Here is a 71,647-nt window from a genome sequence, read left to right on the forward strand (position 1 = left end):
ACGAGTGTCCTCAGGTCCCTGCTTTAAGGAAGTCTGGGCTGAAGACCACGGGTCTCTCTGAAAGCTCCACTTTCCCTTTGTTCTTTATGGGGTCCCCTCCCCCCCCCGCCCAGTTTTCTTAATAATTGTTTGTTTTGAGAAATTCCAGCTCATTCTTCTCTAAACTAAGGGAAAAGGGTGTTTTCAGTTGTGCAAATACCGCTGGGCTGGGGAAAACTTCTAGGAGACAACAAAGTGCCTGAGAGGCCAGGCCAGTGGTGTGTGTGTGTGTGTGTGTGTGTGTGTGTGTGTTAGCTGAACTTGTCAAACAAAATAAAAAATAGTCTGGGGGCTTTGTTAGAAATAAATGATAAAGATCTATTCAAGAGTCTTAGAATTTGCAAATGGAAACACAGGAAGGCAAAAATCCAGAAGTGTTCCAAAAAAGAGTAAAACATTAAGAGTTTTTATAGTAGAAAGTGCATTCGTGAGAATAGCTAGTCCTGCATTCTTAGCGGTAGGACAGGTCCAGGATGGGTATCAGCCAGATCAGTTGGTCTGGATGACGGATGCCAGGTGTTCTGGGTATGTGAGTCCTTTAGGAGGTAACCACAGGGTGATCCAGGCATCGATGCTGGACCGGAAAGTTCAAAAGTTTAAGTTTCTAGGTTGTCAAAACAATAATAAAATCATTTTCTCCTGCCTCAGCCTGAAGCATAGTAACCTCCATCTTGGGTAAAAACTGCTGTTTAAAATTTTAACCCTGCTATTCTGGCTTCTGTAAATATTTGCTTGCTTAAATAATAGGGAAAAATAAGACAACTCCCCATTCCAGAGAGGCCATAAACTGTGCCCCAGACAGAGCTGTCAGTGCTGGCGCCAGGCCAGGCCTGGAGATGTGGTCTCACGGCCCCTTCCCAGCACACAGGACCTCTTTCTCAGAAGGTCTGGAAATCTCATTCCAAATTTGGAAGACAAAGAACTGAAAAAAGTATAAATAGGAAAGACTTCCTCTATTTGTGGCCCAGAATTTGACAGAGACACTCTACTCTGAGCCCGCTAGTACTAGTGTAATAATGAAAGACTCCAAATTAATTTGGCTTATTGATTAAGGCGTCTTCTGATTTATAATATAACAAGCCTACTTGATTTTAATCATTGAGCAGCTTGACTATAGTGACTCCATTTTGTTTCTTTACTCTATTCCTCATTTCCCCCTTTGATCAAGACTTTTCTATCAGAAAACATTATAGATCAAAGGAAACATTTAAAAATCCCTCAGGCCACAATGGCAATGCCTTCCTTGGACAGGGGACATGGGCTAGAGACATTCTTGCCATACCTGAGTGTATAGTCAAGTCAATATTCGTGCCAATTTTTAGGTTGTAGCATTAGGGAAGGATAAATGAAGACATTATTGTATATCCGTTTCAGAATCTAGTCTCAGTCTTGTCAATAGGTCAGTCCAGTTAAACAATTGTCTCCCATTTCAGGAGGTGAAGAGGCAGGGAGCTCCCAAAGTTAGGTGGTGGTACAAGCCCTAAGGTATTTCATAAGAGGCACCTCTATGGAAACTAAAGACAAACAATTGCTAGGGATTGAAGCAGACTGTACTCCCAGCTTCTGAGTTCTGAAGGCAGTCAGTCAGGAAGATTTCTAGATGTCTGGCAGAAGCATCTGCTTTTGGAGTGAAGGCAGGCAGTGACGATCTAATAGATTTTCCTGGTGGCAATTTGAATGTCTCTGGTCATTTTTCTGCAACAGGCACAGAGATTGTCCATAGAAGAGTTATTTTGAGAAAAGTTCAGTTTTAGTTCTCAATGATTCCAAGTTAAAAGATGGGAGAAATATTGCAAGTGTTACTTTGGAGGGAACTAGAAGATTTCAGGATTCAGTCCAGTTGGTAAGTAGGAACAAAATCTCAAAAGATAATGAACAGCACTAGAATCTAATATCCACGAAGGCATATTACTGAAACATAATTTTCCTTTCTAAAATCACCCTCAATTTTGCCAAAGATAGCCAAATTAAGAGAAGTTTGTTTGCAAAATAACTTTACTTTCAATAAAGTTGGCATGTTATTTACACAGGAGCAGCAAGTATAGTAATTAACCATATAGGCTCTTTTAAATCTGCTTTGCTGAAATTTTTCTTAAAGAATCTCCAGATTGAACTTTCAAAGAGCTTGCCATCAGTCTTTGCCTGCAATATCTATGAATTTGGGTGAGTCCCTTTTTTTTTTCTTAAGATCCCCCAAGTATCCTGGGTTCCTGTACCTGCAAGGAAGTGACCTTCCTCACTCACCTGCTAAGGCTGCTGGGAACCCTGGAAGCAAGGTACCAGTTCAATATTTCCAAGGGTATTATTGGTTTCATAAATTAATCTTAATTCCTTAAAGCTGTCTAGTCATATCTGAGTCTATGCATGTTCTCCCCAATATGACATTTCAGTCAAAGCCTTGGTAATATAACCAGTTTTCAATTGCGTCCTGTTACTAATAGAACAGGTTGAAATTATGCAAAGAACAATATTGCCATGAAAAGAAGAATACTCATTGAGAGTTTCAAAATTCTGGGACAGGTAGGGAGAAAAAGGTAAATGTTTTAGTTCTGCTTATAAAGGTATAATTTACCAAATTGTTGTAAGTCATAGATCAGCTAAGAGAAAAAAGGTTTCTTTATATCTAGAAAAATAAAAGATTAAAGAACCAGTAATATTTCAAATAAAAAGTCATAAAATTATAATTATCCCCATCAGTTCATTTGGTCCTACGTTATTAATTCTTATTGATCTTGATCCTTTGTATACCATTTCATAAATGCAATTTTTCCTCAGTTCTGCAAATTTTCATCCATTTTAATGGTATGGTCTGAAAGTAGATCAGAAACCTGTATTTTACAGTTAGTGTCAGAGTTCTTTTGTTCATGAATCTCTCAAAAGATGAAACATATTTGCAAAAGGTATCAGAGTAAGACAATGACTCTCTGTAAATGCAAAGACTTAGAGTGACAAGGTTAAAGATCTGATGACAATGCAACTGACAAAAAAATTTGCTTTTCTCTACAACACTCAACATTTTAAGATAACAATTAGAATTGCAAATGAAGACATATCAGAACATTGTAGATTCTTAGAAATTCTATATACTTTCTAGAACATTTATTTTAATAATAGTATTTATCATGCATACAAATACAACATAATAATTATTTGCCAATGTTTCCCATATAATTTTAGCATATAAAATAGGCCTAATTACTGTAATATTCTCTATTTTTTATATAAAGAGAGAAAAAGATTTCTTTTAAAATGTTTCAGGGATCCTTTTGGAAAAAATATTAAAATTATGTTCAGGGTAAGAGAAAGGCTCTAATTTTTGAATCTTGGAAAGTTTGTCAAGTATATCAACAGTTTTAAAACACTTGGTCAAATAGAAGCATAGGTCACCATGACATAATACTTAGTTATCTATTTAATTATTGTGACAGGACAGACTTCACAGGCAATACAGAAAGTTAAATAGATGTAAGCAAAATTTAGATCTTTAAAAATTAAGATGACTTGGTTTACTTAAGCAGTCAAAGACCTGAGGATACAGAGCACAGAAAATGATCTTAATAAAACACAAATCTTTACTTTCCCTTTATAACCTCTTATTAAGAACATACTAATAGTACAATAAGACTCTCCTTTTGACAGAGAGAAAACCAAATATAGTTTTATAGCAGTCTACTTTTGCTATTAAAAGAAAGCTAACTTAAATAAATATATTCCAATCTTAACTTGACCCTATGTAAAAAAAAAATTTTTTTTAAGATTGCTTTTCCATAAACTTTTTGCAGCTTCCACAAACCTTTTACAACTTTAATAAACCTTCTACAATAATCACATACCATTCAGTTTTTGCTCTATCTTTACTTTAGGACAGAATTACTTCTTTTTTTCTTTCAACAAAAACAACCTCATGTCCTTTTATATCTTTTCTTATCCAAAAACACACTCTATTTTCCTTTTCCTCAACAAAAATGCATCCCTTTTTTTAATTCATTCTTTTACCAAAACATATATTAATTCTTTCCATATTAATTAGAATTCTTAATCCTTAGAAGTCTTAATTTCTAGTGAAAACTAAAAGTAAGCAATTACGAGTTATTATATCAACATTTATACATTGGCAAACTCACGAATACACTTTTTAAAAAAATATATTTTATTGATTTTTTACAGAGAGGAAGGGAGAGAGATAGAGAACTAGAAACATTGACCAGCTGCCTCCTGCACATATCCCACTGGGGATGTGCCCGCAACCCAGGTACATGCCCTTGACCGGAATCGAACCCGGGACCTCTCAGTCCGCAGTCCGACGCTCTATCCACTGAACCAAACCAGCTTCGGCACGAATACACTTTATAACCTCTAGAATCTAGGCTTTTTCACTGAAAACTATATAATTTTTAGAAACATATAAATCCTTAACAAAGTATATAACATATTCATTAACAGATTCAAACTTATTTTTTAGTTTCTGTAATAAGTCAGAAATAGATAGACTTACTTAGCAATTAATGTTTCAGTGTTTTATCTTATTTGGAAATGATCTATATATTCAATAAATTTAATTTGACTCATCATTTAACTTAACTTGACAAAACTCTATGGTTTCAAGTTACCTAAATATTTTGAAAAACTGTGTAAGTAGACATTCCATAAACATGCATATTGTTCACCTAACACTTTTTATCCCATCTACATCTATTTATTTTATTTGTTCTCAATAATTATGTTTAGGTTACCCTCACAATTTTATCATATCATTATCTTTCTTGCAGACAAATTTTACAACATGAACTTATTTGGATATTAAACCCAGGTAGAATCAAAGTATTGTACTTAATTCTGGTAACTCTACAGGCATGCCTAACTAACCAAACCAAACTTAAATAGCTTTACAATCAAGTGTTTCCCCTGATCATGTGATCCTGAAAAGCATTGGGGTTAGTTTCTATTGTGTTTTTGAGAATTTTTATGTAAGTGCTTAAGTTCTTTAAAGCCAATTAAACAGAACTCTTTACAAACTAATTCTGGTAATATCCTCCAGAGGTAGGCATACATATACATATACATATACATATACATATACAGACAGTCACAACCAGAGACCTGGTAGTTTTCTTTTTAAAATTTTAGCCACGACAGGGACAATAAGGCACCCCCCACCACACACACACACACACACACACACACACACACACACACACTAATTTATAGCAATTCGAATAAGTGAAGTTCACTTGTTCAGATGGCTAAGGTTATTTTTTAATTCATATTTGTGGAGAAGACAATTAAGATTTATATTTGTCCTTGGGAAGGAGAGTTGGAGCCAGAGTAACAATTTGTGCTTTTTTAAAAGACACTTGTTTTCTATTTTCTTTGTCATTCTGAGGAATTGAGGATAGTTAGGAGAGGTGGGCTTTGAACTGCTTCTAGAAGTGCATTTCTGGTTTTGCAAAGATTTGTAAAATTAGAACAGTTATTCTCAATTCCCCAAAGAATTGGGTTGTGACTTAAGTGACATCATAGGTTGATCTACGTGTCCAACTACACCGTTCCTAATTTGCTTCTTTCCCTCTGGGTACATAGTTTTATGTTAACTTAGGGGAAGAGGCTTTAAAAAATTCCCATTAGGCTTGAAATTTGCAACTTCCAATTTTGCCAAATTTCTGTTCAAAAAGTTATTAAATCCTTTTGTTGACAGTGGTGTTAGACCTCGGTTACGTAGTTCCTCTAAAAAAGAATCCAAAGCCAAGAACTCTAATACAAGAAGTTTATTGAAAAAATCACAGAGGTAGAAGAATTGAGCCAACTGGGCTGTGTGGGCTCAGGAAAGGAGAGAGAGAGAGAGAGAGAGAGAACATACTGGGTCCCTTACCTTAAGGCAGCGGTTCTCAACCTGTGGACCGCGACCCCTTTGGGGGTCGAACGACCCTTTCACTGGGTTCGCCTAAGACCATCGGAAAACACATATATAATTACATATTGTTTTTGTGATTAATCACTATGCTTTAATTATGTTCAATTTGTAACAATGAAATTGGGGGTCACCACAACATGAGGAACTGTATTAAAGGGTCGCGGCATTAGGAAGGTTGAGAACCACTTGCCTTAAGGGTTGTTTTTTTTTTAAAATATATTTTATTGATTTTTTACAGAGAGGAAGGGAGAGAGATAGAGAGCTAGAAACATCGATGAGAGAGAAACATCTACCGGCTGCCTCCTGCACACCCCCTACTGGGGATGTGCCCGCAACCAAGGTACATGCCCTTGACTGGAATTGAATCTGGGACCTTTCAGTCCGCAGGCCGAAGCTCTATCCATTGAGCCAAACCGGTTTCGGCAGCCTTAAGGGTTTTTATCTGTTTTCTAAAAGCAGACATTGCAGGAGAGATCTCAGAGAAGGATCTCAACAGCATACGTATTCGCTTTCCAGGTGTGTCCTTTCAGGGTCACGTCTCTACTGATTGGCCAGTGCTAAGGGAGGGGATCATTAGTCATTGCATCTGGTTCTGATGTCAGTCATAGAACAATTCATCTGGTTTGGCTGCTTTTCTGGGCCTGAAGCTGAAACACAACTGAGGCCTCGATGTTATTTCCAATTTAACCAAAACTCTGTCTCCATGGTCAACAGACCTGAGGCCTCGAGGCCTGTTCCCAAGACTATTCAATGGGTGTCAAAACCTTGTCCTGGGGGCTTAATGCTTAAGGGAGTGGTTGTGCCAGGGCTTGAATGGGAGTCCTGTGAGGCTATTCTCTGTCCCCCTTGTTCCTCCTCTACAGGGGTCTAAACCGCATGATTAGTGATATGAAAAAGCGCACGACTTGTAACGATGCTAGGGGAGGACAGGTCACCTTGGGGTAAGGTCCTAGCCTATAATACTTGTTTTTTCTAGTTTTGCCTGTTTCTAGGCACCTGGGACTTCCCACCCTGGTGACATTGGGTACCTGGCCTACTGTTCCTACTCTGCTTATGCCCGTCTAATTGCCTACTTGGTCGTTTTGAAGTATCTGGTCAGGTTTCAGGCAGGAGAAACAGTAAGAAATTTAAAGCACCTGATCAGATGGCCAACATTTCTTTTAGAGGATTTTTTTAAAAGTCAATTTGCCTTTTAGCGGCTTCTGCACATCAATCAAAGAATGCATGCATTGTCCCAGAGGTTTGGAATTCTCTCTTTAAGGGAGGGCCCTCAGTGTGGGCTTTAAAGTTTTTCCTGAGCCGTGTTGATTGAAAATTAATATCTAGTAGGTGTTTCATCACCAAAAAGGATTTATTCAAGAAAGAGAGAGTTGCAACCCTGTGCCCTCAGGCATGGCAAGCCACGTGCACGCTCTGCCTGGCCTGCCAAGATGGAGAGGTATTTACTCAAGGGAAGAGGAAGTTAAGAGGAGGGGAAATTAGAGCCAGAGAGCTTTATTATAAGCATACAGTTTTTCCTGTGGAGTTCTTGCAGACTCTCGCAATTGCTTAGAAGACTTTCAGAAGCCCTAGCTCCTCCCATAAATTCTCGGGCATTGGGTTTCTTAAGGTTTCATCTAGTCTTTATCAATGACCATTAGAATTTTAAATTATTTCGGCCAAGTTGGTTCATTTTATTAAAAATAAAAGGCACAGCCCAGCTTTATCAATGAATAGAGCGTGGGCCTGTGGACTGGAGGGTCCCGGGTTTGATTCAGGTCAAGGACACATGCCCAGGTTTCGGGATTGATCCCCAGTAGGGGGCGTGCAAGAGGCAGTCGATCAATGATTCTCTCTCATCAGTGATGTTTCTATCTCTCTCCCCCTCTCCCTTCCTCTCTGAGATCAATAAAAAATATATTTTTTTAAAAAAGTGCACAGCCCAGCTGGTGGGGCTCAGTGACCAAGTGTTGACCCAGGAACCAAGAGGTCACTGGTTCTATTCTTGGTCAGGGCACATATCCAGGTTGTGGACTGGATCCCCGTAGGAGGCAGCCAATCCATGATGTTTCTCTCTCATCTCATCGATGTTTCTATCTCTCTATCCCTCTCCCTTTCTCTCTAAAAACAGTAAAAACACATTTAAAAAATAAATAAAAAAATAAGACACAAAAGAAAGGACCAAAATGTGTGTGTGTGTATATATATATATATATATATATATATATATATATATATAACTAGCTAGAGTTCCCAAGAAGGGTACTTTTTGGGAACTTTTGCAGGGTCTCATGTTAAAGATAAATTCCCCTGAAAGCTGTGGTCAGACAAAAAATCAAGAGACATTAAATGTATATTTGAATCATTTAGTGTCTTAGAGGCCTCTAAATACCAATTGCAAAATGCCTCCAATTTAGCTTGCTCAGCATTTCTAAAATCTCTAATTGTGCACTTAAATATAGTAATTTTGAAATCTCAAAAGATCCCCACAGTGATCACTGTAATTCTAAATTGTTCTTCTTGTCAGAAGTCCATTGAAACAAATATTTAGCAGAAGATAGACCATAATTCCAGCTGACCTTTTAGAATGAAGTTGTCCCTCTGTAACAGACTTAGAAAGAGGGCACCCCATCACAAGAACTGGTATCAGAGGACCCAAGAATAAATACTCTAAATCTTAACCGAAGGAGGGAGTTTAGAACCAAGATAACTCATCACTGGAATCCGGAGCTGTTGAAGAGAAGACAAAGCCTCGTTTCAATTCAACAACAGCACTGGGATTGACGCAAAGTTTTCTTTGGATTCCATGACACCTGACACTGTATACCCCGGTATGTCGAATGAACTCAAAAAAAGGGTATGGAGGCTTTGGTAGAAATAAATGATAAAAAAATGTATTCAAGAGTCTTAGAGTTTGCAAACTGTAACGACAAGTAGGCAAAACCCCAGAAGTGTTCCAAAGAAGAAAGAAAAGTTGAGTTCCATAAAACATGCATTCGTGGGAATAGTCAGTCCTGCATTCTTAGCTGTAGGACTGGTTGAGGACGGGTATCAGCCAGATCAGTTGGTCTGGATGACGGGTGCCAGGTGGTCTGGATAGGCGAGTCCTTCAGGAGGTAACCAGAGGGTTATCTGGAGGTCTGATGTGTATCCAGGCATCGATGCAGGCCTGGAAAGTTCAAAAGTTTTTAAGTCCCCAGGTTGTTAAAACTAGAATAGAATGGCTGCCTCCTGCCTCAGCCTACCTGATTTTAGCAATCAAGCAGCTTGACTATTGCGACTCCATTTTATTTCTTCACTCTGTTCCTTAGACTTCTCACCTATTTGTATTGAAGAACCTCTTTCTTTTTTTTAAAATTTCCAATCCTTTGAGGAGCGTTACTTTTGTAGAATACAATAAAATCAAACTACTAAGAAAATGAAATTAAAAAGGGTTTGCAAAATACAAGTTCTAATTTTTTATGATTATATAAACAAACATAAAACCGCTCTGTCGGATTGCTATAAAAGTTTCTAAGTTTTTTATTTCAGTTGCACTACTTATCTCATCTTGTACTGGTGGACATAAATCACAGACCCGCCCCAGTCCTCAGACCAGCTGTTGAGTGTCACTGGGATAGGGTAAGGGTGGTGGGGGGTGGGGGTGGGGGGGAGGAATGAAAACGCAGGCAGGAGGCAGTCTTTGGGGATAACCGGAAGGGCTGGTTCCTTCCTGGTCTCCATCAGCAGTGTTTTCTTCATGAGTTGTCTTGTCTGTTTTGACTCTTTACAAGGGGCACCTGTTTATAGAAGGCGTGGCAAGGGCTTGGGCTTTGTTGGCACTTCCTGGTTGACCAGTGAGGACCCTGCACTTCTAGGTGACGTGGCGTGCGTGGCTCAGTCATGCTGGCACAATGAGAGAGGCACAGGGGGTGGGGACCTGATGTATTCTGGACGAGGACTGGACAGGTGATGAGAAAGATGAGGAGGAGGAGGAAGAGGATGGAGAGGGGTTAGAGTGGGAGAAGGGAAGGAGGAAAAGGGAATAAAAGAGAAGTGAGAAAAAATGCCAGCATGGGTTATCTTACTAGTTCTCTGGGCCTCTCTGTCTTAGCCACTGTCTTTTTTTTTTTTTTTTTTTTACTCTATTTCAAATCTTTATTTCTCTTTCCTTAAAAAAACGTTCTAGAGTACATGTTATGTACGCATCAAGAACTATTGTAGATTTTGGGTAGAATTATCTTTTTTCCAAGTTTTTATTTTTTATTTATTTATTTTTTTTATTTTTATTTTTTTTTATTTTTCGCTAAAAGTATTACAAAGGGTATTACATAAGTGTCCTTTTCTCCCCCCCACCCTTGACAAGCCCCTGCCCTCCCTTACTCCTCAGTGTCTTATGTCCATTAGTTATGGTTATATGGATGCATACAAGTCCTTCAGTTGATCTCTTACTCCCCTCCCTCCTGTCCCCCAACCCTCCCTGGCCTTCCCACTGCAGTCCGACAATCGGTTTGAGGCAGCTCTGCCACTGTATTTATTATTGTTCAAAAGTTTGTAATGGTCTTAATTATCCATGAAAGAGTGAGATCATGTGGTATTTTTCCTTCATTGACTGGCTTGTTTCACTTAGCATAATGCTCTCCAGTTCCATCCATGCTGTTGCAAATGGTAAGAGTTCCTTCTTTTTAACAGCAGCATAGTATTCCATCGTGTAGATGTACCACAGTTTTCTAATCCATTCATCTACTGATGGGCACTTAGGCTGTTTCCAGATCTTAGCTATGGTGAATTGTGCTGCTATGAACATCTGGGTGCATATATCCTTTCTGATTGGTGTTTCTGGTTTCTTGGGATATATTCCTAGAAGTGGGATCACAGGGTCAAATGGGAGTTCCATTTCCAATTTTTTGAGGAACCTCCATACTGCCTTCCTTAGCCACTATCTTTACTCCGAGCAGAACCCCAGGCAATGAAGTTTCCGAAGGTGAATGGATGAATGTAGTTCATGCTTGATGGAGTATGTATTTTGGAGGTAGACCAGGCTTTTAAAACGTTAATGTTCATACAAATTGCCGGGAGACCAGGTTCGGATTCGGCAGTCTGGTACTGGGTCTGTGTCTGCCTTTTTAATAAGTTCAAGGGGAAATGATAGATGTTTGAAGCTCCTTTCATTTCAGGAGTTCCCTGAAAGTGCCTACTTCTTAGGAGAGGTGGGTGGGCTTGGTGTAGGCCAGCATCTGTGACAGGGACTCACTCTGTGATTCCCGCGCAGAGGCCTGAAAGGCTGGGGCCAGGGCCCACGGGAGCAAGTGACCACTCAGACATAAGGAATGTGGGTGCCTTAAATAAACCAAACCAAACTACAGGCCCTGCAAATGATTTACACTGGTGAACAATATGAAAAAATCGCTTATATAATATTTAAAAAATAGATTCTACAGCCATGTACCTCTTTTTGAGTATGTAAGGGTGAGGTGAGTTTTCTCACATCCTCCTCACACGAAGGCTTTGGATTAGCCTCGGTTCCATCAGCTTTGGAAACCGGGAAGGGTTTGCACGTGAAGGCAGCATTCGTGGTGCTGACCCTTGGTCTCACCGAACCTCAGGGTCCCCTCAGCCCTGACCTCACCAGCAGCTTGAAAGTTGGAAATGCTGTACAGGAGCGGCCCGTGGCCAGCCCTCTGGGATATGCAGGTTGATGAGCTCTCCTTACAGGTCAGGCCAAGCACATCCAAAGGGACTGAGGACCATAATAGAAAGCACTTACATATACACTGAGTGGCCAGATAATTATGACCACCCCATCAGGACTTCATTGACACTTCCAAATATACTGAATATTGAAAACTTCCTAAGCAAATACTCTCAAGGTTTTATTATTATCATTATTATTTGCATAACTAATTCACTTCATTGTACTGATGGGGTGGTCATAATAATCTGGCCACTCAGTGTATATAGAGAGAAGGGACTCTGACCTTGCACTTGTGTGGCAATAACACATCCGTGGCTGCTGTGGCCAGTTCACTGCTTGAACCTGATGTGTGCATGGGGATTGCCCTTCCCACACCTTTGCCTGCTCTTCTGCTAAGAGGGGGACTCAGAGTTCGTTCAGGTGCTCCTTGAGTTTCCTCAGAACCCCGACCAGGACAAAGGGCTCAGAGGCTTCCTGAGTGCTGGGCTTGGGAACTGGAGGACCCAAAGAATGGGCTGGGACCCCACTGGCCTCCTGGGGAGCACAGGAGGCTTCAGGGGTGTGTGTGCTGGGAGGACATCATCACTAGGAGAGGACCTCCTTGAAGTACCCAAGGGGATCTTTGCGGATCCTGCTTCTTACATTCAGTCCTTTGGCTGGAACTTCACCAAGATGCAAGCATTTCATCTCAGCGCAGATGTTAGCAATGACCTGTGGGAGAGTTGGGTCGAGATGAGGAAGCAGCTGTAAACGAGAGGATAAGGAAAGGGCAGGAGTCCACTCACCGTTTCCCCCAAGGTTGACTCCACAGGCCTGGCTGAGGGGAGCAGGGAAGCACACTTGGGCCAGGGCATGAGTGCTCCCCAGCACATCGCCCCCCCACCTCCTTGCAGCTGTCTCCCTGGGGAGAGCACAGACCAGCCCAGGGGGCACTGTTCCCCCTTTTACTCCTCGGGACCCCAACTCTCAATCTGCAAACAGGCAGGCCCAGGAACCAGGAGACCCGGGTCTCCACCCAGTTCAACCACAGCAGCTGTGTGACCTCAGGCCAGTCGCTTGGCCTCTGAGTCACCGCTTCCTCACCAGCGGGTGGAGGTAATAATGACTGTATCACACGGACTTGAGTGAGAACCGAGAGTGATGAACTTGTCAGAGTTCCTTTAAAAATAACTACATTAGATACTTAGTGTGTACCAGGAACTCTTTCAGGAGTGAGGATTATGCTATTATATTAACCCCACATCAGTCCTGCAAAGTAGGGAGTATCGATTCCTTCTCATATGGAGATGAGAAAACCAAGGCTTGGCGAGGTTCTTCACTCTCCAGTCACTTCCATAAGAGGTGGAACTGGATGCAAACACTGCACCTTTGCACGCGTGGAACATCCTCTCAATGAGAAAAGACCCAATGACCCTCCCTACTCTGGGTTTCAGATCCCTTCACCCGCACGCACGCCAGGGAAAGCAGCCGAGAGCGTGAGTGGGGAGCAGATCGCCACCCCCTCCCCACCCCCCCAAATCATGCGTTCACCTTTGCTGCCCTAACAGGAGTAAAGCAGTCACATTTCCTTATCTTGCCAGTGAGAACCATATATTTTGAGGTTGGTTTCTTCTCTCCTTTCTTAGGTTTAAGTCTTCATTGCTACTCTTCTCAGGAAGGACCTGGGCCATCTGTCCTTTCCCATCTGCCCTGGGATATTTTGGGCAGAAACCAGTTGTGTCCTGGGGTAACTCCCCTGAGTCAGGAGATTCCTCTATCCCAGTGGTCAGCAAACTCCTTAGTCTACAGAGCCAAATAGCAACAGGACAACGATTGAAATTTCTTTTGAGAGCCAAATTTTTTAAACTTAAACTCTATAGGTAGATACATTGTTATGAACTTAATTAGGGTACTCCGAAGGCCTAGGAAGAGCCACACTCAAGGGGCCAAACAGCCGCATGTGGCTCTCAAGCCGCAGTTTGCCGACCACAGCTCTAGTGTCCTTTATGGGAGGAAGCAGAAACCCTAGGCTGATTCAAACCCATTTTACAGACTGAGAATGGACATCTCAGAGCAGGTGAGCTATGAAAAAGCTCCCTTTTCTGAACGCCTATGACATACCAGACGATCTTGAAGGTTTCTAGAACCCAGGTTCTATTCCTATTAACTAATAATAGTCTTGCAAAGCAGGCATTATCTCCACTTTATGGATTAGGCTTAGGGAGGTTAAATAACTTGCCTACTCACACAGTGAGTACATAGGTTGTCAACTCAGTTCTGCCTGATTCAGAAACCCGCATCTTCCCTCCCTCTGCTGGAGAGAGGACCAGCGGCTCCTGTCCCCGCCTTCCTAGTTCTAGCAGCATGGCTGGAGCCCGTGGTCTTCATGACTTCCTCTGATAGCTGAGAATGTCCTGTTCCAACTTAGACTCTGGGGCAAAGACAAATTGCATCATTCTCTTTTTTATTCCTCCACAGTGCTCAGAAAAGGGCAAACATTCCCTACTTAGGATGGTAACAGTGGTGGTGGAGATGATATTGAGGTGGTGCTTACGGTGGTCATAGATGTGTTTGTGGTGGTAAAGAAGGAGGTGACGGTGGTGAAGGAGGAGATGATATTGGTGAAGGTAGTGGTGGTAGTGATGGTAATTTTGGTCATAAATGGTAATGGTGATGATAGTGGTAGTGACACCTCACCCGAGAACCCAAACTTCCCCTTTACACGAGGAAACATGTTAAGTTTGGTCCGAGATCACTCACCTTCACTCTTCTTTGGGGTTGTATGAATCACAGAGTAGATAATGCCTTCATCTCTTTCATTCAGGTAATGAACTGAAAGAAGGAATGAGGCTGAAATAGGATCTGCCTGACTGTCCCACGTCAAGATATAAGTCAGTGTCGTAGAACTAATGATGGAAGGAAGCCAGTCAGGGGCTCTGTCGTGGCAGCGGGACGTGGTCGTGAATGTGGAATATCCATCTAGGCAGGAGGTGCCTGGCCCTTGTAGCAGATTCTAGCTGCTACTCCAGACCAGCACTGTTCAAACCAGAGGTTGGCAAACTTTTTCTGTAAATGAGATAGTAAATATCTTAGGCGTCGTGGGCCATAGTCTCTGTTGCAACCACTCGGCTCTGTAGTGTGAAACCAGCCAGACACAAACAAAAAACAACTTTCTTTACAAAAATGCATGTTGGCAGGGCTTGGCCCATGGCCACAGTTTGCCAAACCTTAGTCTAACCACCCCCTGCCTTCTCTCCTGGAGGTCGGCTCCCTCCTTGCTTCCCTCTCCCATCCCAACTCCAGAGCACTAGCTTCTTAAGAGCCACCCGCTGCCTTCCCTGGATGACTGAGTCCTGAAACTCTGGCTCACAGGGCTCCCTTCATCTCCTCCCCTTAAGAAACCCTTCCCTGCCTTCATGGCAGACCATGGTCCTGCTGGAATCCTTACCGCTGGCATACAATGGGTGCTGCTCTCTACCTGGAGCCTGGGGCCGATTCAGGGGTGAAAGAGGCTCTAGGAAATACAAAAGCAGCAATTCACCAAATACCTTCAGAGAGTAGGCTGGACAGTGGAGACAGAGAGGCTAAGAGAAAAAAACGTCAGTGGAGGCTGCTGGAGGGCCAAGGCTGGTTTGTTTATAAGGGCCAATTCACAGGTCTGGACATGGTTAATTTTTATGAGATGTTTCCTTTGAAAAATACCCTAGAGGGTAGGGTGGCACCATGGGAATCACAAACCGGTCAGAGGCAGGGTCAGAAATGATGGGGTACACTTTGCATGGAAAGGGCCCAGACCCACCAGTCGGGCTGCTTTTTAGAAGGAGGAAAAGCTAATAACTTTGTACATTATATACCAGACACTGGGTTAGGGAGTTCAAATTCATGCAAAGCTCCTAATCCAGTGACCAGCACATGGCTGGATGTTTAAAAAGCTTCTTTTCCTAATCATTCAGTGTCTGTTTTTCTTCACAACCACCTTGCAAAGGTCGGTACTCTTTTCTCCATTTTATAGATGAGGAAACTGAGGCTCAGAGAGGTAACTTCTCCAAGATCAAGCAGTAAGTGGTGGGGACAGAAATGGAACCCAGGTTTTTATGCTTTTCTCCACTGACATGCTGCCCCTCTGGTAGCAGATGCTTCCAGAGCTTTAAACATTAGCTCTCAGGATAGAAACTGGGTCACGTGTGGATTTCAGAACGCTTGGCTCATGGCCAGTGTCCAAGAAATATTCATTAGCTCTAACTGGGGTAAGATCTGTGGAAACGGCGCCTCCTGACAAACCAAGAGGACATTTATGGAGACTCAGAGAGGCCCCTGATTATTAAAGATCCCTAATGCTCACCTGTCAGGGCTGTGTTTCTGAGTCTTCACTCAATAAGGAGCTCTGTGAGTTTGACGGGAGTCTGTTTTATGGGAAGTGTAACAACAGGTAGTGAAAGAAACCCTTTTAAACAAAGAAAGCAGAACATCTAGTTCTGGTGATACCATTAGTCTAGCTCTAGGTCAAAACGCTTTGAAAAATCGCCTTTAGAGGTGCAGTCTGTTGAATATCTTTAGTGGTAAACATTTTTGTTTGTGGAGGAATAAATATGCCACGTGGAAACGGTGAAGGGGCTTCCAGACCCAGGTATGGAGAATAAAGCTGTTGATCTGACCATTTTGCTTGTGTACTATGGGACTGGGCCTGAGGGTACACAAGAGCAACATTCTAAAGAAGGCTTCGTGTCCCTGAGACTCTGAGGTCAGAGGACATCACCACGAGTCTTATTTTCATGAGAGAGAGGTGCTCCCTATGTGGGTGGGGATGGGTGGGGAGGCAGAATCCTCACACGAAGAGGGATGCTCTTTACTCCCGATGAAAGGCACCTTCCTCTTGAGGATCTTTCACCAGTGACTGCTTCTCCACCACCTTGTCTGGGCTGGTAAGGAGCCGGCTGTGCTGTGTTGCTTTGCCTTTAATGCTCTGACTCAGGGGTGAGTGCACAGAAATACCAGGCCAGGTTGGCCATGGGAAGGAGGCTTTACTATAGAAGCAGGGATGGTAGAACTCACAGATCTTCAGCTCATGGCCCCATCTCCAGCTGTCTTCCCATCTAACTCTGGACCTGCCTCACCTTTCTCTGACCACACAGTTATACCTTAAAGCAAGTCTTGTCTGCATGAAATCTAGACTCAAGACTAGAAGGAAGGGAAGTGAGGAGGGGAGGTTGGACAGACAAATAGTGCTAAATTAACAAGGGGAGAGGAAGTTGGAGGCTGGCCCAAGCCCTAACGGAGGTGCCCGGTGAGGTGGGGGATTGGTCTAGAGCTGGGAAGAGACCCTTTCAGGGATCCTGGCTGATGGTCAGGAAGGAATACTTGGGTTGCATGACTGGTGGCCTTTCTCAAGAGTAGTTTGGCCCAGCTCCTGGAGAACTCACCACAGATTCCTTTATAGAGAGAACTGCAAGTTTGAATAAATACGTCTGGGTCTGAGGTCTATGAGAGCCATTACTTTTGCCCTTGACAAGTGGAAAATAAGTATGTTGCTCCTGGAGTAAGTGGGTAAATGTGAAACTCTGTAGGTGGATTTGAAGGCCTAGAAATTAACTGGCACCAAATAGCTTTGGCATTGGCAGACTTAAACATGGCCTGAAGCAAGTAAGGGTTAGAGTTGGCATAATCATGTAGCCACCCAAGGTGATTGCTTTGAAAGCCAAATTTGATGCTTAATTATCATGCCCAAGACAGGAAGTAGAAGAGAGTCTAGAGTATCAAAATCAATAGATTACCCAAAGTGCCATTTATCTAATCATTTCCCCTCTTTTTCTCTAAAGAATCCTCTACATTTGAATTTTAACCAAAATTTGTGTTTTTTTTCAATGACTCTGATTGGAGGAATTAGAGAATGAAGAATAGGAGAAAGGGCCTCTTGGGGAACCTGCCCTGTCATCCCCTTAGCCTAGACTGGTCCAAGGTAAGAAATCAGGAAATAGCAGCGTTGGGACCAGGTCATTGGTCAGTTCTCTTTTGTTTGTGTTTCCTTGTGATGAGTTAACACCCACTGAAGACTGACCTAGGGCACAGCACTGGCCATGAGTGTGTGTGCGTGAGTATGCACACACACTGGAGTTCTCAGTTCTTCTTTCTCTTCTGCTAAGACCAGAGCTCTGCTGAGTTTAATGAGAGAGTTGGAGGCTTTGGGGTTTTTTTAGTCACCTTGTCTGAAGTTTTGTCCTTTGTGTGCCTCTGTCCATGCCCTAGTGTGCAGTAGTCTGTCTGTGTGCGTCTCTGGGTGACTGTGTATGTGTTTCAGAAGCTGCTAAGGGTCCCTCTATGTATGACATGTGACAAGAAGTCCCTCTTCCCACTCGATACCCAGGAGAAGAAAGCACTGGTTCTGTCACGCTCTGGCATTCCGAAGGCTGGCCCGTGTCTGGCATAGGGACTCATCAACTAAGAAATTCCAAAAGAGTTACCGACCAGTTTTTCTCCAGGGTCTGAAATAACCCAGACGTGCAGCAGCAATGACCATCACAACAAGCAAACTTGCAGACAGCCGAGGAACCAGACAGTTACTGCTGCTCGGAGAGGACAAGGCATCAGGTCCTGGGGGATGAGGAGATGTGACCATGCATGTTGAGGATGAGATTCAGAAATGTGCTCCAAACAGGCACAAAAGAGGCAGATGGCTGGCATTAGGGGAAAGCACATGGCCTGGCCTGCACACACCCTGGAGATGGGAATCAGGGATGACTCAGAGGAGGCCAGCAGGGAAGGGCCATTATTATGGAGGTCTATGTGGCCCTTGCATTGTGCTGCCCATTCTCCATGGACTTCGTTGTACCACCCTCCCCCGCCCCCCCGTCCCCCGCCCCCCTGTTCAGTGAACAGATACTCCAAGCAGGGTTCACGCTGAGTCGTGCAGTACCTGCTATGGGCTCAGCATTGTGCCCACCTGGTGGGAGGTACATGGGGTAGTGGGGTCTGTCCTGGCAGCATGGGGCTCAGAGCTGGGTGAGGGGTAAGATGTACCATCCAGGGAGAATGTCTCAGGCTGACTTGTCTCCATGGAGACCCTGCTCTCAGCCTCACAGGTGTGGTTCCCAGCATCCTGCTCTGACATCCCTGGGAAGAGAAGAGAGACAGCTTCACCATGGGGGGCTGAGCAGTTCCCCAAAATCTCTCTCCAGGTAGAATGAGTACAGGATAGGAGGGGAGCTCCTCTGAGCCTCACAGAGGAGATTCACCATGTCCCCCACAGTAAGGCCAGGGGACCCGGAACTCAGGATGAGCAGAGAACAGGACACAGGAGCTGGGGCAGCACCCCAGGTGAGAGGTCAGCTGGAACACCAGGACTCCTGGCTCCACCTCCCTTAGAGAACACTCCCCCACTCCCAGGGGGCCCCACTACCCAATGCCCAGACCCCTGAGGAATATCTCCATCCCTCCCCCACTTACCCCACATCCTGATCTCCATCTGGGGGCTCTGTTTCTGGACCATGACGCCCCCAGGGGCTGCCTCACACCAGTAAACCCAGAGTCTCCCCACTGGCTGCTGGGATGCAGAGCTCTGAGTGGAGGCCCCTGCTCTGCAAGGTGCAGCCTCCTTGTAGAAGGAGAAGAGGAGCCACGAGGCAGGCCTCTGAGGGTGGAGTTTTGTCTGGCATCTCGGGGTCAGGGGGCTTCCCTCATGGGGCTTGGGAGAGGGGACGATGTTCAGCACAGGGGCCAGGAAGAGTTCTGGGAAGAGTTCTGGGGAGAAGTTAGCCCAGGGCACAGGAGGGAAGTACTACACAGTGAGGCCCCAGGAGGCTGAGGGAGACACTGTCATTGTCCCCAGGATCTGGCCTCTCACCTCCCCATGGGCTCTGAGGCAACTCCCACACAGCCCCAGCCCCTGGATCCCAGAGCCAAGGGCCTTAGAGGACATCTAGTCCCCTCTGGTCTGGCCCAGGTCTCAAGAGGGGGAAGGTGAGTAGCAGAGCTGGTTCAGGGCATCTCCCCACCCCTCTCCTTCCCCTGGCTCCTGATGTGTCCTAGGTGTGGGGTGGGGAGGTGGGGGTGGTGTCAGGGCATGTGGACAGCATCCTGGACAAGCTAGGGCCCTGTGGATTGGCCCTGCATCAGGGGCAGCCAGAGGGAGGGGTGCTGCCCAGAGAGTTGCTGACCTCTGAGACCAGATCCCAGAGCAGCACCTTCCTCTCCTCTAATCCCCCAGCTGGTGACTCCCCTTGAACTTGAACCATGGCTGTCCCTGAGGTGTGTCTGCCCAGGTGTAGGAAGGGCGTCGCCTCCCTAGTGCAGCTGTACTGGCCACTGTTCCTCACTGTGGCGGTCCCATGGTCAGAGGCTGGCTAGCCTAAAGAAATGGAGGGGTTTTCACCTGTGTAGACCTTCACCTGGGACAGGGCTGAGTTCTTCCTTCCCTGGTACCCCAGCCAGGATGTCTCCTTCAAACACGGGGTTTGGCCAAACATGGAGGGATAGCTGGACTGTGACACCGGAACAATGTCCCCCTGGAGCTGCAGGACCCTTCAGTCCTTTCTCTCACTGTCTCCCAGCCGAGGGCCTCCCATTGAGGACGGAGGCCCAGACAGCACTCCGCAGCTGTCCCTGTACCTCAGTCCTTCGTGCCAGGCTAGAACAGGGTGGGACCTTGAGTGCCTTCACTCCCTTTTCCTCTTCTCTCCTCTTCTTCTCTTTATTCCTTCCCCTCCTCTCCCCTTCCCTATTCTCTGCAGCTTCTGTCTGGCCTTCTTCCCTCCCATCTTGTCTCCCTGTATATTCTACTTCCCTCTACCACCAGGCCAAGGTTGGGTCAAGTTGGATTCTCTGCACCCATTGCTCTGCCTCACTCCTTCTGACCTGATGCTCGCTCCCCCGAGGTTGGCTTCTTAGGCCCTGGCTACCTCAGGGCAGCTCCTCCTGCCGCCTCCAGGGAGGTGCTGGAGGTGTGTGTAGCAAGCGCCACAGCCTGGGCTCCCTGCCGCCTGCTTCCCTTGTCAGGCTTCCCCAGGCCCCGCTGCTATTTCCACTCCCTGCAGGAAGTTTTATTTCCATTACAGTCATGGGAAGGGCTCTATAATTTCTGTCCTCATTCCTAAAACGCATTTTGTACCCTGAGGGGGATGAGAGAAGAGCCCCTGGGGACCCTGCATCATCTGCAGGGAAGCCCCAGGCTGGCCATTCTTCTTTGACAAGCCAGACACTACGGGTCCCAGATGGCCTCGGGCGCCAGGATGATGGTCCGAGCATATTGATGAGGACTCAGATAGGGAAACTTACCATATCAGCTCCTCGGAGAGGCCCAGCTACCCCTCCTTTGCCTGGATCTCCTTGGATCTTTAGGTCCCACTCCCCTCACCCTGGAAGTAGTGATGCTCAAGGGCAACTGACTGAGGCGCCTGGCGTCCATGACTGCTCTTTCTAGCAGCACCAATTGTTGGTTTGCGTTCTCCCTCCCTGGCGTCACAGAACATGTCCTTGAAGGTCAAAATGATTATAGGTCAGAATCTTTTCTTACTTGACGGGAAACTCTGTGGAGGCCAGCGGAACAGGATGGACGGGAGGGCAGGGAGCTGAGGGAGAAAGTAGGTTGATCTGCAGACAATACACCTGTTTCTCTGACCATGAAAAGGAGAGAAGGGAGACCTTGGCTTTAATGCGTGGAGAACACAGGAGCTCCAGGCCACTGCAAGGAGGACACAGAGGCCAGGCCACTGCAAGGAGACAGAGGCCAGACCACTGCAAGGTAGAGACAGAGGCCAGGCCACTGCAAGGAGACAGAGGCCAGGCCACTGCAAGGAGGACACAGAGGCCAGACCACTGCAAGGAGACAGAGGCCAGGCCACTGCAAGGAGGACACAGAGGCCAGGCCACTGCAAGGAGACAGAGGCCAGACCACTGCAAGGAGACAGAGGCCAGGCCACTGCAAGGAGACAGAGGCCAGATCACTGCGAGGAGACAGAGGCCAGGCCACTGCGAGGAGACAGAGGCCAGGCCACTGCGAGGAGACAGAGGCCAGGCCACTGCAAGAAGGAGACAGAGGCCAGGCCACTGCAAGAAGGAGACAGAGGCCAGGCCACTGCAAGAAGGAGACAGAGGCCAGGCCACTGCAAGAAAGAGACAGAGGCCAGGCCACTGCAAGGAGACAGAGGCCAGGCCACTGCAAGAAGGAGACAGAGGCCAGGCCACTGCAAGGTAGAGACAGAGGCCAGGCCACTGCAAGGAGACAGAGGCCAGACCACTGCAAGGACACAGAGGCCAGGCCACTGCAAGGAGGACACAGAGGCCAGGCCACTGCAAGGAGGACACAGAGGCCAGGCCACTGCAAGGAGGAGACAGAGGCCAGGCCACTGCAAGGAGACAGAGGCCAGGCCACTGCAAGGAGACAGAGGCCAGACCACTGCAAGGAGACAGAGGCCAGACCACTGCAAGGAGACAGAGGCCAGGCCACTGCAAGGAGACAGAGGCCAGGCCACTGCAAGGAGGACACAGAGGCCAGGCCACTGCAAGGAGGAGACAGAGGCCAGGCCACTGCAAGGAGGACACAGAGGCCAGGCCACTGCAAGGAGGAGACAGAGGGCAGATCACTGCAAGGAGACAGAGGCCAGGCCACTGCAAGGAGGACACAGAGGCCAGGCCACTGCAAGGAGGACACAGAGGCCAGGCCACTGCAAGGAGGAGACAGAGGCCAGGCCACTGCAAGGAGGACACAGAGGCCAGGCCACTGCAAGGAGGACACAGAGGCCAGGCCACTGCAAGGAGGAGACAGAGGCCAGATCACTGCAAGGAGACAGAGGCCAGGCCACTGCAAGGAGGACACAGAGGCCAGGCCACTGCAAGGAGACAGAGGCCAGGCCACTGCAAGGAGGAGACAGAGGCCAGGCCACTGCAAGGAGACAGAGGCCAGGCCACTGCAAGGAGGAGACAGAGGCCAGGGCTACTGCTGAGGAAATAGGATGGAGTCCCAGAGCCACTCTACTGGGACTTGAGTTACCCTAGAATTACCCTCAACCTGAGACCAGTGGAGTCCTGGGTTTCTCCTCTTCCTAGGCATTAGTTAAGACTCCTGAGGGAGGGGCCTAGTCTGATATTGCTCTAAACCTGTTTCTGGGAGGCCTAGTCACTTAGTCACTCAACTTTTATGGTTGACCCACTGCCTGGAATCCTGTTTTGTCCCCATCCATTCATTTTTTTTGGCCCAGAAACACACTTGGAGATAGAAGACGCATAGATAAGACTAACCAGTTTTCCCAACATAAGGAACTTCAAGAGGACAAAATGAGAAAGTTATGTTAAATAGTGGAAAGAACTTTCTGACAAAGAGGCTCTAGAGTGGGTGCTGATGTCCATTTAATCATCCAATTTGCTAGTGCCCTAGGCACCTAATCATCCAACCACCTAACCACCAGCCACCCAACCACCCAGATACCCAACTACCCAGCCTCTCAGCCACCCATTCATCTAAGCAACTAGATACCTAACTGCTCAGCTACTCAGCCACTTGGCCATCAGCCACCCAGTCATCTAACCACCCAGATACCCAGCCACCCAGATACCCAGCCACCCAGATACCCAGCCACCCAGCCACTTAGTCATTCAACATTTATGGTTGATCCTCTGCTGTACATCAGTTCAAATGTCACCTCCATAGACATGTCTTCCTGCGACCCCCAATCAAAAGAATTCTCCCCAGTCGCTATCACCAGCTCTGATTGCATTATCACCACAGCACTTATCACTATTTGAAATTACATTATTTATTAAATTTCCTACTTATTATCACCTGTCTCTTCAGGCTAGAATGTAAGCTCCATGAGAGCAGGGACTCTGCCTGTCTTGCTCACGGCCAGATATGACCTATGGCTAGGATCTGTGCTGAGAACACAGTCTATGCTCAATAGGCAGCTGTTGAACACACATGAATGTTAGTTCTTGTACCCAGTCATGTGGGACAGGGGTTTTATATGTGTGTGTGTGTATGCAGTTCTTTTATATGTGTGTGTGTGTGTGTGTATGTGTGTGTGTGTACACATATATATGTACATATGTATACACATACTCATCTATAATAATAAAAGCATAATATGAAAATCGACCGAACGACCAAACAGCAGAACTACCATCCGGACGACCTTCCGGATGACCACACTATGATACGCACTGGCGCCAGGCCAGACAAGGTGGGTGTTATTTGATTGGTTGGGGGGCCGCCATCGCCCCATGATCACCCCGCAGAGGGAGGCCCAGGCCACCGGCTGGCAGGGCGATTAATGCGGGGGAAGGGGGACTCTGCGATTGCCCCAAAGACGCAGGCCCAAGTCACCCTCTGTGCAATGATCGATTGCAGAGCCCTGCAATCGATAACCCCATGATCTATCATCCTGCAGAGGGAGGCCCAGGCCAGCCAGGCAATCGCACCCCACGCCTGTTGCCCGCAGAGGGAGGTGTCTGGTGGCAGGGTAGTGGGGAGCAGCGCTGCACAGATGGCAAGCAGTGGCAGTGGCATGGGCCGGGCCAGCTGCCGGCAGCAGGGGCGTGGGGAGGTGAAGGAAAGCCTCGATAGGCCCTGATCACCGGCCAGGACTAGGGACCCTACCCAAGGGGCCCCGGATTGTGAGAGGGAGCAGGCCTGGCTGAGGGACACCCCCCCTCCCACACACAAATTTTGTGCACTGGGCCTCTAGTATATATATTTTAAACTCTACAATGGACCTAAAAATATAAACTTTATAATGTTTGGCTACAACTCTCCAAACTAATGTCTCTTTCCTTCCATGAGATCATTTGTCAAAATTCTTGTCATTCTAGCTTTTGCGCAATAATACTAGCAAGCAGCAAAACTGGGAACCTCACCCTCAGGGTAACCTATCCTCCCCTTTCATATCAGTAGTCAGGCAGCTGAGACCCCTGTTTTTTCCTCCCTAAAGATAACATGGAGGCCTCAGTTGTATTTTAGCTCCAGGCCCAGACAAGTGATGCTGTGATGGCCTCAGGACCAGCTTTCCCCCCCAAAATCACTCAACAGGACTGCTTTCAAGCCTTCACCAACCAGTCTCTCAGGAAATCATGCTGCTGCGACCCCTCACTCCAACCATGAGAAGTCGATACAGTGTTCCAGCCGACTACAATCAAAGTCCATCCCCTTATGATCTCGATGTCCCTTCTCAGCAGGAAATAACTATGGAAGAAATGACCTCTGTCCCTATTCCATAAAACAAAAAGGCTGGAATGTTAGGTCTGATAAAGTAATTGAATCATCTAATCGATACCCCACTCCCCTGAGAAACTGACTTTTAGATCATTTCACAAACGGCATTCCCTTTCGCTTAGACCAGTGGTCGGCAAACTCATTAGTCAACAGAGCCAAATATCAACAGTACAATGATTGAAATTTTTTTTGAGAGCCAAATTTTTTAAGCTTAAACTGTATGGGTAGGTACATTGTTACTAACTTAATTAGGGTACTCCTAAGGCTTAGGAAGAGCCACACTCAAGAGGCCAAAGAGCCGCATGTGGCTTGCGAGCCGCAGTTTGCCGACCACGGGCTTAGACCACATTCCTAAAACCAGTAACTTTCCCTTTAAGACTTACCCAGGATCCGGACCTTCCCAGAGAATTTCCCCGCCAACAAAGCCCATCTAGAATCCTTTAAAATCTCTGACTCCCTGTCTCTGGGTGCTGGCGCCATTTTGGGGCTCGGCCCATCTGGTTCCCAGATGACTTAGTAAATTTATAATTCTTTACCTTTTGAGCCTCCTGTGTACCTCCTTTGGTGAACCTAACAGGGATGTGTTAGGAGAGGGATCAAAACCCCTTAATGCTAATGCTCTAAATAAAACAGGCCTGACAGGAAGTGGGGAGGACGATAGAGGGGATGTTCTTCCAGAAGGGACTGGAAGCCCAGGTGCCCTCATCATTCAGGTCAGCTGCAGGGGAGGAGCGGTGAGGGACAATGGCTGTTGGGATGGGAAGAATCAGTCCCACAACTGAGAGGTAAGAAGAGAGAGCTGAGTAGCTGGGGTTATGGGGCAACACCCGGCGTAGAGACAGAATGGCGGGCTCCAGAGCCATCCACCTGAGCTTAAGCCTCACTCTGGACACTAATCTGCTGAGAGTTTGGCTAAGTTCCCAACCTCTCTGCACCTGAGGCCCTTATCTCTAACGTGGATTAATGATTACGCCTGCATCAGAAGGTTGTTATAAAAGTAAATGAGATAAAAGCATGCTATCTAGTAGAACTTTCTGTGATAAAATGTTCTCTGGGCTGTCCAGTCGCTACTAGCCACATGGAGCTATCAAGCACTTGAATCAGCTAGTGAGATGGAGGAACTAAAATGTTCATTGTTGTTAATTGTACTTACTTTAAATAGCTAAGTGTGACAAGTGGCTGCCTTATTGGGAATTGCAGGCTTTGACAATGCTGGGCAAGTAGAAAGTGCTTGATGAACCATAGCTGTGGTTGAGGAAGAGTCGGAAACCCTGAGCCACCAGAGCCTTCCTCCCAACCTCAGCTTTTACCAGTAACTCCCAGAGAGGGGAAGTGATCTGTGCACAGGTTCTCAACCGTAAGGCCTGCTGGGATTGGAGTCACCTCCCTGGATGGGACTGGGGGCTCCAGGAAAGACCTGAGACCATTTCTCTGGGTTAAGTCCAAAGGAAAGAACAAACTGGGAAACCGATCAAAAACTTAGAACTTAGGACAGAGGCTGAAAAGACCAGGAGCCAGAGGACCTGGAGCCAGACTGGGAATGAAGTTGCGGGCCTTGCCTGCCGGGGGCAGGAAATGCTGTGGGGTACCTGTTCACCTCCTCTTTCCCTCTGCTTTCTTTCTAGAAAACAACTGGAGGGAGCTTGAAAGAGCTGGTGCGACCCCTTGTGGCTAATGGACAGCAATTGCCCTAAGGAGGTACTCTTCATATGTACTGAAATGTCATTTTCCATTTCCCTACCAACTTATCAATCCAGCCAGCTTTTTAAAAAAAAAAAACTCTTTCTGGATGCCCATCCCTCCCTGCCTTCAGGAAGAGGTGGGCATACACTCAATATAGTCTTTGCATAAAGTATTTTTCATGCCTCCATTATTATATTTTATCACACTTGTATGTTTTATTGTTTTTTTCTACGTCTAGCTTGTGATCTCCTCAAAGGCAAGGGCCAAGTCTAATTAATCTTTGTGTCTCCAGGTCTAGCACATTCTGAGCTCTAAGATACACCCAAGTATAATGTTAGGAGTTCTGGAGTCAGAAAGATCTGAATTCAAATCACAGTTCACTGCTTCCTAGTTGGAGGACCGGGGTCAGTGGCTTAATCTCACTAGCGTAAGGTTTTAAATTTGTGACATAATAATGACATCTGATTTCTAGTATCATGGGAAGGATTACACTTCTTTTTCTTTTGCACACACAGAATCTTGTGAAATTGGATTCTATCCTTATTTCTTCTTAGGGGCCTGATAGTACTATCAGTGCTATCCTAACCTTTCTCTCCTTTGAACTTAGTCACACCATTTCAACTGGATCTTTCTCATAGATGCTTCTGAAAGGTGCTCTAGCCTCCATCTGAAAGCCAAACCAAACCCTGCCAGCAGCCCTGGTCTGGACTCCACACCCCCTGTGAGCCCCATTCACAGACGAGCTACTTGAGAGCGGTCTCTGGTGGCCATCACCAGTTGGTGTTCTGAGACTCACTGTTGTGCCTCAAATGGTTACAAGTGTTATAAGATATTGATCTTAGCCCTTGGGGTAGCTGGTTGGGGCCACACTTGAAGCTGGAAGCAGCCTTGATCTAATACAATGTTCCATTTCAACATAGCTTTCTACATGAGCCACCAAGGGAAAGGGTTTGGAAGCACCAATGTTCATTCCCTGACTCCCTGTCTCCATCTGCCCCCCTCACCCATTCCTCAACCCGTTCCAATTTGGCTTTAGCCTCCTTCACGCCCGTCTCCAGCATATTTACCCAATGAACAGGTTTGGTCCTCATTCTGTTTGATGGATGCCTACATTGTTACTGCGGATTCCTCCTCACTTCCTTAACCCTCCTGCCCTAGGACATCTCTCCTGGTTCTCCTTCCCGCTCTCTGCCATTCAGCTGCCTTCCTCTAGTCACGCAGCGGTTCTCAACCTGTGGGTCGCGACCCCTGAAAATACATCCTGGGTAACAGATATTTACATTACGATTCATAACAGTAGCAACATTACAGTTATGAAGTAGCAACAAAAATAATTTTATGGTTGGGAGTCACCACAACATGAGGAACTGTGTTAAAGGGTCGTGGCGTTAGGAAGGTTGGGAACCACTGCTAGTGGCTTTGAAGTTCTTTAGTCCCTGATCCCACGCCCTTTCTTCTTTTCACTCACTCTACAGTCTCTCCCTAAATAATCTCATTTGTGCCCATGGTTTAGCCCCAAAGTTGCCTTTCCAGCACAACCACAGTTTCAGATAGGAAACTGCTCACCTGAGAGCTCGTGTGGATGTCTCAGAGGCGCCCTCAACTTCATGTGTCAAGACCGAGCCCAGCCTCTGCCTGCCTCCGACCTGGTCCTCTATGGTGTTTCCGGCATTCGTCAGCAGCACCCTCTCCAGTCAGAGATCTTGCTTCCATGATTCTGATTCGCCCCAAAGTGCAAATTATCCCAACAAAATGTTCCCATTAATAAGACCCTTTTTCATAACAGGTATCATGTATGCGTGTGCACCTGTGTCCACGTGTGTTATATTCAGTTGTATGTGGCCACTCTCTTCCACTGGCTGGGTTAGGGGACACACATCCTGTCTTAACACCTCGCGCATCCGTCGGGCATTAATTCCCACACAGAATTTCAAGCTTCCTGAGGGCGCGGCCATGCTTGTCTTGTTCTTTGTCGAACCTTCAGGGCCCGGCACAGCGTATGTGCTCAACAAGTGTGTGCGGGAGGAGCCTGAGAGGAAGCTGAGGCCTCTGGTACTGGGGTGGCTGCTGAATTGTATTCTCATCTGCCTTCCTCGAGGGCCTCCAACCCTCCCATGTTCTTATTTGTAAATTAATGGATTTTAGGGTGAATATCCTAAAACTCTGAGTTAGTCTAGGATCCAAATAATTCAGTACCTTTATTCCTTCCTCAGTGGCACTGGGAGATTGTCTTTAGACAATATCTTGGAGGACCTGCCATTTAATCCATGGCATTCCTTTGAATCACAACCCCACCCCCATCTCTGTTTCCTTACTTTAGATTTTATACATACAATTACTTTCTCACTTGCATGTATCATCCTATGTGGCATGTTCACATTTTTTCCATTGTGGTTCAGATAGGACATCCTTGCCTAGAGGCTGGAAATGAATGAGGTTGACATATTCAAATTTTATGTAAATGACATTTTATTGTGGGAGGATTCTGCAATTCATCCTGCTCCTCAGCACAGTTTGTGCTGCCAACACTAAGATGGGTTCGTATCGCATATACATCTGCGTGTGGGGAGGCAAGTGCCCCGTCTTGAGGCTGGACCTGGACAACTTCTCTGGACACTCGGAGTGCGGTACGTGCAAACAAACAAACAAAACAATAAAAGAAAATTCAGAAGAGATATGATGAAAGGAAACAACGCCACGATCAGCAGTGTCCCGGAGGAGCAGTTCCACCGATGCTTGCGCGCATCACCCCAGCACCAGACCGGTGTGGCCAAGCAGACAGACAGAGCTGTGTGCCGGAGGGCAAGGAGCTGGAGCCCTAGCCGAGGGCATAAGGCCTGAAAAGGCACATAAATCCTCTTCCCTCCTATCGTAGCTCACGTAATAAAGGTGTTTATTCTAGAAAAAAAAAAAAAAAGAAATGAACATTCTAGTTACCCTGGAAGTTCTCCCTGTTTTTTCACCAACTTCCCTGTGTGTATGTCCAACCTGATGAATATACAGTTGTATCTTATCCTTATTGTTGCTTCACTTCCCATTTCCCTAGTTCCTTTTTGTCCCCACCCCATTGACTTCCTTTGTGGTTTGTGGGTTCCGGTTATCAGATGAGCAGAAGTGGGTTGGGGTGGGTGGAGGGTCACTCTCAAGCTGCCCGGGGTGCAGCCTGACTCCTGTGCGGGCCTGGAGCTCTCCATGCATTCCTGGCCTCCTTCCCCTCCTAAAGGGCACACGTGCCAGGCCAGATCCAGTGCCCTGAGGACTGAGGAGCAAAGTGTGGAGACGCAGGGTCACCCTCCCTGCCCAGCCTCACCTTGAGCTCTGAAGCCTCCTCTGAGGAGCAGGAGAGGGCTCCCTGGTGCCCATGTGGGCATGTTGGGGGGTCTCCGGTTGGACAGTGCCAGTCAGGAGAGCCTTGGGGTTCAGGGTGCTCTGGCATTTGCAGCTGCCTCAACTCCGATGAGGATCGCGCGTGCTCTCACGGTGGGAGCTGTCTTTGGCGTCCCTGGCACTGCCCCTCCTTGGCACACACCACATGCCCTTCACTTACAGAACATACCGTCTGGTCTGTTTGGCTCCTCTGTACTTGACACATCGATGACTATTTGGAGAAAAGAAGACAAGTTTAAAGGTAAGAGGACAGACATCACGGGAGAGAGGCGTGGGCAATGGGAGTGCAACTGAAGTAGAAGGTTTGCAACCACAGGGCACCCCTCGGTTTGGGAAAATAGGGAGAAATACCAAGGTGCTGGACTGAACCCAGCACCAGGGGTCACCGCCCCTGCAGACCTATGAACCCGGTCAACTGGGCTACGGCCACAGCCCACGATTCACCAGATGTGATTCACCTGGAGCAGCAGGGATACAGGAGGAGCGCCGGCTGGGCTGCCGTTGGAGGACACAGTTCCAGCGCATGCGGATGGCACTCACCTGTGACCCTTTCCCATTTCAAAAGCATGAAAAAGTCATAACCTGCAAGTCCAGAGGGCGAGCAGTCCGACTTGACCCCTTTACTGTTCTCTGCAAAGCACTAAAGCCACTGACTTCCAGCAAGCAGGGAGAGCAGGGTCTCTTAGCTCTCGTCTTCTGGAAGGTCTCCCCAATCAGCAGCATTAACCAGAAAGCACCAGACTGCTGCTAGGTCACGGGGCCATGCTGCCAGAGGTACATTAAGAAAAACGGGCAAACAAAACAAAATGAAGCAAACCCCAATGGGGCCTCATGGCATGCCCTCTGCGCAGAGCCTGTGAACGCCACCCTGTTGATCGGATGTGATCCTAACTAACCTACAGTCTGAGTCTCTGCTGCCCTTTCACCAGCTTATCTCACTGTGTTTTCTGTTCCCACCGGATGACATATTTGCCCCATCATCCTGCATGCACGCTCTTTATATCTTCCCCTTCCCCTCACTGCCCCCCATTCATCTTGCCCACCCTTCTCCAAGCCCCTCTCTGTGGACTCCGCACCTAGTACATAATATTAGTGATTTTAATCGCATCCAACATTTGTGTATCCCTTAGGCCAGTGGTCGGCAAACTCATTAGTCAACAGAGCCAAATATCAACAGTACAACGATTGAAATTTGAGAGCCAAATTTTTTAATCTTAAACTATATAGGTAGGTACATTGTTATTAACTTAGTTAGGGTACTCCTAAGCCTTAGGAAGAGCCACACTCAAGAGGCCAAAGAGCCGCATGTGGCTCGGGAGCCGCAGTTTGCCGACCACGGCCTTAGGCTATCTGAGCACACCCTCCACATCTCATTGAGAGTTCAACTTTTGGAATTGTACCAGACACACTCCTCATTTCTCCTTAATCACCCTGGCATTGCTTGAGTATTTACGTATTGCATCTTTTCTAACTGTATGTACCCATTTTTGCATGCAGACTTCGAGGGGTGCATGTCTCCCCCACTACATTTATTCTTTTCTTCCCATTTCTGCATCCATGTACAGATACCCAGCCAGGTGACAGCATGTCACGTGTCAGTTGCCAAATATTTATGGAGCACCCATATGCCAGACACTGTGTGGGGTGCCACCTGCATGGGCCCGGTCCTTAAGACTCTAGGAGGAAAGACAGACATTAAGCAACTAAACAGATCATTATAGGTGAGCAAAGAACCGGGAAGTAGGATGACAGATGCTTTGAGAATATGTGTATGTGGGGTGGTGGGAGACCTTTCTCCCAGGAAATAATGTTAAACTGACACCTCGGGGGTAGAAGTTGGGAGCTAGGCAATGAGTTGATATTGAGTGTGCGGGACTCCTAAGTGGGGACAGCATGAGCATTTGGTCGTGTGCTGGAAAGGCTGCCCAACCTGCTAAGTTCCGAAGGCCTTTGGGACTGTCTCCTGACCAGCTCCTGAGCTCTCAGAATATCCTGGCTCATACGAGGGTCTTTGTACTGAGAGCGTGGGCCAGGCCAGTCGTCTGTGCTAACAGCGTGGTGTGGTGAATGCCTACTTGGTGTGCACAGGTAGCTGGGGCCCTGCTCTCTCAGTCTGACCTCCGTGGAGACTGACTAGCTAAGGTCAGCCGTGCAGGTGCTGCATCCTGTGGCCCCAGCAGAAGCCCTGGACACCAAGGCCTGGGGGAGCTTCGCTGGTTGGCCATGTTTTTTAAGCGTGGTCACACCCTGCTGCTGGGAGAACAAAGCACTGTCTGACAGCTCCCCTGGACGCTCTGCCCGCTCCTCCCGGACTCTCTCTGCCCCGTGAGCCTTTCTCCTTTGCTGATTTTAACGTGTATCCTTTCACTGCAATAAACCATCAGTGAGAGTAGAACAGCTTTTCTGAGAGTTTTTCTAGCAAATCATCAAACCCGAGGGTGGTCTTGGAGACCCCAACATAGGTAGAGCAGAGAGAACGAAGGTGATGGGGGAGGGGAGAGCATGAGGCCAGGGAGGAGCTGGAGGGAGGGAAAGGGCTCCTCGGGGGCCTTATAGGCCATGGTCAAGAATGGCTTAGTTCTGCCTGTGGGCTTGGTCCCAGTGTGGTTGCTTTATAATTCTATTTCATGGCCCTAGGCTGCACCCAGCCCCAACTAGATCTCACAAAGGGCATCTATTGCAAACATGCAGATCAGTACATTTTCTTGGGGTGGGTTCGGAGGGGCCCAAGGACACATAAAACCCACGCAGGTGAGCAGGGCCACCTGGGGTGATGTCTACGCTAAGTACTTCCATATGGCCCACCTTGGGTATGGAACAGAGTTGCTACTCCATATATGCTAGTGAAGAAACAGTGCTGTGTTTATTATAAAAGCCGGGAGAAAACAACCCCAGAACTGTTTGCCATGGACATAGTGAAAACTCAGAGGTGTCCTCACCAATTTCTTTCATTATCAAATATCCATGGCAACAGAATGAGTGAAGGAAAAAGCAGGGCAAGAGAGCGGTTGAAGCAATTTATTGCCAGAAAGGACGGAGTTATCAACATTGAAAATAAGTCATCAACTGCAGGCATGGACGTGCACCAAAGCGTCTCTCAGATTTCCGCTTGCTTGGACAAACACGCGGCCTTCTCAGGAGTATGCCTTGGATCCGTAATAGCCAGAGAACATTTTAAAGTAATGGAAGGAGTGCTTATGTAACTCATTTTAAAATCAACAGGGGACTATGTTTTAGATGGTGCAGGAGGCTGGAGGCAGAGGCCTGTTTGGGTTGATGGCCACCGCAGCCCAACACTGCGAGTCAGAGCGTCCCTGCCAGAGGGGTGGGAGCGGGGCGGTGGGGAGGGGGGTAGGGAAGCCAGGCAATCACAGGGCTCTCCTGACAGCTTGCAAGCCCAGAGCTGTGATTCCAGGGAACACAAGATGCTGTTATATATTTTCCAATTACAACAAAGTCTTTTCTCTCTGCTCCTAAGAGGGAAGGCAGTTTATAGTCAGACAAACTCAAGTTTGAATCCTGTTCTAGCGATGTGACTCTGGGTGTGTTTCTTAAACTCTCTGTGCCCCGGCTCGCTCATCTGGTCATTATAAGATCTTATTCTTAGGCTTCTCTTGAAGACTAAAAGAGATGATGTCTATAAAGTACTGGGGCTAGTGCCTGCCATGCATTAAGGGCTCAAATAACAACAACAAAACCAGAAGGATTTAGAGTTTTTAATAAATCATGAGACATAAAATGATATTTTGAGGGCTCAAGGCCAGCACACGTGCTTAAGCCTGTCCCGCCAGGTAAGGATAGCCATATGCTCTGAGTTAGACAATAGCGGCCGTAACAGAAGTGGCCTGAGAGTCAGCTTGATGAAGCTAAGCTCTGAGCATGAAGGTGGACTTTCCCGTGTAACTGGGACCAGGGGCAGGTCTGGGCAGGCAGGTGTCTGATTGAAGGAGCAGAGTGTGGAGCTACCGCTTGGGTTTGCTGCCAGCTCCTTCGCACAAGTGCGAGGCACTGGGCAAGTCCGCCATCTCTCTAAGCCTCAGTGCCCTCATCTATAAAAAAGAAAAAAGTGCCTGGTTTTCAAAATGGCTGAGAGGATAAAATGATATAACCCAATGTATGCAAACACCTGCTCTACGGTAGGTGCTTCATAAATATGACAATTATAATCATACTAGAGGCCTGGTGCACAAAATTCGTGCACTCAGGGGAGGGGAGGTTCCCTCAGCCCAGTCTGCGCCCTCTTGCAGTCCGGGAGCCCTCAGGGGATGTCCAACTGATGGCTTAGGCCCGCTCCTGGGCCTAAGCCGTCAGTCGGACATCCTTAGCGCTGCTGTGGAGGCGTGAGAGGCTCCTGCCACCACTGCTGTACTTGCCAGCTGTAAGCCCGGCTTCTGTCGCAATGACCTCCAGGGGGCAGCTCCTGTGTTGAGCGTCTGCCCCCTGGTGGTCAGTGCGCGTCAGAGTGACTGGGCGTTCTACTGTTTGGTCAATTTGCATATTAGCCTTTTATTATATAGGATCAGTAAGCAAAGTGCAGTCACAACAAAGTGTGAAGTGCATTAGTGGTAACTCACATTGGTTTGTCACAAAACAATCCCATGAGATTAAACTGGCTTCCTTCTTATAAACAGTGGCAAGATACAGACAGGTTTTTTTTTTTGTTTGTCTTTTTAAATATATTTCTATTGATTTCAGAGAAGAATGGAGAGAGAGAGAGAGAGAAACATCAATGATGAGAATCATTGATCGGATGCCTCCTGCACGCCCCCTGCTGGGGATCGAGCCACAACCCGGGCATATGCCCTTGACCAGAATTGAACCTGGGACCCTTCAGTCCACAGGCAGAGATGCTCTATCCACTAGGCCAAACTGGCGAGGGCAGGGATGTTTTTCACACAAAAGACTCCCTTCAGCAGGGAACTTGGACCACATGCCAGAGAATAAGTATGAATAAAACTTTAAAAACATGGGGGTGGGAGTCAGTGTTACTGCAGCCATGATATTTGCCCACCAGCAGCTCATTGCGAATACAGCACTTGCTACATATAGGTTGTAGTGTCCATCACCATCTTGGGGACCCAGCCTGAAAAGGGGGGATGGACTGGGGATGAGTGCCAGACACTCCTCAAAAGGGTAATGGTGTTTGAGGGTGTTTAATTTGGCCCCTTCTCCCCTGTCAAATGTGTGTATCCACAGGAGAAATTCCCGAGTGTGTTCCCACTTCTGCTCCCACAGCAAACAAAAGCCTATGGCTGCATGTGGTCTTGCTGATCTGATGCAGTGGGTTCTCAAATGGGGCTGATTCTGTCCTGCCAGGGACATTTGGCCATGTCTGGAGACATATTTGCTGCTACTTTTTTGGAGGTGGCATTCCACCGCCGTCTGGTGGGTAGAGGCCAGGGATGTTGGAACCCCCTATAGTGCACAGGAGACCCCCACAACAAAGTGTCCGGCCGCACACACCAGCAGCGCTGACCTGGCGAAGTCCTGGTCTGATGCAATGTGAAGGCTCCCTGTCTATGGAGGGGCTTGTTCCTCACACCTGTCCTCTCAGAGGGGTAGAATGGGGTTGGGTCATGGCTGGTCTGTAATCCCTCACTGGTGGCCTATACGGAAGAGGGGGTGAGCGAAAGGCAGAAAATCTGGGAGTGGGAATGAGCCCAAAGGGAATCTCAGACTAACCTCCCAAAGTAGATGGAAGGATAAGGACAGTTTCTCATTCCAAGCCAACTCTTATTTAAAACCTATTTCCTTAAGCACATAATTATGCTTCTTTCCCTGAGGAACGCTCGAGGCAGAGGAGACCTGCTTACTTTATGGGGATGGAGGCTGCATAGAGGGTTTTATGGGTTAGAAATTCTTCTGTCCCCTTTGAAGAAGCCTCAGGAGGAAGGACAGGGAAGATCCCTCTCCTGCGAGAAGTCATGGGGAGGGTGGAGCCAGGTTGGGACAGAGGACAGAGAGTGTGAGGGCCTGTTGACCACCTCAGCGGGTCAGGATCAGAGCAGAGACATGAACGTAGGGTGAAGCTTCAAGCCTCCCACCTGTCCTCACATCCTGGTAAATGGAGGGAAGGAATACAGGAAGCGGGCCGATCACACCTCCTGCCTTCATGTGTGCGCTCGCGCGCTCTCTCTCTCTCTCTCTCTCTCTCTCTCTCACACACACACACACACACACACACACACACAGCCCTTTGGAAGATACTCTGGGTTGCGTTAAGAAACAGAACGAGCCATGCTATTGGGGCAGGGCAGGTAGGGTGGGCAGGTAAGGATGGAGGACATTTTGATGAGAAGCATGTGAGCTGGGCACCCTGAGGCTGGTGAGAGGCCCACAGCCCTTGGGAGATGAGCACAACATCCAGGCCTTCTCTGTCCTGAGAGGGTCAAGGGAACGACACACATGGGGGACGTGGGCCTAGACAGCGGGGCTGCGTCCACTTGGGCCCCTCCAGCCTGTGAGCATCAGGGACCCTGGGCTTTGGGGGATTTGTGCCCTTCTCACTGACCAGCTCTCCAGAAGACCTATCAGATAATAGATACATAGAGTTTCAGCATCTTTAAGAGGCTGAAGATGTGTGTTGTAGTCCTGGCCCATCCTCCCACTTTCTAGAAGTGTAACCTTGAAACTCTCTGAGCTTTAGCCACCTCCTCCACATGCCTTTCCGACATCCTAGGGCTACGGTGAGGCTCAAGTTAAATTGACATGTAGAAGTGCTTCATAAACTGTAAAGTGCTGGGCAACAGGAGCTGGTTCTTATAAGTTATTTATTCAAGGAAGCAGAAGAGGGACCCCCACATCAATGCAGCTCCAGACATCCCTCCAATCAGAACCTGCCAGCAGGAAGGGCGACGTCCGTCTCATGAGCCGGCTGGGAGCTGGAGGCTTCAGTCCACTTCCACAGCTCTGGCCCCTCTGACGCCCTGGTCAGGCAGCGGGCCTGGAAGAAGGGCGCTGGGGCCCCTATTTAGTTCGCTGGTAGAACTGGAAGACCGCTTTCTCCTGCTCATGTGTCTCGATTGAGCCCGGTCGAAGCCGCCGGATTTCAGCGATGGCGTCTCCAGCAGCCAGGCCCTGCTCCTTCACCAGGTAACAGGCCAGCATGGTGCCCGTGCGGCCAAAGCCCAGGGCACAGTGCACTCCCACAGCCTGTGAAGGGGGAGCTTGGTGGGACGGAGCCTCCCGCCCTCCCCACACTCTCCTGGCCCTCACTTAGGCCTGTCTCTCTCGCCCTCCAGCTGCTGCTTCTGGGCCAGGCCCAGGATCCTGCACACCTCACAGGGGTGGGAAGTGGCATTGAAGCCCGGAGGGCGGCGGCCCGGTACCTGTGGCCGGGAGGCCACCAATCACCGGCAGAGTGGCTGGTTAAAGGGCTGGGCTCCTGGTCTGCCTCCCCACCACCTCCCTGCCTCTCCAGTGTAGAAGGCACTGGCCACGTGTGGCTACCGAGGACCTGCTGGGCTGCTGGTCCAGATGGAGATGGGATGTAAAATGCAACCAGGTTGTGAAGATGCAGAGCAAACAACAACGTAAACACCGCACTAAGGATGTACTTTATACTGATGATATGTTGCAACAGTATTTCTGACCTAGTGGGCTAAATTATATTATCAAAATGAATTTCCCCTGCTCCTTTTTCTCCTCTTACAATGTGGCTGCTAGAAACCTGAAGAGTACATGGCTCCGTTGTATTTGGACAGAGCCCTGCTGTGGAGACTGTTCAGTAGCCTCTAGCTTCGGCCTCCACCTGTCCCATGTCTGTCCAAACCTTTCTCCTCCCCAGCCCTCAACTGCAACCGGTTTTTCCTCTCCACCAGCAGGTTCACCGGGCTGGGCCCTCCTCCTCCCGCTCACCGCCCCGCCCTCCCCTGGGTTTCCCGTTTCAGTTTCACACGGAGCCTCCAAGCCCCGGGTCTTCCCCGTCTCCCTCCCGGCTCTGGGTCCCCGACCCTGCTCCCTCTGCTCCCCCTGCTCCCCCAGTTCCCCCAGCTCCGAGTGTCCCCGCTGACCCCTCCCAGGGCCCTTTCCCCGGTTTGACCGCCCGCTGACCTCTCCCTGGTCGTTCGCCTTGTCCACGATCTGCACGAAGCGGTCGATCTGCTCCGGGGCGGGCGGACAGAAGTCCGGGATGCGCAGCCGGTGCAGCGTGAGGCCGGGGCAGCTGTCCCCGTGCGGGGGCCCGCGCTCGGTCAGGGACACCAGGTGCCGCACGCCCTGGTCCAGCAGGAACTGGTAGTGGGCGGGGAGCCGGGGCAGCGCCAGCCCCGCCAGCCGGCCCGGAATCACCCACGAGAAGTTGGGGGGCTGCACGCCCACGACTGAGGGAGGGCCCAGGACCGCGGGTTAGCGGGAGGGGCGGCCTGGACCTCCGCCCACTGCTCCGTTCGCCCGCCCAGGCCGGGGAACCCCCACCTACCCGGCGCCGGCGCCTCCGAGGACCCCGCAGTCCCGGGGGCACGCCCCGACGACATCCCGCTCTGCAGCCGGGACTGGCCCGGTCGCACGGGGCGGTGCCTAGGTTTGAATGACCTGGAGGAGCACCTATCCGGCCCCGGCCCCAGCGGGACCCGACCCAGACCCCTTGTTGATTGGTGGGATAGTCAATAATGGGCGGGATTACGGCAGGAGACTGGAGCCACGTGAACAGCCAAGACTAAAACCATGGAAGAAATTAAGAATTATTTTCTGGGGATGAAGCCACCCGGGGCCGGACTCTGCTGCCCCCTGGCGGTGGGTGGGATTTATTGCATCACCGGCCAACTGACCCCGCACGCTTGGCCTCCTTCCTCTTAGGCCCCAGGGGTTGAGAGATCGCAAATCTACTTCCGCTCTGGAGGACGAATTTCCTCTGCAATGACTGTGACTGTCACCCTCAGTGAATTTCTGAACACGTCCAGTAAGAAGGAATCATTACTGTACAGAGACTATTCTCATTTTTCCACTGCTGGAATTATGAAAAATACGGGGTTGCCATCGGGTGCCCTGAAATGTAAAAATGAACAAATCGAGCATTTACTATATGCCAGATGCTATTCTAACCATTTACATGTGTTAACTCATTTAATTGCCATAATAATCTAATTACAAGGTAATCTAATGAACAATGTTATAGATTAGGGGTGGGCAACCTTTTTGTGAGTGCGTGCCAAAACCAGCAAAATCTCTGACTCAAAATTCTTCTGCATGCCAACCCTAATTTTTTGAGAACATGTTACACCTACTTGATATCTCTTAAGGTGTATGTATGTGAAGAACCTTGAAGAAATAATAAAATTCATTCCAGCGACAAAAACACAGTATATGATGATGAAAAATACATTTAGTTTTTAATGTATACATGTACACTGATAGTACGACAGAAAACTTTATGACTCTGTTTGATATTATCAGTGGGACTTTTGCTGCTGCATCACTGATGACAGATTTTACAACAGGTTTATATTTCATGACCTTCAGAGATATGCACGAGCTCTTTCATCCGTCAGCTACTCCTATTACGAGACTTAACAAAATTCATCACTGAGAACAAAGATTCACAAGTGTATGTGGATGAAACCAAAACGCTGGTCGGATCTAGGAAGGCAGGGACAGTTAAGGAGAGGCATAGAAATTGCTCTTCCCCTCTCTCGTCAATCCATGTCTATGGTCTTTAAGATAAGTTGTTATGTAAAATAATTTATTTATCTAAGATGCACCTACACTGAATTTATCTGAAAAATAAAAAACTCGATATTAAGAAAAAAAACTGTAAATGGAAGATTATAAGAGAGGGTTTCGCGTGCCAGCAAAAGTTACTGGAGTGCCAAGTTTGGCACACGTGCCATGGGTTGCCCACCCCTGTTGTAGATGAAACATTGAGGCTTCAGAGAGGTTCCGGAATTTACCTGAGGATGACTGATGGCCTGGGGATTTGAAACCAAGTGTCCTGGCTCCACAGTCTTTAACGACACAGTATTGTTTCCTCAAGTGAAATGGGAGGCCTGCCTCTTCATGCAACCATCCTCATGTCCCCAAATGTCATCTGGATTAAACGTTTCAGAATTTCTTAATTTCTCTTCTTATTTCGTGATTTTCAGGCTCTATGAGCCGCCCTCCCCTGGGGGAGGCTTGAGTTTATCATGTGTTCATAGAAGGTGGACCTATGAACACAGCGTCTCAGTCCGTATCCTCATTTGAACAATGTGCTTCTAGTGATGCGGATTAACTATACTTAGGAAAACACCTTATTGAATTTGCTTATGTACCAGGCCCTATGCCAAGTGCTTTCAGGAAGAACCACAAGTGGGAAATATTTTTGTATCCTTTTTGTATATGAGTAATCTGAGGCTTAGAGAAGCTGGTTAACTTGGCCAATGACACTCAACTAGTAAGTAGCTGGGCTGGTTGAACCAAGGTCTCTTTCATTCCAACCTGGGGCCCAGCCATGAAGATCTACTTCCCTCCCTCTGGCCCCACCTACTCCTGTCTCACACATTTGACCATGTTCTAGCAAAGCTCTGGTTCTAGCAAAATGAGAAGGAATTGCTCTTTCCTCCAAGTTCAAAGCCTACTCTGACCCTATGGAAATGCACTTCCATTTACCCAGACAACACTGAAGCATTGCCTCCACCCATTCTCCCCGGGTTCTAGGAGCTACCAAATCTACCTTTTCCTCCCCTTCTGTGCATTCACAGCCCTGATTAAGCCCCTCTCCTTTGCACTCTCACTTCCCACACAGCTCCCTATTGATCTTCCTGCCTATCCCAATCCATTCCTTTCCCTCCTTCTCTGCGGTCACTCTCAGCCACCAGCCCCTCCCACATGCCCAGGGTTTCTGCTTACACTGCCTCCGCAGACAAGAATCCACAGGACCCTATGCCCCTTCCTTGCCTCCTTGGGAACCAGCTCAAAACCCACCTTCTCCAGAGTGAAGACATTTATGGGAGAAACATCTTCTCTTCTCTTCTGAGTCCTCAACAGTGACTGTCCCCCACGGGCAGATCTCTGCAGGTGTAGAAGTGCCACCTTCCATGAACCTGGGCCTCCTTCTGGAAAGGCCAGTGGTTCCCTTTGTAGGAATTCATCTCCCTTCTCTACTTGCTCCGCCCCCCTTATCAACAGACCCAGGGTCTCTGCCTTGGGCTGTGTCCCATTGTCAAGGATGCCTCTAAATAAAAGGAAAAGTCCTCTCCGATGGTGGCTAGGACCATGCAGCTCAACAACTTCAGCACTCTGCCATGACCCCTCCCCCCCTTTGCAATACTGATCTTTTCCTTTCTCCTCTGTGCAGTGTTACCTGACTTCAGGAAGATTTAGGCTTGCTGTACTCCTATCTCACCTCATATAAATAGGTGATCCTAGTGTGGCAGTTATGCTATTGGGTAGGGCAGTGATGGCGAACCTATGACACGCTTGTCAGAGGTGACATGCGAACTCACTTTTTTGGTTGATTTTTCTTTGTTAAATGGCATTTAAATATATAAAATAAATATCAAAAATATAAGTCTTTGTTTTACTATGGTTGCAAATATCAAAACATTTCTATATGTGACACGGCACCAGAGTTAAGTTAGGGTTTTTCAAAATGCTGACACGCCGAGCTCAAAAGGTTCGCCATCAGTGGCTTAGGAAGAGCCACACTCAAGGGGCCAAAGAACCGCATGTGGCTCGCGAGCTGCAGTTTGCCGACCACTGCATTAAGGCAACGAGTTGCTTGGGTTTGGGTTCCTGTGACCTTGGGACTGTAGTCAGAATTCTCAGTGTCTTAAATATTCTGATCTTTTGTCTAAACACATTGCATACGTGGAACCTGATATTCTGGAAATTGGATTTAAGAAGGGAAGTTGTGGTAGTCAACCTCTAAGATGGCCCGCAGTGGTTCATCTCATGCCTTGTATGGTCTTTTCCACATTGGTAGGACTGGTTTTTGTGACCAGTAGGATTCTGTGGAAATGATGATGTGTGACTCCTTAGGTTAGTCATAAAAGACACCTTGTTTTTTGTCGAGACCGGTTTGGCTCAGTGGATAGAGCGTCGGCCTGCGGACTGAAGGGTCCCGGGTTCGGTTCCGGTCAAGGGCATGTACCTGGGTTGCGGGCACATCCCCAGTAGGAGATGTGCAGGAGGCAGCTGATCGATGTTTCTCTCTCATCGATGTTTCTAACTCTCTATCTCTCTCCCTTCTTCTCTGTAAAAAATCAATAAAATATATTTTTTTTAAAAAAGACACCTTGTTTTTTGCCTTGCTCTGTCTTGGAAGAAGCCAGCTGCCATGTGACACTCAAGGAGCCTTATGGAGAGACCTGTGTGGTAAGGAACAGGGCTTCATACCAATATTATGTAAGGGGGCTAGCTATTTTGGAGGTGGATCCTTCAGTCCATCAAGACTTTAGATGACCTCCCCAATATCTTGACAATAACCTCATGGATCTCTGAGCCAGAACCACCAGCTAGGCCTCTCCCGAATTTCTTACCCACAGAAACTGAGATAATAAATATTTATAATTTTGAGCCATCAAATTTTGGGGTAATTTTAAATGCAGCCACAAGTAACTAATACAGATGGGAATATAAATGAAAGAAGAGAAATAATTTCTAATAAATTCAAGAAGTAAAAGAAAATCAAGTTTAATTTTGAAAGAAAAAATTATACTATAAGCCATTGTGTTGTAAGTGTGCATGTGTTAGCTGGGGATGGGGCATTGTGAAAGGTCAATGCAAACTGTCCACACTGAGAGAAACTTGCTGGGTAGGAGAACCAAGCAGAATAGTTTGGGTGTGGTTTTGTGTGTGCGTGGTGTTGGAAGTATGGAGGTTTTATGTGGTATTCATATAATTAGGGATGGTATATAAATTATTTAATAACTGGCCCTGGCACAGGAAGCAAACAATCAGAATGGACCCTCCTCCAATCAGCACCATTCCCTGTAAACAGTTAGTGAAGCCATTCTGCTGTGTACGGGATGCACACCCGTGTGGACTGTAGAAGCTTTGACATGATCTTGGGTGTGGCTAGATTACCTCGGAGATTTTAATTGAAGTCCTTCCACAAGATGGCACTGATAGCTTTTCCTTGTTTATATTTTTCTGTCTTTGTGAAAAAATTTGTAATTTGTGTACTGTTACAGATCATACAGTGACTGAAATCTCATAACTCACTAGTTGATTTCTTGTGCTTCTGACAATTCCATTGCCTTCGTGGCACTTAAAATTATGTTTTTCCTTTAGGCCATTCAAGGAGCACATTGAGACTTTATGCTGGGATATTGGGGGTTGGTGCCTTATATCAGAAGCTATGATTAGGGGATTTGGAGCTAGAGCAGGAGCTGGGGGCTAGGCTGTAGTTTTTGCAAAGCTACCCAACAAAGAGAGGCGAGAGTAAAGAATCAGAGGAGAGGGAGCACTCAGTTAGATAAGAGTCACCATTGTGATGCAAACCATTTGAAGCACTCCCTTACTTGATTGTTCACGATGTTACAAACTTTGATTTGCCTTGGATCTGAAGGAAAGAAATTACTGGAAATCTTTGCATTGCAGTTTTCACAGTATAAATGTCAAAATTGGAAGAAACCTCAAGAGATCTGGTTTTAGTCCTCCATTTCTAGGTGAGGAAACTAATGATTACTCAGTTGGCCCAGACCAGGACTCAATCCATTCTGTCAAACATCGCCGGGTCACTAAACTGTGTGACCTAGACCAAGTTACTTAAACTTTCTAAGCTTTAGTTTCCTCATCTACAAACTCTAGAGGCTATAATGACATAGATTATTAAGGATTATTGCTAGAGTTAAATCAGCTAGGGATCTGTATGGTACCTAGTGAAGTGCTGGCACATAATTGGTGCTCAAAAGATGGGAGCTACTGCTACTAGCACCATCCTCACGAGATGATTTAGAGCTGCTGAGAATAAATGTAGAAATCACACTGATGTGGAAACATCGTTAATGCAAGGTGGGCAATCATAGGATGCTGTGCTTGGCAGAATTCTAAAATGGTCCCAAATCCCTTTGAGGAGAAGGTATCACTCCGTGATTGTTATGTTCCAAAAGGGGGCCAGGTAGCAAGATGACCTCTGTGCCCCGAGTGGGTCCCAGCTGACAGCTACTAAGAAAGCAGGGACTTCAGTCCTACAACTGAAGGAAGTGAATTCTGCCAGTCTGAACGAGCTGGTGAGGAAGGATATAAGAAGATAGGGAAATTCCGTGACAAGTGGAATAAGGGAAACTGAGACAAAATAATTAAATGAGGCCAGACCATTTGAGAAATTTACAGTCAGATAATGAGTTACAGGTTCCAGACCATCCTGGGACAGAACAGCCTTGGTCCCAGTCCCTCTTCAGTGACATTTTTAAAAATATATATATTTTATTGATTTTTCACAGAGAGGAAGGGAGAGGGATAGAGAGCCAGAAACATCGATCAGCTGCCTCCTGCACACTCCCCACTGGGGATGTTCCCACAACCAAGGCACATGCCCCTGACTGGAATCGAACCTGGGACCCTTGAGTTGGCAGGCCGACGCTCTATCCACTGAGCCAAACGGGTCAGGGCTTCAGTGACATTCTTGATGATGTTCTTTAAAAATGAAACTAACCAGAAAACAAGCCCTGGCCTCTCTATATACGCATTTTGATAAATCAACATGTTGAAGGACACACCTGAAAAACGAATGAATATTTTGTTAAGACCCTTCCCTGAGACTTGCTCTAGGACCCCCGCTGGCCAAAGAGGGATAAAAAGCCTCAAGACAAAGGAGCCACCACCTGCTCTCATGAGAGAAAGCCCACGCCTTGCATTTTTGCTGTTTTTCTCCTAAACTTTAAGGGAGACTCGCAACCGGAGGAGCTGAGGGCAGTGGCAGCTCGACCCAGGCTCACCCCCCGAACCTGTCTCTGAGGCCCCCTTTTCTCTGACTTTCTCTCTCCTGTTGCTTCTTTTACCTCAAGCCCTTCCTTGTTTCACTGTCCCCAGCTTTAGTAAACATACTCTCAAAAACACCTGGGACTCATGTTGTGAAATCTTTCCTACACGAAGTCAAGAACCCGCACACAACGGGGGGGGGGCCCTAGGCAGACCTGCCCTGGGGCCAGACCGCGTTTGGTAGCACTTGGAAGAGAACCTGAGTCTCAGAGGAGAGTTGAAGCCTGGCCAACGCCTTAATTTCAGCCTGAGGAGACCCTGGGCAGAGGATCCAGCTAACTAGTAACTAGACTACAGAACTGTGAGATAATAAATGGGTATTTTTTTTTTTTTTTTTTAGCCATGGATAAGTTTTTGGCAGTTCATAAGTTATATAAATATCTATTTACTATGCTAGACACTTGAAACTAATATAATATTGAAGATCAACTGTAATTGAAAAAAATAAAGAAAATGGATACAGATGCCCTATTTATTTTCTTATCTTTAATATGCTGGTTTCAATACTAGACCTTTGAGGTTATTAAATTATCTTATTTCTTGTCTCTTTCCCTTTGCTGTAAGCCTTCCAATCCACAAAACTATAGATCACATAGGTCCATCTTCCAGGGCAGATGCAACAAATATAATGAATCATTGGAGCTCAGGGGTTGTCAATATCTGATTCCGTCCAGGCACCTTTCCAGCTCCTGGCTGTCCCTCCAGCCGTCTTCAGACCAGTGCTTCTCAGCGTGTCAGCCACAGTTGAGCAGCGTTGGCATCCCCTGGGAGCTTGTGAGAAATGCAGACTCTCAGGCCCTGCCCCCGACCTATGCCTGAGCAGCCCTGTTTTAAAATCAGCTTGCACTGCAGCTCTGTGTTCCTTTCTGCTTGACGAGCATTGGTAGCACCTAACACATGGCCCGGCCACAAGACGCCTGGGACATCTCTGGCATCTCTTCTTGGCGCTTGAGAAACTGGCTGAGCTGGCCATGGGCAGAGCACCCAGTCAGCACAGAGGGTGGTCTACAGACGCCTAATGGGCATGGGAGAAGGCCGAGGCCAGTTAGAAACAGCCAACAGTCCCCGACTGGAACATCTATTGTTTTATCTACAGGTTAGGAACATGTCCAAGAAAAATACACTTAGATGTATGTTGCGACTTTCCTGTTTTGTTCAAAGGAAGGGCCTGGTTCCCAGATTTCCTTTCTGGAGGAAACCTGGAGACATCACTTTTCACTCTCTCCACCTTTAACGTACATTCCAGGCATCGCAGAGATTGTCCGGCTTATCATCCTTCCATTTCTGGGACCCCGGCCTCCTTCCCTGCAATTTGGAGGGAAGGGTAAAGGAGCCATGGACCACTTCCTATCACATCACTCCAACCTCCCAGCAGACTTTCTTTCTTTTTATTTTTAATAATTTGAGGAGAGAGAGAGAGAGAGAGAGAGAAGAAGGGGTGGGGGTGGGGGAGAGAGAGAAGCACCAATTTGTTGTTCCACTCATTTATGCATTCATTGGTGGATGGTGGATGGTGGTATGTGCCCTGACCGGAGATTGAACCCCAACTTTGATGTACTGGGAAGATGCTCTAACCAGCTGAGCCACCTGGCCAGAGCCCCAGCAGACTTTCTTACTTTTTAAAAAAAATAATTCTTTATTGTTGAAAGTATTACATATGTCCTCCTTTTTCCCCATTGACCCCTCTCCAGCCTCCCCCCCCTCCCGCCGCCCCAGGCCTTATCACCCTATTGTTTGTGTCCATGGGATGCATATATGCATACAAGGTCTTTGGTTGATTACCTCTCACCCACCCACCCTCCCCCACCTTCCCTCTGAGATTCCACACTCTGTTCCATGCTTCCATGTCTCTGGATCCACTTTGTTCATCAGTTTATTTTGTTCATTAGATTCCACATAGGAGTGAGATCCGGTGATACTTGTCTTTCTCTGACTGACTTATTTCACTTAGCATGATACTCTCCAGGTCCCTCCATGCTGTCTCCAAGGGTAAGAGATTCTTCTTTTTTACTGCTGCATAGTATTCCATGGTATACATGTACCATAGCTTTTTATCCACTCATCTACTGGTGGGCATTTGGGCTGTTTCCAGACCTTACCTATTATAAATTGTGCTGCCTAACAGACTTTCTTTACACCCACATCCCATCTTTCTGGAATCTCCTTGGAGCCCCTCACTTCCATGGCTCTCTGGACTGGCCTCTACTCTTCCAGCCTCTACACATTCCCCTCTGTGTGGCTACAGTGACTTTCATAGAACATGAATCTTACTTTTCCAGTTTTTTAGTAGCTCCTTATTGCCTTCAAGAAAAAAAGACCCGCCCGACCATCGTGGGTCAGTGGTGGAGTGTCGGCCTACGAACCAGGAAATCACGGTTCAACTCCCGGTCAGGGCACAGGCCAGAGTTGTGGGCTTGATCCCCAGTGGGGGGCGTGCAGGAGGCAGCCAATCAATGATTCATCATTTATGTTTCTAACTCTCTCCTCCTCTCCCTTCCTCTCTGAAATCAATACAAATATATTTTTTTAAAAAAAGAAAGATAAAAAGTCCCGACATTCATAGACTGGCAGAGAAAGCCCTCTAGGAGGAAGCCTCTTCTCTCTGCAGCCTCATCTTATTGGCTGCAAATGGAGCTCATGAACTGTCAATATCTGATTCCCTCTAGGCACTTGCCCAGCTCCTGGCTGTCACTCTGACCTTTAGACCAGCACTTCTCAAAGTCCCTGGCATATCAGACAACGTATGTGTCCTCAGCAGAGCAGAGCTCTTTCATGTGCCTTTGCATATTCTGCTCTCTTTGCAGTCCTGCTTCTACCTGTGGCCGGCAGCAGCTCCTCACCTCCCTCAAGATTCAGTTTGGAACACTCCACTCTATATAGGAAGCCTTCCCTGCAACCTTATAATTCATGTATTGTATCTCCCTTCTCAGCTTTTTTAGTATCTTCAGCAAAATATTTATCATATTATATATTTACAACATTTAAAAATATTTATTGCTTTTTATGCAAATAAATTTTTATTGTTAAAGCATTAGGATATATGTATATGTATATATATATATACATATGATTACTTATTGCCTATTTATATTAATTGGTATTTAAAGAGACACCACTCTGTCTTCCAGGAATGAAGGAAAACAATTGAGGAGCTAGAGGTTTACATACCTGCTGGATGAGCTGTGGTAGCCACAGTCCCAGATGATCTTAGCCTGTGACATCTAAGTGAGAGGCTCTCGGAGACCTTGCCTGGACGGAAGCCACTCCAAGATAAAGCTCAAGAACTTCTGGGAGTCTGGCTGGCGTGGCTCAGTGGTTGAGCATCAACCTATAAACCAGGAGGTCATGGTTCGATTCCTGGTTAGAGCACACGCCCAGGTTGTGGGCTCGATTCCCGGTGTGCGGCGTGCAGGGGGCAGCTGATGAGTGATTATCTCTCATCATTGATATTTCTATCTCTCTCTTCCTCTGTGAAATCAAGAAAAGAAAATAAAAAAAAAGAACTCCTGGGAAATTCCCACCAATTATCTCAGTCCTTAGCACTAATGTGGAGAGTCTCAAGAGACTCATCTACTCGGTTTGGAACGTCTCCTCTGACTGTGCATTTGCCCACCTCTGCAGAGTAATGGCCTTTTCTCTCTTTTGGAAATGTTGCTCTCAGCATCTTTTTTGTGGCTCAGTGGCCTTAATAATGAGGGACATTGATGCTAAGTTTACAAGAGACGATTCACTTAAAGATAACCGCATTTTGGTGCACCACCTTTTATGTGTATTTGTGTATGTGTATATAAACGAATAATATACATATAAAATTTCTCTTTACTGTGATCTCTCTATCTGTATGTCTAGATGCATTTCTCCCCTCTGGCTCCTTGAAGGTTTGCTTCCTTACTTCTCAGAATAAGGATTCCCAGCACTGGTTTGACGACACCCTGGAGTATCTTCATGTATCTCAGGGAATGCCTTGAAATTTACAAAACAAGATTAATTTAAATTCATTTTTTATTTTAAAAAGTAAACAGATATTATATAGTAACTAGAGGCCCAGTGCATGAAATTCATGCACGGCGTGGGGGAGTCCCTCAGCCCGGCCTGCACCCTCTCTCAATCCAGGACCTTTGGGACAGCCCTCTCACAATCCTGGACCGCTGGCTCCTAACTGCTCGCCTGCCTGCCTGATCGCCCCTAAAACTCAAGCTTCTTCCTTTTTAAATTTTTAATATTTATATTTCTTCTTTATTTTCCATTTTAAAATTCAAGCTTCTTGAGAACATGAGGCGTTTAACATTATTCCATATTCCTTACAGAGAGCTAAGCATGGCAAACACAGAAAATACTTAATACTTATGGGCTTCTATACAAACACTTTCCAACCAGGGATGTTTTAATAGGCCATCTCCAAAAACTTGAACTGGAAAACTTAAAAGTAGAGTGCTCAGATTTCAGACATCAGGTGCTATTAGCAGGGTTTCTATCCCAATTAAACTCTAATTCTGAGCTCTCAACAGTCTGGACAAACTGCCCTTCACGATCTCCAAAGTTTCTTCTTCGTCACTATCCCATTTTCCTCCGCTTCAAACCAAGGTAACAAACAAAACCTTGAATTCTGATCTTCCTCGCGTAAGGGAACAGCAAACCTCAATAGAAATAATTTCCCACCAGAAGTCACGTCCAAATACAGTGCGGCCTTGACTTACGAGTGTCCCGACTAACGAGTTTTTTGAGATACCAGCTGTCTCTCGGCCGATTTTTTGTATTGAGTTGACAGAGTAATTTGAGTTAACGAGCTCCTTAACGAGCTCGGTCTCGGAACGAATTAAACTCGTAAGTCAAGGCCCCATTGTACTGCAAGACTGAGGACTACAGGGCTGGCCATGCACATGCGCAATAACAGGCTCACGTTCTAGCGGTGGGCACCCAGGCTCCTCCACCATCCCACAATCCTCTGGGCGCCCAGGCTCCTCCACCATCCCACAGTACTCTGGGCGCCCAGGCTTCTCCACCATCCCACAATCCTCTGGGTGCCCAGGCTCCTCCACCATCCCACAATCCTCTGGGCGCCCAGGGTCCTCCACCATCCCACAAGCCTCTGGGCGCCCAGGCTCCTCCACCATCCCACAGTACTCTGGGCACACTTCTGGTTTTTCTAGCTCCTCCTGAAGTGGCGTGTCCTTCAGTGGCCTTGCAACGTCCTGGGCCTCTAGTTGGAGAGGATTTTCTGTTCTTTGACGTTGATAGCTGTTTACTATTTGGAATCAGTGAAGTTTGGGGAGCACAGCTGCTGCTGCGAACATGTGGGTCCCAAGCACACTCGTGAAACAGCCGCCCATTGAGTCCCCGGCTGGCGCCCTCCTGGTTCCCAGTGAGAGAGGTACTGTGCTGAGCCGTTTCCCATCGGATCTTCCTCTTCCTTCCCCAGCACACTCCACACCTACTCCGGCCGACCACCCCCACCCCGCACACCCTTAATTTCTGTGTGCCCCTATTTCTTTGACTTTCCCCCATCAAACTTGCACCCTATCGTGTTGCCTAGGGGCACCCCTAATCGCCCCCTGGGGGGTGGGGCCAGCCTGGGCGAGGGGCCACGGTGTTCTGGTCTCTGGTGTTCCACTGTTTCGGTCGCTGGGCTTTTATTATATAGCATTACAGTATGTATACAGGATTTCAGTGTGTGCTGAAATCAGACTAATAAATGCTCGCCTTAGAGAAAAATCAGGAGGATGTTGGTGAGGTTGGAAGGGACCACAAAGGTGGATTAGTTTGAGTCTTTCTGAAACGTCCCTTCTAATTACTTCCAGGTTGGTGTTTCCCCAAATTAATCATGTTCTCAAATTGGGAGTCAGGATTATGGGGGCTGAAAGCTCTCGATACTCAGGCCTGTCTTCTGTGTCTACCACAGGGCCTGGCACAAAGAAGGTACACAGGAAACACATTTTGATTGACTCTGTGTTAGGGCGGGGCATAGTGGTGGTGGCTGAGTCCAGGAGATGTCTGCAGAGATGGTGGCAATGCCATTCAAGTTCCAGGAGAATGTAGATGTCCAGAATGGCAAAGAGAAAGAACCATTCATTGACCTTATGTGACTGTCCTAAGGTCTCTGCAATTGTCTTTTTGTTAACAATTTGTGCAAATTATCAGAAAAAGTTAGATGGGTCAATTAACATTGTCAGTGTGTAAATGTTAGTGACTTACTGCTGAGGGCACAGTCCCAAGGTCATAGATGCAGGAAGGGAAATTTGAATTTTGCATGAGACCCATATATTTGAAGCAGTAGAGCTGGTGTTGGGTTCAAATCCTGCTTCTGCCATTTAAAGTGATATAACCCTAATCAATTGCTTTATAGCTCTTCTATAAAGTGGAGAAAAGCATGGGGTTGTCAGATTAAATGATTTAATCCATGTAAAGTGCTTTGAGTAACCCTTGGCACGATGAGAGATCATTAAATGCTGGTTCTCGTCATCATCAACATCACAACAGAATCTGCACACTGATTAGGCATCCCATTTAGAGAATAAGGATTATGCATTCTCCTTGGCCCTCATCTTGGAGTACTTTAGTGGCCTGTCTGGTCTCAAAGAATAGGTTCAGAAACTCCTCCTGTTGCCCCCTAGAGTGGAGTAGGTACATCATTTTCAGTGCTGGACTGGAAGCTCAGGCAGGGGCTAATCATATAACAAAGCAAGCAAACAGACAAAGCAGAAAACCACCACATGCAAATTGAGTTTTCAGTGAATCCCTTAGCGCATTTTGGTGGGCTATTCTGTTTTGTGGAGAAAAATAGTGCAAACATACCTGGATTCGTAGAATCACAACTGGTAGCGAGGGAAAAACATGTCCTTTAGCAGTTTTATGGTCTATCGGTCCTTGAAGGCAAGACATTACATTAGCCAAGAGACAGTTTCAAAATGTGTTCATTATTTCCCACTCCTGTTGATAAAAATCAAACCTCTTCCAGAGAAAATGGTTGATGGGAAGAGAACCTTTGAGGCCATTAAAAGACATTCTTGATTCTCTTTATTTCAGTGAAAAATGAAATGTGCCTATGTCCTCAGACGAGAAAGACAAATCAGTTTCACATCTAATATTAGCAAACTTCAAATACAGGGTCTGAATGCCAGTAATTCTGTTCAATCCCTTTTTTTTCTTGTGCAAATACTGAGGAATATACATTATATGATTATTCAGATGTTCAATAGTTTTGTAGGATCTGAAAAATTTCAAATTCATACAGAATTTATTTCTAGGAAACAGAGTTAATGAGTTAGAGTGAATTATTTGGAATTCATGATACCCTAAAGACCACTTTTGGCCAGAAAAGATATTTGATTTATAAGAGGATGGTGGTAGAAAAGTTTTTTAATGGTTAGTTTTGTTTTATAGTATTTTGGATCCTTAAGGCTATCGTAGTCTAAGCCTTTCTGACTCCTGCATTTTCAAAATTCTTCAATTAAGCAAATATATACCAAATATACCTCAGTGAACAAGATATCAGGTTATATGCTTGGATGGGGGTACGGAAAAAAGCACATTTGCATTTTACTTCTGTAGTAGATTGCGATAGTCACAACCCCAGTGATCACACCTACCAAGATCCATACCCTGATATATTCCTCTGCCACATTGACACTGGGCTCAGCTGTGCAACTTGCTTTGGCAATGGTGCCGGGGTTCTTGTCCCAGCATCAAGAAGGGTTCAGGAGCCCTAGCTGGTTTGGCTCACTGGATAGAGCATTGGCCTGGGGACTGAAGGGTCCCAGGTTCAATTCCGGTCAAGGGCATGTACCTTGGTTGCAGGCACATCCCCAGTAGGGGGTGTGCGGGAGGCAGCTGATCGATGCTTCTCTCTCATCGATGTTTCTAACTCTCTATCCCTCTCCCTTCCTCTCTGTAAAAAATCAATAAAATTATTTTTTTAAAAATAAAATAAAAAGAAGGGTTCAGGAATCTGGAGAAGGGGCTGTGCATAGATGACATAGGAATCCAGGGACTAATAAAGAGTTCGAAGACGAAAGATAATTTTTAAAAAATATATATTTTTATTGAATTTTTACAGAGAGGAAGGGAGAGGGATAGAGAGTCAGAAACATCGATGAGAGAGAAACTTCGATCAGCTGCCTCCTGCACACTTCCTACTGGGGATGTGCCCGCAACCAAGGTACATGACCTTGACCAGAATCGAACCTGGGATCCTTGAGTCCGCAGGCCGATGCTCTATCCACAGAGCCAAACCGGCCAGGGCACGAAAGATAACTTTGAAAGGCATTGGGGATCAGAGGAGCTCAGCTAAAGGAGCTGAGATCCAAGATCTTAAGTCTAAGGTCTTAGGTTCTCTTTGTCCCCAGGACCCCATGCTTTTTATTAACACAACTTGTCCTGAGGTGAGGCAGAGATATACACTTCAAAGGGTCAGGGTTTGGTACAGAGTCCATTGTCAGAATGGGGGAATTAGCCTATGGCTGTTCAGGTGTTTGGCCAGTAGGAGGCAATAACATGTAGATTAAGATGCCTTTTAGCTGTCTGGCAGCCACAATCAGTTTCCTATTCAGGTTTGGGGAAATGCCTTTAGCCATTCCCAACAGGTGACTACATGTGTGACTCAACCCTGTTGAGTCCCAAGTCTCATCAACCTTTTGATGAAACTCTTGAAATTATGACATGCTGGAATTGGTCACCGGCAAATGGGACATAAACAAATGTAATGGAAGTAAAGGTTTGATAAGCACTTGCACACTGAGACTTATCCTTCTGGAACCCTGAGACCACAATGCTATGGAGAAGTCCAGAGTGAATTACCATGTAGCTGGAGAGGCCAGTTTAGTCCAGTCCCCCAGGGCGCCCTGATTGAATGCAGCTTCATGAGTGACCCAAGGCATGAACAGTGGAAAAGTAATCCAGCAAATACACAGAACTGTGAAAAGTAATAAACTGTTCTAGCAAGTTTTGGGGTGGTTTGCTACACAGAAATGGAAAACTGATGTAAAAATCGATACCCGGAAGTGGTATGTTGCTGTAACAGAAACCTAAACTGTGTGGCATTGGCTTTGGGATTGAGGGGCTGGTAGAGGTTACAGGGGCAACATGTAGCATATTAGCGGAGCCTGGGAGAACTGAGAGGAAACTGTTATCGGAGGCTGTTAAAGGGCAACCCGTGTTATGCAGTAGTGGAACAACTGGCAACACTGCCACTTCCTGTAACTTGGAAGATAGAAAAGGTACTTGATGACTTTGTGGATTTAGAGTAAGATTCACATTTAGAATGCTGAAGGGGTCAATTGACTTTTTAAAAGTTATCTATAATAGGGTATATGAGGAGAGAGAGATGAACTAAAGAAAGAACTGATCTGTTTGCCAGCAGAATTTAAAGTAAATATGAAGGGCCCAGGATATGCTGGGTTGGGAAATAAAGCCATTTCACATTTCCAATCTCTCCAACTGGCAAACATTTCTCAAAGTACAAATGGCCTCAGATGAAATCAAGAGTGTGGATCTAAGACTTCGTTAAAACCACAGGAAAATTTAACATGGACTAATGAACACTCTCAGCCAGACAAAAATTGTTTCCATGAGCTTTAAGGGCATTTTCCCAGAGCACTTTTACATGCTGACCAAAGTAGAGGTCTGTCTAAAAAAAAAATGATGATAAAGTTTTGTATAATTAAATGGACTGTAATATGGTATGGTATGTGGAACGCCCACAAAGTTTAAAAGGAAATCGGACCAGTTTAGACTAAATGGTACACAGCAGTTCAAAAATTAAAGAGTCAAGAAACAAGCTGAGAAAATTACTCGGCTGCCAATATGGGTTGTTTCTTATTGAAAAGGAAAACCATCTCACAGGGCAAAGCCAATTGCTCCCAAGCTCTATTCCAGAATGATTTCCAATACCAGGAATAGGAGGCCCTGACACACTTGCCTGGCTGGGTTTCAGAATTGCTGTGGGCCAGTGACTGCTGTGTAGCTCCCTGTTCCTCTGCCTTTTAAATGGGAGTGCTTATTGGATATTCCATTCTCACTTGATGGATTTGTATATAAGATGAAGTTCTGATGATGAGGTGAGAATAATGTGCTATAGGGTCTCATAGCTGTATATAAAGATGCTGAATAACAGATGAAGTGCTAATGGACTTATTAAGCAGAATAGAATGATACAGTTGTAGTAGTTAGGCAACTTAACTTTGGGGCTCCACTTCTACCTTCTCAGAATCTTTGTTTCTGTACCTGTGAAATAGAGATTGCATTGTCTATTTGATGAGATTACTATCGGGGAACTGCACAGATTACATGCTTTGCAATTCCTGGCACATGGCAGATGCTTACCATATGTTCACTTCTTTCTACTTGATTTTGCTTTGTTCACTGGGAAACATTTTATTGAAGAGTCCATGGGATCTCGGCCTTGAGAATTATGGAACAGCAACTTCAAGATCAGAAAAACTGGGGAAACTGGGTCCATGATTGCAGAGTTAGGAATCTGTAAACCAATACCAGGGATAGTAAGGAATTTCTGAATCGGTATTTGTATGTGCATTCGTTGGTTTTCTCAACACATTATGCAGTGTCTCAGTCTTTGGCATATTCTTCCTCTCTCACTTGTCAATAACACTCTATCCTCCGTCCCACTTCCTTAGCATCCTGCTTGTCTTATAAATTGCTCTTCAAATATGAATTCCATCCAGAAGTAGAGTCAGTAACATGTCTGTGACATAATCCAAGAGAAAATGATGATTTTGCTTCTGAGCTCTGGATGTGGCCAACCCAGGAAAAGGCAATGTTTCCTCACTCAGATTGGAAAAGAGAGAAAGAGAGAGAGAGAGAGAGAGAGAGAGAGAGAGAGAGAGGTACTACTATTTGTAATACCTTAAACAATAAAAAACAAACAAACAAACAAAACACAAAACAACAACAAAAAACCAACCAAGCAGAGGACCCAAAAGTCACTGCGTTCATGATATTTTGGAACAAAGTGCCAGAGGAACTGCTGGCTAACTGGAAGGGCACCATAGCCACCAATGAGTTGCCTGCATCAGTCTAGTACCAGTTTGACTCTGTTGGTGTCCAAAATAGTTTGTGCTAGCAAGAAACGATCACTGTGGTGCACAGGGAAAGTGTTAATTACACTTAAAAAGTAAAATGGTAGAAGGAGAGAAAAAGTTGAAGCTCTTCCAGGGCAGGGAATGAGAACATTTCCTTACAATCCCTTCGAGAATTCATTCCTTATGAAGGTCCCTAAAATGTACATGACCCACAGGAGACCAGACTGGGGCCACTTTACCAACTTATTCCTTCCCACCCTTTTTTCCTGATTTACTTGCTGATTTTCGGGCTGATCTTGGGAGATAAGTCTTTGATTGCTGTTTGTTGATTTTATTTTTGAATTTTCATTGATCGAATAACTTTAATGCTAGGTATTAGACCTGGTGCTAGGTATTTTATATGTATTTTGATATTTCATCCTCACAATTACCCTTCATTGGAGATATTATTTTCCCCACTTTATAAAATATTTTGACTTGGAAAGATTTGAATACCAGCCTGCTTGACTTTAGGGGTTTTGTTCATTCATTGCACCAAAGTGATGGTGGGTAGGGCCGCTGCATGGGGTGTAATTTAAGAACCAGGGCACCAGTCTTTGGGAGAGTGGTCCTCTTCACTGATTGGATTCTGGTTTTACTTCCGCATGTGGTGTAGTCAATTACAAAGTGCCTTCCGAAGACTTCACACCACCAAGAGCGCTCAAGTTCTGCTCTGACTGGGTGCTAACTTGTTTCCTCTTATTAATTTTATCTGGTTGAAGCTTTCCTTCTCCCTCCTTTTCTGAGGGACAATATTACTCTATCAAATCATAGAGCCATTATTTTGATGGAATTTTCACTTAAGAGTTGTGCTGGTTTTATCTCATAAATCATAGTTCTGGATTTTTTTTCCTCATATTTTCTATGAAGAACAGGTATAATATTCCATCATTAACTATGTTACACTATTATGATGAAAAAATCTGTCGGGAATAGCTTTCAGATTGCTTATAAATGTAATTGATTGTGCTTTTGTCTTTGTGCATAAAAACTACTAATGAACCAGTTCATGAGTCAGGGCTTGTCAGCAAACATCCTTCACAAACGGAATGACTGAAGAAAGGTTAAGAAAAGGAACTATTACAAAGGTAGAGGTTGAGGAAAACCGAAAAGGTCATCGGTATAGTACCTTGGGAGCCATAGCCACTCACAGGCCTGGACAATCCAAGGAAGTGAGGGCTTACTGGAATTTGAAGGGTGCAGCTACCTGGAGATGGCTGACTGAAAATGAGCCATTGCTTGGGAAATGCACCCAGCCCTTAGTGACCTGGCAGGAAGTGAGCTTGGGGGGGTGGGGGGTGGGGTGAGACGCTGAGTCTAACCTTTCTATCCTCACATCCTCTAATCTACTGCTTGCACCTCCCATTGGCACAAGTTCTCCAGAAGCCAGAGGGCAAGGGAGCCCGTTCATGCAGCCCGTGCATGTCAGCCTCCTGGGGCACGGAGCAGTGGGGAGAAGGGCGGGGAGAGGATGGGGAAGGCACTCAGCACCGTTGGGATACAAGATCTGGTAACTATTCTTATGTTCAACCCGAGTTTTAGGCCACAGCAGCCATTCAAGGGAATGGTCTCCGAACAGATCAGATGATAATTTCAGTCTTTAAAAAATGAGACTGTGTTGTGCCTCTGCTCCCTCCAGCCCTTGTTTTTAATTTGTTTCTTAATGATTTGAAACAATTTATGCGTGATCTAGCTATGTGTACCCCTATTGTCAAAAGTATAAAAGCAACTATTCTCTATGCTGGTGATTTAAATTTTTGTCGCTAACCAGAATTGGCCTCTCTGTCTTACTGGAAAACAGAGTGGCTTGAATTCAGCTTTTCTAAATCCCAAGTCATCATTGTTGGCAGACAGTATTTTCAATTCAATTGGGTTATATCTAATAACATTAGATAGCAGCTAACTCAGCCACTTAGGGGTACATTTTCCAGCCATTCTGTCTGGTGGTTTCACTAGAAAATTATGCTACTTAAAAGTAGGTATTTCTTGGGTGCATTATGGACATTTTTTGGGTTTATTTCTGAGGCATTGGAAATAGGTAAAATCTGTTTTGAAAATGTTTTCAGGTACAAAGCTTAGCATCCATGTGGCCTCAGTAAATGTTGGTTGAATTAACTTTTTGTAGTTTTGATTTTATCTTTCCCCCAATTGTTTTCAGGAAACAGCTTTTAGAAACTGTCTTTTTTTAAAAAATATGTTTTTACTGATTTCAGAGAGGAAGAGAGAGGGAGAGCGAGATAGAAACGTCAATGAGAGAGAATCATTGATTGGCTGCCTCCTGCATGCACCTTACTGGGGATCGAGCCCACAACCCAGGCCTGTGCCCTTGACTGGAATCGAACCTGGGACCCTTTAGTCCACAGGCCAATGTTCTATCCACTCAGACAAACCAGCTAGGGTTAATGAATTTAAATAGCCACTTATGTCAGTGGCTACTACATTGGGCAGCACAACTTCTAGATAGTCTAGATTTTATCTCTGGATCAAATCAGAGTGTCTCTTCTTTGGGTTTCAAAAGAATAGCCTTTATTGAATTACAAATTCCTATTTTGTCATTCAGAATGGTTCTAAAGCACATTTTCATATACTTGGACTCTCTTCCATCAAAATACTATGGAGATTAACTCCCCTTCCCTTGAATGTGGTTGGCCTCAGTGATTTGTTTCTGGCAAAGAGAATGAGGAAGAAGTGAGGCCATGTCAGCTGAGGCTAGCTCATGAGGGGTGATCCAGCCTGCCGGGCCTCCTTGCTCCCAGCCCGAGCTTCCACGGCTGCTCGAGAGCTCAATGTTGAAGAGCCTTGTGGAGAGAGTCCCTACAGATGTCTGCAGAGCACCAGCTGTTCCAGCCCCACCGTAAGCTCCAGATAATTCCAGCCCCAGCCCTATCCGACTCCAGCTTTTTAAGAGACCTTGAGTGAGAACTGCTTAGCTGAACCCAGTCGCTCCTCAGTGAGATAATAGTAAATGATTGCTATGGTGTTAAGCCCATATGTTGGGGTTGCTGCACAGCAATAGATAACTGGGGCACTCTTCTCTGAAAAGATGCAGCAGAACAACTGTTCTACTGGACTCCCTGGTGTATGCATTTTTGGTTTGCTCAGCAGATAAACTCTACTTATCAATTTATCTTAGATCTTAATATCAGGAAAAACGCAACTTTCTTGAGCAACGAACATCATACTTTTAGTTTAATACCTTTTAGCTTTTGTTGCCAGGAGGCTCAAAGCTGAATTTATGCCCCACCTTTGAAACTCAGTAGGACTGTACAGAATTTATTTCTGTGTGTTTACTTTTTCTTTGGCCTCATCTTACTATTTTCTTTACCTTTTTGTTGTTGTTGTTCTTTTACAAAAACAGCGTATACATTATTAAACCATTTTTAAAAATGAATGCGTCTAATGCTGGGCCTTTGCTGAGCCAGTGGGAGCTGGAATATCATCCTGTGGATGAGTAACGATGGCTGGGAGCGCTCTGGCATTTTATAACTCTCCACTGGCCTTGTTTTAGAGAAAGAAAATAAAGTAACTTCTGAGGGGTACAGAGCTAGTGAATAGCAGAACCTCAGCCCACATGAGATGGTGTCTTATCACCCACTCACCCATACGGCACCATTGATCAGATATTGGTTCTTTATTAAGGACCAGCTCTGGGGATGGAACTGTGCTAGAAAAGTAAGAGCTTACTGAGGGATTGACTCTTAAGATTCCGCCTGGTGGAGAATAGCACATGTGTTTAAACATGAAGTAAAATATGTTACCAAAGGGATACAGATGAAGCGTTCAGAGGAATGAGAGATCACTTCCAAGTGGGGGATGGTGGAAGGCTTCACAGAAGAGCGGCCCTGAGCTAGGCCTGGAAGGTGGATATGATCCCTGTGTGTAGCCAGTGGGAGAGAGGGGGGCGGGGGCAAAGGATGAGATCAGCAGCAGTGAGTTTAATGCTGAAATTCTAGACACTGGCATGGGGCGGAGAAGATACTTGGGCAGAGGAGACTGTGACACATCTCAAATTATACTCTGAGAGCACTTGTTTACTCTTCTGTTTATGGCATCAGGACTGTGCAAGGGCATGTGACATGCACATGTGACCTGGGATGAATTAGAGACAGAGACACATGCTGAGGAAAGCTCCCACATGGCTGAGTGCTAAGAAAATCCAACACTTGGGACTATGTTCTGAGGTGGCTGCTGAAAAGCTTTTATGAACAAATAGCTTTTAGGCGTTGGTATGGAGGAGAAAATGCTGGAAGAGATTCTACAGCCTTGAGCAGCCCTGGAAACGGCTCATCTGGGGAAACCAGTGGCGCGCTCAGCTGCTTCTTAGACTTCACGTTTCTTGGGGCTCCACTGTGGCTGCGGGAGCCTGGTGTTCCGTGGCAGTAAGCCTGGCAGAGCTTAAGCGTGGGTCTCTGTAGGGACAGATCTGCGGTTCTTGCCAGTGCTTGATTGATTTGTTACAGTGAATAATTAGGCAGCTCTCCTAAAACTCCACAATTGTCTCTTGGAATAGAAAAAACCCAGGCCCCAGGGGGTTGCTAATTGTGTGAAAACTTTTCCGGGCTATTACCACTTGCTTGTAGGTAAAGTTTAAACAAACCTCCTTATTTTGACCAAAGTCAGTATCTGATTGCAGCAAAATTCAATGTCATTCTGTTGGATTCTTTTGGGCACACAAAACCCCAAAAGGGCAGCAGCCCAGGTGGATGACCGACAAGTGACCTGACTCAGAATCCAACTTCTTGGTGCACTTTCCATAGAGTGTTTGCGAGGTGTTAAACCAACAGTCATCATAGTTGCTATGCCAACTTTATACAATGCCGTTCAGCCTACAAATCATTTTCGTGTACAGTATCTCACCTAATCCTCAAAAAAACCCCGCAGTGAGGCGAATATAAGTCTTATACTTTTGCAGAGTAGAAAACTGGGCTCCAGATAATGATTGTAGATCTGAGGGTGAACGTGGATCATTGCAGGGTGTACATGTGGTCTTAGGAGTCTAAATCTGTTGGTGGCTGGAGCAGGGCCTGAAGGTGAGAGGTGGGGCTGGGACTGTAGGTGGAGGTGAGTGCAGAGAAACATCGACATCTGATTAGGTAGGGATACGCTGTCCCCAGACGGGGACAGACTTTTACCAGTCTTCTCTTTGCTCGGGAGGGTAATCAGTCAGTGGCAGAGGCCCCCATATTTGGAAGTGACCGAAGTTGTTATGTAGTTCAAATCCCTCATGTTTCAGATGAGAAATCTGAGGCCCAGAGATGTTAAATGTCTTGCAGTGACTTATACAGCTAAACTGGTGATGAAGCTGGGGTTGGTACCTTGTTTTCTGGATCTTACTGGTACACAATAATTTCTACTGCTACACTCAATGTGCTTCCTACGACACTCTCTCCTTTTGACTGGCAGACGTGTTCACAATGAAAGATGCTTGGGCATTTGCTTAGATGAGTGAGCTGATGTTAGCAATCGTTACTACTCACCAAACACCTGCAATGTACAAGAATTCTGCAAAGTGTATATTATCTCTGTGAGTACTTGTTCACTCTGCTCTGTGGGGAGACTGAGACAGGGGTGGGGAGAGACTTGTCAAGACAGTACTGACGTCATGTTCTTTCCACAGTGCAGTGCAGCCTCTGTAATGCTTTATCTCCTGTCCCAGAAGACAGAAATGTCTGATTTTCTTATATGGTTAAGTATCATTTTTGGAAAATCATAAAAATTCAGATTGTTTGTATTTATCCCTGCAACTACATCTGATTAAAAAGGGAGATAAGGGAGATGAATCAGTTATCTCTTATAAACAGAATCCTCAGAAGTCTTGGTTAATAAGTATTTTTTATTGTGAAGGAAAACCAACCATTTTTTAAAAAACTATAAATGATATGTGCTTAATTTTTCAGAAGAGAAAAGGTATTTTTTTAAAGCCCTAGAGTCACGTGGCAGAGCTTTAGAGGGTCTTTGTGTTAGTTCTTCCCTTCAGATTCTAATACCTTTAGAAGCACTAAGCACATCCCTCATTTTTGCGTGAGAGTTACATGGATGCGTCTGCTTTCCTCTTAGCATCTATGATTCGCCTTACAAAGAAAAACAACATTTTTTCCCCTTTTAAACTTGGAAAACAGTGAGGAATAGAGAGATCTGAATGCCTTGCCTACAGGGAAGGACCTGAACCACAGATGGGCACCATGGACTGGCTTGGTATTTGAGAACCAACAGAGAAGGGTGTCAGAAGGTGGGACAATGGATCTGACAAGAAGTTGGGAAAGTGTCAAAGTGAAATTTCTCAACTTCCATTTCCCCCCTAATAACTAACCTTGGCCAATGTGCCCCCAAATCCTTATACAGCACAGACATGGTTTAAAGTTCTGACGACCAGACACTGCATAGAGGCATGGTGATGTGCCTTTCAGGGTAATTTCAAACACTAGACCTCTGTCATTTGACTCACATAAATCCTCTGTTTTCACCTGCACAACCCGGGATGGTTACAACCTGGATTGTTCCCATAGAACTTGGGTGAAAACCTTCTTTCCTAAAATAACAGGTACACCCGCATCAAGGCCATCACGGCCACCTCTTTGTCTGCTATCATGATCTTTTACTCAGTTTCTGGCCCTTTGACTTGCATTGCCTGACTGGTGCCTGTGGGTTTCTGGTTCCTATCTGCTGACTTGTTTTTAACCCACACGCTTCATCTTGGCTCCTGATATGCATCTGACTCCTGACTTCTCATTTGGCTCCTGAGCCATATTGGCCTTTCCAATTCCCAGCCCCTTCCTGTAAAACTTAGATTTGCTTTATCTTTCAGTCTGGCTTCCTATCCTGGTCCCGGAATGTCTCATCAGCTCCAGTCTTGACCCCGTTGAGATATTCGATATCATTAAGTAGCCAGGACTGTGAACTGTGGACTAAACAAGAGCACTCTAGAAGGAGTTGACCATCTCACATCACCATCTAGCATCTGGCAAAATTCCCATGGTCTTTTTGATCATGGAGTTCCTTTTATATATAATAAGAGTCCAAAGAATGCTTGAACGGAAGAAACCTTTTATAATCAAGGGACGATAATTTTTATTATTTCAAGTTGTTGAGCTAGTTATGCTTGTATAAATTGTAACATAGTGTTCTAAATTTATATTGAGTTCCTGTGATGCCCTGAAACTGGGCTCAGTCTACCTCTCAGGAGAAGGCCAGACATGTTCTTGTGATGTTGGATATTTGACAGAGAGTGATAATTTCTGGGTGATAATTTCTAATGCTTCTTCCTTATTCTAAAAGGGAACAAAAGTCAGTTTTCCACAGAACCTAGATTTTTGAAGTCACTTTACCTGTTTGAAATCCCAATTTATCTCAATAGGCTGTTATTAAAGGAAGGAGAATACCCCATCCAAGATATCTAACCCAAATCAATATCCTTGGTTGGGAAAACAAAATTCAGTATCTGATCTTAGCAAAGCTCTGGCACTAGCGCTTGCAGGTTTGGGGAGAGCATATAACCGTGGGTAATTTCTTGGGCCATAAACCCAAGATTAATTTTTCACAATTTTTTTTTGGAATACGTTGAAGCATCTGCAGGTTAAGATAGGGTAGGCTCTCAAATAGCAGTTCTCTCAGACCACTGCTCTTAAGAACTCACATTGAGTTTATTTCTAAAATTATACTGATTATGACAGATAAGTCGATGAGTCAGTGTCATCTCTTAGAACTCATGATGTCTTAAAGGCATGTTGTCAACCACATTTCTAACCAAAATCAAGCAATTTTAGGTGTGGCTCTTAAAGTAGTTGATTTCCACAATGTCACACTTTACACTGCATTGGTAGCTGCTTTTTGAGCTTCAGGACTTGGTGGGGTTGGAATGCTGACCTCAGGAAGGATTTGGGACAGTGCTTGGCAACCCCATACACATCAGTTGTTCTTTCCCATCATCAACTTGGCATTGCCTGGACCAACAACAGAGCAATATTTCCGGTTTATGATGAGTTTCTATGTTGTTCTTTGAAATCCTAAGTAAAGATTTCCTCCCATTGTATAACTCAAGAAGCCTAATAAAATATGTGTTTGGCATTCTGTTTCTGGAAATTTCTTTTAGGTGTTCTAGAGTTGTTTGAGTGACAGTTAGTGCTGGATGATACCATAGAGGCCACAAACCAAGTTTTTGTGACAATAAAACACATCCTATAGGAACAGAGGCAAAGATAAGCAGGCAAATCTCAGACAGATGCAGCAACAACTCTAAGGATCTATCACTCAGACAACCAAGGTCATGGAGAGCAGAATAGAAACACCAAGAAAACAGTCCCCGATAAACCAGCGCAGTGACTGGAAGTGCATCTGGCCATGTGAAGGGCTTTGGAGGCCTCCAGGTGAGATAAGGCAAGTAATCAACACATCCAGGTAATTTATTAGCAGTTCTGCTTTTGGGCTGAGGCTTGAAAACCTGCCTGCTGTGATGTATGAAGCCAGCTAACCTGAGGGAATTTGGCCAGAGAAGACAATAGCAAAGTGGAGCCCGCTTGAAACTGACAAGAGTGGCCACCTGTACCTGTAAAGGAAACATCTTTCCCAGTGAAGGCAGACCTTGACTACAAACTGCTGGTATAAAGGGTAGTCATGGCCTCCAGATAGGACAGCAGGGTATTTCCTACCTTCTCTCGGTCTTGCTGAGTAGTTCTTACAGACAGATGCTCTCGAAAAGCTGCAAAGTGGGTATAATGGCTTTAGTAAGGCTTCATCAATATAGGCCAAACAGGCGCTGACTAACTCACACCACCGTCTCACTTAACCCACACAGACTATACAGCATATCACTCACCACATTGTTCACCCCACACTCACTCTGTACATTTCTTACTGCCCTACCTAAGCTCACACTGGTAGCACATGCCCTTCACCATCTCAATGATTTCACATCCACTTTGCACTGAGCTCAGTTGAAGTCACACAACCCAGCTTATTGACCTCACACGGATTATGTATTACTGTGAAAACATTTGCTTTTCAGTCACTCAATATTTATTTTTCCATATTTTTAGAAACAAACCCTGGTTTTATTCAAGGTGGTGCTATGTGCAGGTAAGAGACTACATTTCCCAGCCTCGCCTACAGTTACATTTGGTTATGTAATGAAGCCTGGCCAACGAGATTTATTGATTTTTATTTATTTATTTTTTTTTTGAGAGAGAAAGAGGGGAAGGGTGAGGGGAAAAGAGAAAGAGGAAGGGAGAGAGAGAGAGGGGGGGGGGCGGGGAGAGAGATCATTGAGAGAGAAACATCCAACCTGGCTCTTACATGTCTCCTACTGGGGATGGAGCCTGCAACTGCGCCATGTGCCTGACCGGGAATTGAGCCAGTGACCTCCAGGTGCACGGGACAATACTCAACCAACTGAGCCACACTGGCCTGGGCTGACCAATGAGATTTAGACAAAAGTTGTTGCCTCGGCTGGTGTGCCTCACTGGTTAGAGCATGGGCTCACACACCAAAGGGTTTTAGGTTTGATTCCCAGTCAAGGGTACATACCCAGGTTGCAGGCTTGATCTCTGGTTGGGGTACATGTGGGAGGCAACAGATCTCTTCCTCTCTCTTTCTCTCTCCACTCCCTCTCTCCCTCCCTCCCTCCCACTCTCTAAAATCAATGGAAAAACTATCCTCAGCTGAGGATTAACAAAAATAAAATAATGCCCAGCCACAGCGGCTCAGTGGTTGAGCTTCGACCTATGAACCAGGAAGTCACAGTTCGATTCCTGGTCAGGGCATATGCCCGGGTTGTGGGCTCGATCCCCAGTAGGGGGCGTGCAGAAGGCAGCTGATAGGTGATTCTCATCATTGATGTTTCCATTTCTCCCTTTCCCTTCCTCTCTGAAATCAATAAAAATATATTTAAAAAATAAAATAAACAAAAGTTGTGGGGTGGGACTTCTGGGAAGTTTCCTTGAAAGGGGAGAGAATGCTGGGATGGAATCTTTGCCCTTAGTCAGATCAATCTCTTTATATCCCCCCCTCCCGCCCCCACTGTTTTCTAAACAGATTTGATGGTTTCAATTATCTTATGACTTTTAGAAGTCACCTAATAAGAATAGTTCATTCATTATTTAGAGGGGAAACACTCCTTATACTTCCCAAAAGGCTGCATTAAAAAACACACATACACCAAACCCACAATCTTGCCTTGCATCTTTCTCCCTAAAAACCCAGAAGAAAGAAAAACTCAAAATAGGAGGATTGCAACTGGAAAGCAGGAGGTGGGAACATGGGCATATACTAGTACTGCTCAGTACAGGAGTATGATGTGAATGGTGCCCCCTAAAGAGGCGCAAAGCAGTGGCCCTGGCTTATTCCCACCTTCACCATCTCAGATGCTGCCAGAGTCTTTGAGGGATGGCTATGATGAAACTCTTCCAGTTTCTCCTTTTTCCTTTGGAAAAAGCCCCTTCCTTAGGCTTTAGCATGATGGAGCAGGAGGATGGGATCCTCTGGGAGGACAAGTATCCAGGTAAACGATTCCTTTACCAAAGACTCTTTTTATTAAAAGTACATATTTTTTATTGATTTCAGAGAGGAAGGGAAAGGCAGAGAGTGATGGAAACATCAGTGATGACAGAGGATCATTGATCAGCTGCCTCCTGCACACCCTACCCTGGGGATCAAGCTCGCAACCCAGGCATGTGCCCTGATGGGGAATTGAACCGTGACCTCGTGGTTTATAGGTCGACGCTCAACCACTGAGCCATGGTGGCTGGGATACCAAAGACTCTAGGATGTGAAAAGTAAGATTGAAAAGGGTGTTATTGAAATCTCTAGATAGAAAGTGGTTACCTAGACATCAAAATTACTGTTTTCTGCTCCATCAGAACTAGGAGGCATGACTTAAAACTCTTACACAGTTGATTTAGGATAAAAAGGAAAAGAGATTATTTTAAACAAGAAGTTCTTGGGTGTCTAGATCTATGCTTCTAAAGGCCTCTGACCTTCTTAAATAGTTGACTACTCAGAAGAACTAGAGGATATATTTACATAACTGCCTCCATGAGTGTCTTGATGATCAGCTGTGACTGGCAGGTGGCCTATGAATTTCTTGCAGCTTCAAGATTGTCCCTCAGATTTGGGGATTAGAGGAGTCACATGTGTGTCATGGCCACCCCCTCACTGAAGTGTTTATAGATCTGGGACTGGCAATCACACAGTTAGTTATCTTGCTAAAAACAATCCATGTTAATTTCTCAGTGATGGATTTCCTGCCTCGTAGTAAAGAACCTGTTGCTTCAGGTCTTCATTCTTTCCAATCTGTCCCATGTTGTGACTGGCTAGTAGGGACAGTTCACTGACCCCATTTGTGTCAGCTTCACCATGTGTCCAATGAAGGCAAAAGCATGCCTCGAGGACAAGCAACTCACTTGAATCACAAACTAGTCGGCGGCAGAATCCAGGCCTGCACGCGGGGTCTCCTGAGCCCCTCCTCACATCTTCCCCTGTGACTCCAATAACTCACAGCCTGTTGTGAACAACGGACTAGGTAATATGCTGAAAGGCATGAATGCTCTAAAAAGTGACAGGAAGACCTTTGTGATGATTGCTAGGGATTCATGCTCCCCAACAGTCGCTGTGACAGAGTGAGGCGTCCGCAGTTAGAGAAAGTGAGTTTCCTTCGCTGTTTTGTTTCTGTAACAAACCTCAGGGGAATGAATGGCTTTTGGACTTTTTTAAAGAGTCTATTAATGAGGTTTTCAATTGCACTTGACAAAGTCTCTGTTGTCCAGTCCCAGTGTCTGAGTCTTCTCTGATCTCACTGTCAGCTAGAGTTATTCTCTGCCCCCAGGCACCACACTGACACTATCATCCCCTTTAGGAATGCCACCTCTTGTGTCTGTGTGTGTCCCTGTCAAGAGTCATGGCATTCCTGTGTTCTTATTTTATATCTATCTGGCTCAGAGCCACACTCAGATATTCTTGTGCTGCACATGGATGGAAACCATCTAGTGAGGAAGATCTTGAAGAAAGAATGTTTGGAGGAGACAGAGGTAAAGATGACTTTAGAGCAGATGCAGGGATTCTTCAGTCGGGACTTTATTAAGAACCAGTCTTTGGAGGGAGTTGAAGGAGACACACATGTCGGGGACCTTTAGCCCTACTGTCTTGGCCTGGTGGGTGCTGCTGTGTTAGGTACACAGCGGTATTCCCCAAGCCCCAGCTATCGTCCTCCTGGTGCCTCCTGGAGACTGCTTCTCCCACTTCTGTCTCAGCTTCTGGTGCCATACTACAGGCGTGACACTGAGTGGCTTGCTCTCCCTTCTCTCTATGTGACCCAAGGACACTTGAGAAAATCTAAGAGAGTTCTTGAAAGAAATAAGCTTCTAGAAGAGGATTTGGTTACCAGAAATATTAGAATTATAGGATCTTAAATATTGAAGATGGCCTAAGAAACCTTATAGATCAAAGTTCTTATTTTATATATGAGGACACTGAGGCCCAGAGAGATTAAGTAATTTGTTCAAATGTTTGTAGTACAATAGTATCTGTGTTAGGAGAATTATGCAGGTTTCTACATTTATAACTAAGTGCTTTTTTCTACAGAATCTTTTTGTAATCAGGAAGAAGACAGTCTTTTGATGAATAACTGTAGGAGGGTTACAGAAGATTCAAGAATTACCTGGTTTATTATCTGGCAGTAGTAACCACTCTGAGAAAAAAATGGCTCTGAGTCAGTTTTCAGAAACGATCAGGGTCTCAAAAATGCACAAATAAATTGCAGTATCTTTGTCCACATTTCCCAGTGCTTTTCATTTCTCTTTCTGTTTATAGTCCCAACTACTAGTGTCTTCTTTCTTAATAAATAAAGAATCCAAGGAGGTGCCCATAGGAACCTCCATGTCTATCTTCTCTTCCTTCTCTTCTTCCTCCCTCCCTTTTCTCCTCCTCCTCCTCCTCCTTTTATTATTCATAAACATGAGTTTTTGTGAAAGTCCGGAAAGGAAGCGAATAGGAAGGGCACGTTTCCTTCATCTTGATCTCTGCTGACTGTTTTCCTTTGCAACTAGGCAATGTGCTACTGGGCTTATTTCCAAGGCTATGTGTACCCAAGAGCTGCAGATGAAAATCTTAGCCTGCTGGTCGAATGTAACTGAAATATATTCGACCAGCAGGCAAAGTTATAAAATAGAGAGTGCAAATCTGCACCCAGTGTCATGTCCTGGCTCACAAGGATGGATTGTTACTCAGGAATTACTGTGATGCTGTTGTTAAGACATTGGTAGTTTGGAGAACCAACTTACACCACACACAAGAATAAACTCAATACTTTAAGGGAAAGCATTGGGTTGAATAAGAAAAATAAACTGTAAATCTTAAACTAAAAAGAATAAACTCAAAATGAATTAAAGACTTAAATATTAGGCTCAAAACCATAAAAAATCCTAGAAGAAAACACAGGCAGTAAAATCTCTGACATTTCTCTTAGCCGTATTTTTCTGATACATCTCCTCAGGCAAAAGAAACAAAAGAAAAGATAAACAAATGGGACTACATCAAATTAAAATGTTTTTTCACAGCAAAGGAAACCATAAAACAAAATGAAAAGACAACTCACTGAATGGGAGAACATATTCATCAATGATAGATCTGATAAGGTGTTAATATAAAAAATTATAAACAAGTTATAAAACTCAACACGAAAAACACTTAACAATCCAATTAAAAAATGGGCAAAGAACCTGAAAAGACACCTCTCCAAAGAGGACACACAGATGGCCAATCGTCATATGAAAAGACGCTCAACATCACTAATCACTAGAGAAATGCAAATTAAAACCTCAATGAGACATCACCTCACACCTGTCAGAATGGCTGTCACCACTACGTCAACAAACAAGTGTTGGCGAGGATGTGGACAAAAGGGAACCCTGTGCACTGTTGGTGGGAATGCAAATTAGTGCAGCCACTGTGGGAAGCAGTATGGAGGTTCCTCAAAAAATTAAAAATGGAACTGCCTTATGACCCAGCAATTCCACTTGTAGGTATTTATTCCAAGAAACCCAAAACACTAATTTGAAAGAATATATACATCTCTATGTTCATTGCAGTATTATATACAATTTCCAAGCTATGGGAGCCACCCAAGTGCCCATCAGTAGTGGATAAAAAAGCAGCAGTAACACAGAAGTATATCTTACCCTTTGAGACAGCATGGAAGGACCTGGAGAGTAGTATGCTTAGTGATATAAGCCAGTCAGAGAAAGACAAGTACCAGATACTTTCTTTTATATGTGAAATCTAATGAACAAAATAACCTTCCAAACAAAATAGAAACAGACACATAGATACAGAGGACAGACTGACAGCTATGAGAGGAGAGGAGGTTGAGGGGCTGGGTGAAAAAAGTGAAGCAATTAAGCAAAAAAAAATCCCCACAAAGATTCATAGACACAGACAACTTGATGGTGATTACCAGAGGGAAAGAACAGTGAGGGAGGTAGAAGAGGGTATAGGAGGGAATAAATTTTGTTGGAAGGAGACTTGACTTGGGGGTGGTGAACACACAATACAATACACAGATGATGTCTTATAGAATTGTACACCTGAAACCTATGTTATTTTATTAATGCCACCCTAATAAATTCAATAAACAAAAACTAAATAGAGACTTGGAGATTACCCACTTGAATTGGTTAAAAGTAAGGACTCTATTTTGAATATTTATTAATCTCTTTCAGGTTGAACTTTCTCCCTAAAATTACTTAAATACTTCTGGTCCAGTTTTCTCAAAGGAAATAACACTTCTGGTCCAGTGTATCAAAAAGAAATAAATACAGTGTTTATCTCAAAAGGTTGATATGAGAATGAAATAAGTTACTATCTAAAGATAGCCCTGAGCCCGGCCAGCATGGCTCAGTGGTTAAGCGTCAACTGAGGAACCAGGAGGTCACGGTCCGATTCCCTGTCAGGGCACATGCCTGGGTTGAGGGCTTGATCCCCAATGTGGGGCGTGCAGGAGAAAGTCGATCAATGATTCTCTCTCATCATTGATGTTTCTATCTTTCTCTCCTTCTCCCTTCCTCTCTGAAATCAATAAAAATATATTTAAAAAATAAATAAAGACAGCCTTCAGATGTGGATCTGACACTGTATATGCTTGCCCATGTTGTTTATATATGGATATGCTAACATTTGTTTTGGTTTTTCTTCTAGTGGATATTTTTGATGCCTTATGCTCTTTGTAAATTTGAGAACTACAGATAAAGTAATTTCTGAATTAAAACTTTACATTTACTTTTAAAAAAAGACATTGGTAACTTGAAATCAGTCAGACATGGTGGAAGTATTTGCACCATGGAGATCAGCAAATGCTACAAATCAGATTTATTTTTTTAAATCAGAGCGCCAGTTTGCCAGTGTAACAATACCTTTGCCACATGAGAAATTCCACAACCCACAGGTAATCATTGTTAATTTTCTTATGTAAACATCCAGGAAAATGATTATTTAAGTACTAGCTCGTATGCATACGGGGGTGGGCAAAAGTAGGCTTATAGTTATAATACAAAGAAATAATACAATAATTAATAAATAATAACACAAGCCTAAGCTCTGTTTTGTGTACTCACAACTGTAAATCTACTTTTGCCTAGCCCTGTATATTATTTTGATTCATTTCTAGAGAGAGGATCATATTTTATGAAAGTTTCCTGAGATGTTTCCATAGCAACACATATAGACCTAACACCTCACTGTTTTAAATCGTTATGTAGTAGGCTACTCTCTGGCTATCCCAGAGCTTATTTAACCAGTTTCTTAATGATGGGTGACCTTGTTTGGGCTTCTCCAGAAGTAGACCC

General features: G+C 45.6%; 2 protein-coding genes across 3 annotated transcripts; both read right to left on the reverse strand.

The window, feature by feature from the left end:
- Positions 1–12,008: 12,008 nt before the first annotated feature.
- FCRL6 (Fc receptor like 6) lies at positions 12,009–20,979 on the reverse strand. Its single transcript, XM_070397069.1, is given in 10 exon segments — positions 12,009–12,097; positions 14,343–14,414; positions 18,597–18,748; positions 18,750–18,876; positions 19,023–19,111; positions 19,113–19,170; positions 19,173–19,306; positions 19,797–20,003; positions 20,005–20,051; positions 20,929–20,979. Coding segments are annotated over 10 exon segments (1,026 nt in total).
- A 7,953-nt stretch (positions 20,980–28,932) lies between these two features.
- On the reverse strand, positions 28,933–38,357 carry DUSP23 (dual specificity phosphatase 23). Of its 2 annotated transcripts, XR_011468622.1 has the most exons (4): positions 38,267–38,357; positions 37,900–38,168; positions 29,771–30,058; positions 28,933–29,358 (listed from the first exon to the last, which is right to left on the reverse strand). XR_011468622.1 is itself a non-coding variant. In XM_070395814.1 (3 exons), the coding sequence occupies exons 1-3, from the start codon at positions 38,319–38,321 to the stop codon at positions 36,814–36,816; spliced, it is 510 nt and encodes a 169-aa protein (XP_070251915.1). In that variant the 5' UTR covers positions 38,322–38,357; the 3' UTR covers positions 36,601–36,813. The 2 variants fall into 2 exon arrangements, 1 of the variants encoding a protein (XP_070251915.1); XM_070395814.1 differs by lacking the exons at positions 28,933–29,358; positions 29,771–30,058 and adding an exon at positions 36,601–36,999.
- Positions 38,358–71,647: the final 33,290 nt, after the last annotated feature.

This window comes from Myotis yumanensis, unplaced genomic scaffold (genome assembly GCF_028538775.1).
Source record: "Myotis yumanensis isolate MYYU_CA2020_CCGP unplaced genomic scaffold, mMyoYum1.0.hap1 SCAF_17, whole genome shotgun sequence".
Lineage (NCBI taxonomy): Eukaryota > Metazoa > Chordata > Mammalia > Chiroptera > Vespertilionidae > Myotis > Myotis yumanensis.

Excerpts from the sequence above, each read along its gene's own strand:
- DUSP23 (XM_070395814.1), bottom strand. The coding sequence starts at position 38,321 with ATGTCGTCGGGGCGTGCCCCCGGGACTGCGGGGTCCTCGGAGGCGCCG. Across the intron at positions 38,169-38,266 it reads CTCGGAGGCGCCGGCGCCGG|TCGTGGGCGTGCAGCCCCCC; the intron begins GTAGGTGGGGGT and ends GCCCTCCCTCAG. Across the intron at positions 37,000-37,899 it reads AGGCGAACGACCAGGGAGAG|GCTGTGGGAGTGCACTGTGC; the intron begins GTCAGCGGGCGG and ends CCCCCTTCACAG.